The sequence below is a fragment of the Heterodontus francisci genome, chromosome 1, assembly GCF_036365525.1.
Source record: "Heterodontus francisci isolate sHetFra1 chromosome 1, sHetFra1.hap1, whole genome shotgun sequence".
NCBI classification, from domain to species: Eukaryota; Metazoa; Chordata; class Chondrichthyes; order Heterodontiformes; family Heterodontidae; genus Heterodontus; species Heterodontus francisci.
In genome coordinates, this window is record NC_090371.1 from 103,470,172 (window position 1) to 103,542,260 (window position 72,089).

The window sequence follows — 72,089 nt, forward strand, 5'->3', positions numbered from 1 at the left end:
CTTAATCCTTTGCCTTTTTAGCCGAAGCAAAGGTTGCTGATGTGTTGAAATGCTCTTTAATGTTCTCTCAAAATGCTGTGAACCTTTTCCCTGTTATTTCGACATTCCCTTTTAATTTTCCCTATCAACTTAAATTTGAATTACAACAGTCTTCCTCCGCCACTATTCATGCTCTTGCTAGACCAATACAGATCTGCTCTGGTGTTGTAATAATTATGCAAATTAGCTTGCACTGATAATTTGCGTCTGATTCATATTTGACCTGTCAGAGAGGAATTGCACAAGTTCTTAAGCATTTAGAACTCACTTAGACCTGGACACAAAAATTAGCTCCCATTTCTTTGCAATCCACCTCCTTGCCCATTTTCCACTGTCTCTGGGTCCTTAAGACCTCCTGCCATCTCCACATTTTTCCACTGCTGTTACAGCTATTGTGGTGTAACACGAAATTTGCAATCACCTCGGCACGTCAGAGTTGTGCCTTAGCTTCTCCCTCCAACTCTATAAATCTTTCATCCTTTTAATGTTTTCAATCGCTATCTAGCATGTACTTCAAAACTCCCTTTTAGCCTCCTTGAACTTATTTGACCCGATATACACTCCATGATCCCCTCCCAAGTGAGTAAAAGTAACTAAAAGTGGTAATTATTTGTCATTAATTAATCAGTTTCAAGGAAGGTGCAGTTGAGCACAAGGTAAATTCTGATTAAGTGGTTTGTGCACTGTAAACTTGGTTTGCTTTGTGTTTTTTCGAAAATAATATGCACAATTAATGAGCAATTCTGTTCTGTTGACACCACAAATTCACATTGCACAAGGGGCTGAGGTTGGAAGTTGAGGCAAAGTTCCAACTGCATTACTGATATCCCTTTTCTGATCACCAATCTTCAAGAAATAAATAAGGTAGACTAAACTATAACACTTGTGTCATGTCATGAGCAATCTAGTTCTCTAAATTAATAATATCATCAAAATGGTACAATTTACTAATTATTACCAGTGTTAATTCTTACAAAGTAGATTTGCAGAAATATATGAAACCTCTGCTTGCCTCATTACCTTTGACACAAAAATGCAAAGGCTTAACGCATTTGGAAATTTGACTATGATTTTGCAATCAGAGTTGCACGAATTCCAAAAAGAGGGAAGAGGAACAAAGTGTCAGATTTCAATGGCACATGTTAATCATCATTGACTATTTAACAATTAGAGTACTTATGACGGGTACTGTACATATATCAATACAGTTGAAATTTCTCTAAGTTTGCAGTCAACTAAATGTTAGAGTTTTTACAACGTTTAGGAAAACATGCAGAGCTACAGATTGGTATGCCCGTTTTTTGGGTGCAAGGGTCACGATTTGAAATCATGCCAAACAAGGTGGGGAGCAGGTGAAATTGGTCAACATCCTGGGGGTTACTGCTGGATTTGTATTAGTAGTGTTGTAGGGCATTCCAGAGAAAGTCTTTGACTCCGGTAAAGGCTAACTAACAACTCTATTATTTACAGATTCTATATACATTCTCCACAAGCCACCTAAACTAGCATCCTTTGTGCTGCTATATCTTCTTCTTCCTAAGCCTATCTCATATGACTGTTACATCATCACTCTTACAGAGAGAGGGGTCTCTCTCACTGTCTTCGGTATTAACCCTTTACATCCTTATGCTCCTCTCACCATTGACCAGCATCTGAACTGGACCAGTGTTATGATCCTGTAGTTTTTTTTCCGGGAAGTATGCGGTGTGCCTTTAAGGCTGGAAAAGGAGCAGTACTGCTTTAAGGCAACAAGCTCCAGAGACTGAGTCAAAGAATACATTCTCGTTGCCCTGGGATACAGCCACTCAGGGACTATGATTGAAAGAGTGCATTGTGGTTGCCATAGGATACAGCCACTCAGGACTAAAGACACAAGATATATTGTTGCTGATTGATGTTTGAAACTAGCTGAAAAACTGGCTTTTTGAGACACAGTTAACAGAGACACAGACAGACAGTTGGATCAGCATATGCTGAAGAAAATGAGAGCTCTCTCTTGGTTTATTTAAACCCTATTTATTACACTCTCAGAATTCTGATGTCAAGCCAGATTAATTTCTTAAAAGAAAATAACCAAATTCCTTTAACTACTGAACTGTAATTGTTGAAATTCATTGCTGGAAAAGAAGAGCATCAATTCAACTGCTGAACCAGACTACATCCTGTTCTACTGTTGAAGAACCTTTGTTTTCCTGATCGGATGGCTGTGAGGACTTCAAGCAACCTTGGACTATTCCACATTGGAAGAATTTACTTTGGCAGGAGCGTAAATATGCAAGGCCTCTAAGATTTTCTATTTTAAATGTTGTTTATATCTTAGTAGTGTTTAAGAATTTAGTTTTTCCAATTAAACAGTTAATTTGTTGATCTAAAGACAGTTGGCTTGGTTAGCTTCATTCGGGGGTTAATGGTACAATTTGGCTGGGTCTTTCTTTAAATTGGAAAGTTTAAAAATGATATGTTAGGCGATCTGTGGAGGGATGGGACTGAATCAACAGTGCATTTCTCCCACCACAATCAGAATCATATATTTTGAGTGGAGGCTTTGACTTGAGCAGTCGGTCATAACACCAACCATATAAGTACTGTGGCTACCAGAGAGCAGGTTAGAGGCTGGGAATTCTGTGGCAAGCAACTCACTTCCTGACTCCCTAGTGCCTGTCCACTGTCTACAAGGCACAAGTCAGGGGTTTGATGCAATACTCTCCACTTCCCTGGATGAATGCAGTTCCAACGACACTCAGGAAGCTTGACACCATCCAGGACAAAGCAGCCCGCTTGATTGGCACCCCATCCGCCACCTTCAACATTCAATCCCTCCACCACCAAAGCACAGTGACAGCAGTGTGTACCATCAACAAGATGTACTACAATAACTCACCAAGGCTCCTTTTTGTAATTTGTTTTGCAGGATGTGGGCATCTCTGGCTAGGCCAGCATTTGTTGTCCAACACTAATTGCCCTTGAAAAGATGGTGGTGAGCTGCCTTCTTGAACTGCTGCAGTCCTTGGGGTGTAGATACACACACAGTGCTGTTAGGAAGGGAGTTCCAGGATTTTGACCCAGCGGCAGTGAAGGAACGGCGACATAGTTCCAAGTCTGGATGCTGTCTGGCTTGGAGGGGAACTTGCAGGTGGTGGTGTTCCCATGCATCTGATACCCTTGTCCTTCTAGGTGGTAGAGGTCACAGGTCTGGAAGGTGCTGTCGAAGGAGCCTTGGTGCATTGCTGTAATGCATCTCATATATGGTATATACTGCTGCCACTGGTGCGTCGGTGATGGAGGGAGTGAATGTTTGTGGATGGGGGCGCCAAACAAGCAGGATGCTTTATCCTGGATGGTGTTGAACTTTTTGAGTGTTGTTGAAGCTGCACCCATCCAGGCAATTGGAGAGTATTGCATCACACTCCTGACTTGTGCCTTGTAGATGGTGGACAGGCATTGGGGAGTTAGGAGCTGAGTTACTCACCACAGAATTCACAGCCTCTGACCTGCAACATCCTTCAACAGCACCTTCCAAACCCGTGACCGCTAGCACCTAGACGGATAAGGGCAGCAGATGCATAGGAACACCACCATCTGCAGGCTCCCCTCCAAGCCATACAGCATCCTGATTTGGACCTACATCATTGTTCCTTTACTGTCACTGGGTCAAAATCCTGGAACACCCTCCCTAACAGCACTATGGGTGTACCTACACCTCATGGACTGCGGCGGTTCAAGACGGTGGTGAACCACCACCTTCTCCATGACAATTACGAATGGGCAATAAATGCTGGCCTTGCCAGTGATACCCACAACCTGTAAAAGAATAAAAAAACCCACCTCACCTCCATGATTGTAGCATGGTCCTGTGTGGATCCTGCACTATACTCCTCTCTTTAGCACTGCTGGTGGGCCCTGTGCACCGCAGTGGGCCAAGTAGAGCAAATCACGTGCTCTAGGCAGCCTTCCCTTTTTAAAGGTGCAGTCCCTACAGAAAAATGCTGATGAACATGCACACTGAGATGCTTGGTACATTGGCAGGTCTGCCAGACAGCCTCCAATCTGGAGGAGTCCAACTCCAATGTGGCATAGAGCATCACACAGACCTTAGAGCCCATCCTTCAACTGTGGAAGTGATGGGCAACTCCATGGCAGCACTGCCAGACCGACCCATGATGGAGCATCTGCTGGCCACTGTCTTAGTTCCCACTGCATCAGTGGCAGAGGTCTCCTGACATCTCACTGCTGCAGTGGAAGCTCAGACGGAGATCATGAGATCCATGGCTGCTGGTAGGCAGGTTCAGCTGGCTGTCATCATGGCTGCAGATGCCAGTGCTCAAAGGCGCATGCAGGATGTCAGCAGTCAGCAATCTGTGCTCCAGCAGATTACTAGGATGGCTGAAGTCCCACCCCATGGAGGTGGCAGCGGCTCAGCGAAGCACGAACCTGCTGTCCTCCCTCAAGATTACAACATTTGAGCTTGCACCGCTGCTACTCCCCCAGTGCCCTTGCTGTTGTCTCTCAGCCAGCCCAGAATTCTGCCACTTATGCTGAGATGGTGCAGTCCGAAACCTGACCTTCAAGGCCATCTCCAGTCTCCCGCACTGAAAGTCGGCTGCCTTCCACCAGCCATGCTACAACCACTGCAGTAGCACTGCGTAGCAGCAATTAGGCAGGCAAAAGCACCCACAAAACAGACATTAAGGGAATGCACAAATATGATTAGTTTTTTTGTATTAACTCAAGTTCAATTTGCATCTACTAAGTTTGAAACCCTAAATTCTAACATATGTCAGGTGCCTGTATTTCAATTTTGCTCCAAGGCCATTGTGCATGCTCCTGAATACACAATCATACCCAAAGAAGGGAAGGCAGGCGAAGCCAGCCACCACACATAAGTGTTCAGCACTCAATGATCTAGAGGTGACAAAAGAGCTAACTGTGTTGCTGTAAACTTCATGAGCACAAATATTCAGCACTAGCGACTTCTGCAGCAAGACATAAACAAGAGGGTGTCACCTCAATAGAATGTTAAGTAGTATGTCAAAAATGATCTGCTTTCCTTTATACTTGACAGGCACCCTGATGTTAATACTTGATCATGTGCAATTTAGAAGTATCAGAAAGCAAAACATGACTTTAAAAAAATTTTAAAAAGTTCAGGATTAAAATGATCATATTTTAAGTTACAGATCGAAAGGAACATGAGAAGCAAATTTGTTGCTGCCGTACAGCAGGTTGTAAATGGAGAAAGTAAATGGAGTGTGATTATAGCCAATGGGCTAAATTTCAAAATTTATTCAGAGGTGTATTTGTATCTACAGTGGGAATGCCAGTGAGTATATCAGTGTGCTTGATTTAAATTTGTGGGCCTGTCACTATAAATGCCAAGCTTGGTTAAATGTTGTACTCTTTAGGAGGTTGTGACTTCATATCCCACTCAAAGATGTGACCAAAGAGGCTGTTTCTGTTAGGTCAGAGTCCTTTCTTGCCACTGCTATCCTACTTGCTCCCTGCCCTTCCAAACCCAGCCCAGCATGGTGTGGCCAATGATTTCCTGTATTTACATGAAAAACTGAACTAAACTCTTTAAAAAGTGCAATGTAATAAAATCAGTTAGTGCTCAGATGGAGACTTAAAAAGTACAATGACCTCCTGGCTAGCTTCCAATTGATCTGAGAAGTCTATTTCACGGCTAACACATCCATGCAAGACACAGCCTGGAACACCTATTCACTTCGGCCAATGAGGGAAACACTTTTCCTGTCACAGCAGCAATAAAAGGAGTCCCAGGTGTGTGGTTTAAAGTTTCATCATTTATATAGTGCAAGGAGAGAAAAACAGTCGACGGAGACAGTAAGAACACACCCCAGTGACCAACTTAGTACTCCATGCGATGTGGTGGTCCCCACGCTTGGCCCCTCCTATGTTATGCTCCCCTTGCGGTCTCAGAAGAGGTGTAGGCAGCCTGCTCACTATCTCGCCTTACAATTGAGTCATGTGGCAGTCGTCCTTGTCGTGGAGGTGCCCTTTGGAGCATCTCCAGATGCTACTGCACCTGCAGCATTGCAAACACATCCTCCATCTCTTGGCCCTGCTGCACAGATGGTCCCTCAGTCAGAGGTGCCAAGGAGACCAAGGATAATGAGGGTGCCCCTTGAGGGGTGGCACCTTCACCCTCCTCCGTGACATCCTCAGGTCTTGCCAGGCAATCCAGATGCCTGGAGGACGACACCAGATGGGGCACAGCTTGCATCCCCTCCAAAGATTGCTGCACATGAGCACAACTGACCGGTCCATGCTACACAGCTTCTCATGCATCCTATAGATGTCAGCGTGCAGTTCCTGCGTTCACTCCAAGTGATGCTGCATATCAGGTTGGCCTCTCTCTCTATGGAAGAGTTCATGCGTTCATCGTCCTGAGCCATGGTGGTGCACATGAGCTGAATGGATCCCTCCATTGTCTTCCCATGACCCATGTGGGAACACATCTCCTGCTGCCTTCTTTCCAGTGACTCCTGAGGCCCTGCACACAGCTGAGAAGGGCTGTGTCCAAAGGGAACTAATCACAACTCACTCTGCCTCTAGAACCTCCTCCTGCCCACTCGTGCTGTGATCATCATCCTGTGCCACCCTATCTATATGCGTGCCTGGACCCACCGAGGTGACAGTGGTGCACTGGTGGACGGTGCACTCGTAAGATGTGACAGTGCTTCTTCATCTTCTTGTTGGGCCTCTGAGCCTGCAGAGAGATGCTGTGAGGGTGCCGTGGGTTGGAAATCTGCACTTGTGGGAGACACAAGAAGAGATGATAAGAGCTAGTCGAGGAGAGTAGAAGCCTGAGGCTACCCAATGTTATTCGGTGCACGATACACTATCAAACACTGTGGATTGCATTGCACTCCCTTAATGACCACATTGCCCTCTGTAACCACCAGCTTCACCAAGAGCTCCCATTTCACCAGGCCTGACTGCCTCCTCTTACACTATCCTGGCTTTCTTCATCATTGCCTGTTCCATTGGGGTGATGTGGTAGAAGTACAGCACCCCTTTACCTGTCTGAGACCACACCCAGCCATTGTGTGCCTGTTTCTCCCTCAAAGACAAAACTGAGTCCTCTGTGGCCAATGTCATCTGCCCCTATACATTAGGAGCTGCATTTCTCAGTAATGACAGGTCCTCAACAGCACTATGACTTTGAGCAATTTTAAGGGGTCAGTACGTGCCCTGGGCACACGCTCCTCCTATGTTCAGGAGCAGCATGTGCCCTGAGGCTCCTCAGCTGGTGTGTCTGCTGGACGGTGAACACCCAGAGGCTTGTCCTGAGGGTTGGGGGTTTGCACTCACCTTGCCAGAGCATAGGATGCTGTTGAACCTTTTACAGCACTGAATCCAGATCTTCTAGTCATGCTTCTGTCACTGAAGGTGGCAGCTATATGAACCCAGACTTCTTTCGTTTCAGCTGGTGACCTCCTCCTGCCATGCTCTGGGAACAGGACCTCCCTCCTCTCCCTCATGGCCTCCAACATTGCATTCAGGTTGATATCAAAGAAGTGAGGGGCAGCCCTCCAGCTCTCCTGTAACATTTTGCTTCTCACGGGTGCTGTAGAAGGCTTTGGCATACTCAGCAGATTTCTCCCTTAAGACTACCAGCAGCCACCGTGATGGCTGCCATGGCGAGTCTAAATCAGTCGTCCGTTTCATCTGACCCGCTTCCATTCCTGCCCCTATGGGCTCTAAGTGGACAGGAAACCCATCTCCCTATCAATTCAGGGTCCACCCCCATGAAAATCGTGACTTTAATCAGTTTCCCACCGGAGGCAGGTTTGCGACCTGAAAAGAGTCCCTTCTCCGTAGGGAGAATTCAGCCCATTAACTGTTTCCCTCTCCACCGATACCACCCTGAGCTGCTATGCATTTCCAGCATTTTCTGTTTATATTCCAATTTCCAGCATCCATAATATTTTGTGTTTTTAAACTTTATTTTGTTTTTAGTTGAATAATAATATCCCTTATTGTTGAAATAAAACCACCAACATTGTGATTTTGCAGAGGTAAATATATTATTTTTGTATCCTTAAAAAATAATCAGACATCGAGCTACATACACTGTTCAAGCCGAAGTGACCTACTTTATAAAATAACTGATACAACATATTTCTACTGACAGTTTTCTTTATTCTCTAAATTAATGGTGAAGCATTTTGATGTTTTGTCATTTCTCTGAGTCTGTTAGGCAAAATGCAAACTTAAGTTTAATGACAGGGGCAACAAATGGTTTTCCGCAATAACCACAATTACTGATATAACAACAAACTAATATAATTTAAACCTTACTACTTACCCAAATGAATGATTAAGTAGGAAGGATAAAGAGAATTTAAGTTTCCAAAATCTCATATATAACATATAAAATTACATTGTATAGACATTTTTAAATAGTATTTTGAGACTCATCTTTCATCAGACTCTTGAAAAAAATATGAAAATTACTTAAACCAGCTAAGACCTATTTCTCTTTGAAATAATGAATATTTGCAGTGGAAGCTAATCGGTAGATTTATGCCAAATCTATTGAATAACTATGTGCTCTTAGAATGTGGTGAGCAACGTCTTGTTTTCAGCAGTGTGAGTGGAAAATTACAGAAGCAGACAACTAAACTGTCGTTAACAGAGTAGTGTAAACTATAAATGGGAATAAATTAAAGACATCCTGGCAATGAATGGCTCAATTTTCAAGGTAAGTCACCTTAAAAGATACAGTGTTGTATTGTGCCATATATATTAGATTGTGGATTTAATTACCATGTGCATTTCAATGACTAGATTGAGTCGGAGAATGCTATATCAGTATCATACCATATTACAAGAAGTATAAGGCAAAATGTTTTTCAGTAATATCTTTAAGCTGCATCATAATAACATCAGTGCATAATTGAATCATCACAGCTTATACACACACAATGGTATCAATTTGCAACATTCCCAATCACAAACACACATTGTGTGTTAAATTAGTCTATTTTCATTTAAGTTAAAGATTTATGACTGAGAAATGTGACAACTTACTGTTTTCTGCCCTAGGGAGCTGCTAACAGCAATCGATTTGGAACAGAAAATCCAAAGCTGTGGTACAGAAAACTAACAAAGAATAAACAAACAAGAAGTCAGACTCAGCCAGGCCTCTGAGTTGCCTTCAACTATAAGCTTCATGTTCATACACGATTGCCTAGAATTTATGAACCTCAGCTAAGAACCCAGCCAATCACCATACTTCATGTAACAAGTCTAGCTGGCTGTGCCGAGCTGAGAAGCTGCGATGGAAATAATGCCAGAGAGCCTTCACATCAATCATTTTTCACTGTGCACAAGTAAAACCTGAACTTTTCCTTTTGTTATACTTATTTATATTTTAAAAGGCACAGTGTCTTTATTGCTAATTGCATCATTCTTTTTATGTTCATTGAACATTTTCCGACATGAAGACTGTGCCCCATTTAAACAAGAGATAATCCATTATGAAAATTATGTAATGAAACCCCCAGTTTTAAAATAACATTGGTGTAAGCTTGCCTCAACTGAATTCTGATGAAAGGTCACGACCTGAAATGTTAGCGCTGTTTATTCTCCCCACAGATGCTGCCTGACCTGTTAAGTATTTCCAGCATTTTCTGTTTTTGCTTTAACTGCTATTTCTCTCAACTAAACATGTCCACTTTCTGTTCCCATTTAGAATAATGCTGCATACTTTTACTTCCAAGTTTCCAATCCAACCCACTATTACACAGCCTCATTGTCCTGCGAGAGTGTTGAGTGGGAGGTGTTCAAATGTGAAAAACCTAGCTCCTGGTTCCAACCTGCAACAGTCCTGGCTGCCAGAATTTTTATCGTGGTGAATCATTCTATTGACGAGGCTCCTGCTAAAAACAGATGGGGGATAACTTCACGTTCAAAACTTGCGGCCCAGTAACATCAAGGGTGCCACAAAGTAATATTAACTTCATGTCAGCAGGAGCCCCACACTGTCTGCAGTCTGGCAGCAGAACCACAGCAAGAGTCATCAACTGACCAGGAAAGACCATAGTAAGCTTAAAAATATGCTTCTGTTAAAAGTCATTGTGGGCCAGGAGGAGCCAGAGTGCTCTCCTCTACCCCACAAGGAGTCCTTGGACCACCGCAGCTCCAGCCCCAGCCTCCCCCGATCAGCCTGGAATCCTACCTGCAATTTCCCCACCACACCCCTCCCCCCCCGACCTGGTTTACCGATTACCTCCAGCCCCCTCGTCCCACTGATTGCTAGGAACCTTTTGTACATGGTACATGCGCCAGGTGCGACTCCCTGCTGCCAACCTCCTGCTCCTGCCCACTGGCCAGGTACTGAAACTGCTTAGGTGTTGGGTGGGACTCTGTGAACTTTTACTTAAATGAGGCTCTACTATTAAGATCGCAGGGTCTCTACATCCCTGAACCCTCCATGTGTGCTGCCCACTTTGGAGCTTGCATGCACCGTTCCAGCCAACCCCTCTGCCCTCGCAACCCCCCCATGCCCCTCCCCCTTGTAAAATTGGGTCTAATGAATCCGTGTATGTAATTGTGCACAGAAAACTCAGATGAGCAATTATTTTTTGGTTCAGTTTTGGATCATTAACCTCTGACCTGAGAGCTGCTAATGTTTTATTCACTGTTCTTTATTGCTGTAGTTTAAAAAGAATTAAGCGTGCAGGCACCTCTGAAAATGATGGCATACTATTAACAATTGTGTCAAAATGCTGACATGAAACTGGGGAATCCCTGAAAAATAATGACACAATCCTGGGGATCCCCTGCAAATATTAACACACAACTGTGACCCCTCCAATTACTGATAGTATTAGGAAGTCCTTGAAAACACTGACAGGATCTAGCACCCAAAAGACAGAATCACAGAATCGTTACATGGCAGAAGGAGGCCATTCAGCCCATCGTGTCTGCACTGGCTCTCTGAGAGAGCAACTACCTCAGTTCCATTCCCCTGACTTCTCCCCATAACCCTTCACATTCTTCCTTTGCATATAACTGTCTAATTCCCTTTTGAATGCTTCAGTTGTACCTGCCTCCACCACGTTCTCAGGCAGCGCATTCCAGACCTTAACCACTTGCTGCGTGAAAAAGTTTTTCCTCCTGTCACATTCGCTTCTCTTACCAAATACTGTAAATCTGTGCCCTCTCATTCTTAATCCTTTCACGAGGGGGAACAGTTTCTCGCTATCTACTCTGTCCAGACCCCTCATGATTTTGAATACCTCTATCAAATTACCTCTCAGCTTTCTCTTCTCCAAGGAAAACAGTCCTAACTTCTCCAATCTATCTTCAGAACTAAAATTCCTCATCCCTGGATCCTTTCTCAAGTGCCGTAAACTGCAGCATCAAGGTGGGGTTAGAATAGGTGGATCGTTTCTCGACCGGCACAGACACAATGGGCCAAGTGGCCTCTTTCTGTGCCTTAAACTTTCTATGATTCTTATGATCCTCGTGAAACTTTTCTGTACTCTCTGCAATGTGCCCTCACGTCTTTCCTCAAGTGCAGTGCCCAGAATTGGATGCAATATGCCAACTGAGGCCGAACTAGTCTTTTTTTAACAGAAAAAACTTGTTCCTAAGTTAACAAATGCAAAAAATATAGAATAAAGAATTCTCAAAATACTATCATTGAGACACATATTATTCCTGGCTCCAAAAAGACAGAAATCTTTTGATCTATGGACCCCTGAGATCCTGTAGGTTTCACATGTCCCAGTTTGAAAACCTTCATGATTATAAGAACTCCCAACTTTTCCAACAAGCAGCAAATGCTATGATACAATATTCCTGGAGGCAGGAGCACCTATTGGAAACGCAAGCAATGACACGCACCCAATTTCCAGTTCACAAGCTTTTCCCTTTTGATGGATAAAAAACTGTATGGACTGCAAATCGCTGATCTCCTGCTGTATGCTTCCATCACATGAAGCTCTGTGCCAGGAGTTCTAAACATAACATTTACTTACAGGTATCTGAAATTTTTAAATACAGAGGGAGTGTTTCCTGTGGGACTGAGGATGAGCTGATTAACATTTCCAGTAAAACATTCTTTTCTGTTTAAATTATGTAACTTAAACTCTGTATTCGTTTGAACTAAAAGTTTACCATCAACTTTGTGTAAACTAATTGAATGTGGTAACTGTAAATTGTGTATTAGATCAGAACATGCATTAATGCCTGCATGCCCTGATGCACTGATATATTGATATGTTGATGGATGATAGATATGTTGATAGGGTAACATGAAGTAACGTGGGAGGAGGCTTGTGTGGAACATAAACACCGGTATAGGTCTGATGGGCCGAATAGCCTGTTTCTCTGTTGTACATGCTGTGCAATATAAACATACCTGTGCAGGTATCTTTGTTTGATTTGTTCTGTCACCAGAATGCTAATCTTCCCTGTTGAGCACATTTTATTTTTACCTGTATAGTTCTCTCATCACCCTGAATTTACAGGCAATTAAAATAAAAGGCATGAAAGGTTTCCTGGATGGCAAATGAATAAATAGCCAAGGCATGCAAACCAGGAAGACCCCACATTTAACCCCAAGCTCTGTTGAGTTAGTTGATCTTGGTCAATATGCTGCAATTAGCTTAAGCATCCCACAAAGAGAGGCTGTTCCATTCGTCCTCCCACTTCTGATCATTGTCCCATGATCCATGACAGAGGTGCAAGCACGTGTACATTGGATGAGGACACGATTGGTTTCTTGTAGTCAAAGGTCCTGCCATCATTCATTGCCAAGACTCACAGGTGAATAGTATCACCTGGGTGATGTGCTGGATGGGTCTGCAGAAGAGTCAATCTCTTCAATAAAGGAGTGAGGAACAATAGAAAAAACCCAAACATAAAGGAAGATTTTGTGTTCCATTGAGTATCACCTTCCAGTTTTTAGCATTCTGGTAAGAGAACAAATTAAAGCAAAGATACCTCCACAGATATGCTTATATTACATGGAATTTACAACAGAGAAACAAGCCATTCGGCCCATCAAGCCAATGCTCATTGTTCATGTTCCACACAAGCCTCCTCCCACCTTACTTCATGTCACCCTAGCCATGCCAATGGCTAGACCAGCATTTATTGCCCATCCCTAATTGCCCTTGAGAAGGTGGTGGTGAGCTGCCTTCTTCAACCGCTGCAGTCCATGTGGGGTAGGTATACCCACTGTGCTGTTACGAAGGGAGTTCCAGGATTTTGACCCAGTGACAGTGAAGGAACGGAGATCTAGTTCCAAGTCAGGATGGTGTGTGGCTTGGAGGGGAATTTTCAGGTGGTGGTGTTCCCATGCATCTGCTGTCTTTGTCCTTCTAGGTGGTAGAGGTCATGGGTTTCGAAGGTGCTAAGGAACCTTGGTGCATTGCTTCAGTGCACCTTGTAGATTGTACACACAGCTGCCACTGTGTGTCAGTGGTGGAGGGAGTGAATGGTTGTGGATGGGGTGCCAATCAAGCGGGCTGCTTTGTCGTGGATGGTTTCATGCTTCTTGAGTGTTGTTGGAGCTGCACCCATCCAGGCAAGTGGAGAGTATTCCATCACACTCCTGACTTGTGCATTGTAGATGGTGGACAGGCTTTCAGGAGTCAGGAGGTGAGTTACTCGCTGCAGGATTCCTAGCCTCTGACCTGCTCTTGTAGCCACGGTATTTATATGGCTACTCCAGTTCAGTTTCTGGTCAATGGTAACCCCCAGGATGTTGATAGTGGGGAATTCAGCGATCATAATGCCATTGAATGCCAAGAGGAGATGGTTAGATTCTCTCTTGTTGAAGATGGTCATTGCCTGGCACTTGTGTGGCATGAATGTTACTTGCCTTTTATCAGCCCAAGCCTCGATATTGTCCAGGTCTTGCTGCATCTGGACACAGGCTACTTCAGTATCTGAGGAGTTGCAAATGGTGCTGAACATTGTGCAATCATCAGCGAACATCACCACTTCTGACCTTATGATTGACGGAAGGTCATTAATGAAACAGCTGAAGATGGTTTGGCCTAGGAACTCCTGCAGTGATGTCCTGGAGCTGAGATGATTGACCTCCAACAACCACAACCATCTTCCTTTGTGCTAGGTACAACTCTAACCAGCAGAGAGTTTTCCCCCTGATTCCCATTGACTCCAGTTTTGCAAGGGCTCTTTGATGCCATACTCGGTCAAATGCTGCCTTGATGTCAACAGCAGTCACTCTCACCTCACCTCTTGAGTTCAACTCTTTTGTCCATGTTTGAACCAAAGCTGTAATGAGGTCAGGAGCTGAGTGACCCTGGTGGCACTAAAACTGAGCATCACTGAGCAGGTTATTGCTAGGTAAGTGCCGCTTGATAGCACTGTCGACGACACCTTCCATCACTTTACTGATGATCAAGAGTAGACTGATGGGACGGTAATTGGCCAGGTTGGATTTGTCCTGCTTTTTGTGTACAGGACATACCTGGGCAATTTTCCACATTGCCGAGTAAATGCCAGTGTTGTAGCTATACTGTAATAGCTTGGCTAGGGGTGCAACAAGTTCTGGAGCCCAGGTCTTCAGTACTGTTGCCGGAACATTGTCAGGACCCATAGCCTTTGCAGTATACAGTGCCTTCAGTTGTTTCTTGATATCACCCGATCAACCTATCTGTCAGCTATCTACATATCTATACACCAATGCAGCATAAAGGTCTGAAGTATACAGAAATGTCTGTGCATAATATAAAATAAAATGAATGGTAATCAATATTGAGACAATGTAATGTAAATATTCAAAAGAATTCTAGAATAACAATTTGTTATACCTAATGCAAAACAGATAAAAGACCCAAGTGGTCAAATAGTGATATAGCATATCTCCAGTGATCCCATGTTCCCAGTTTCGATCAAAAAGAGAGCAGGTGACAAACAGGATTTCAACAATGTGATAGCAATTCTCTAATCCTTCGAGTGAGCACACCCCCCACCCCTCCCATACAAATTAGGAATGCATGATTCGTAAATTTACCCTAAACAAAATGAAAAAAAATGGAGAACTTTTACAACATATATAAGGAACACAAAGGCAGATTTGGTAAATTTATTATAAAGACAAGCAAAAGTTGGCCAAAAAAATAGTGAGGTCAAAGCAACAGTGATCACATTACTGAGCACATCTTAAACAACTGAGGGGGGAGGTGGGGAGTTTAAGTAAGTACTAAATAAAGAGTGAATGAAAGTATTGGCCCACTAAAGAATAACAATGAAGAGCAGAAAATCTGGGACAAAAAAATTACAAAGTTATTGAGCAGCTAACTCTTGTCATGACTGAGGAAAAGGAAGGGAAGTTGTCAAAGCCATAAATAAGATTCCCAATAGTTTGTAAACAATGAGGTATTATATATCTATACGTGGAAACATATTGGCCCTTAGAATTTACAGGGTGTGCATTCTGGTATAACTGCTGGAATGTGCCCTCAATTTACATAGCAATGGCGTGCATCTGTGGCACTTGAGACATCTATACCCTGGCTGGATTTTCCCTGCAGGCTTCTAAACCCCACGTTCAGCTTTAAATGTGGGTCAGAAGCCCACACTGCGGTCTGAATTTTATGGGCCTACCTCAAGACAGGAACGAAGGCGAGGGTAGCCATAAAAGTGCATTGGGAGGCGGGGCGGAGTGCCCGTCGTCTTCCAAAAGCCTTCCAATTTAGTCCAGGCTGGGGCAAAGCCGCACACAACCTTCCCACCCCAGGCCAATTGAGGCCCTTAATTGGCCAATTTATGGCTACAAGAACCGCTTCCCACCTCCACCTCAATTTCATAGAAGGCGGAGGGGCCCACCTCCACGCGGAGATGTCGCCAGGTAAAAGCCTGGCAGCCTCCTAGTCAGTTTGGGGAGAGCCCCGCTTTTGGGTGCAATCCAGGGCCCTCGAAGGACACCCCCCCTCATCACCGTGGTGATCCTTGCCACCCGGGAAGACTCCCTCCACCCTCATTAACCCCATCCCCTTCCTATCGCCAGGTCATGCCTGAATGGTCCTGGTGACCTCGACCTCACTCACCTTTCCCAGGGTCTCTCATACTGCAGGGCCTCCTACAATACCGGCAGTTGCCACTGCGCCCAGTGGCGCTTCGGGTAGTGCAGAGCTGCTGGTCCTCCGATTGGCCAGCAGTTCTTGGAGGCAGGAGATCATCTCTTAATGGGACGGCATCCCAGATGGTGGGCAGTTAATTGCCTGCCTGTCATGTAATTGCAGTGGGGGTCCAACAGAGGGCCGAGCTGGTGTCTCCACCCACCTTCTGGCCTGTCGCCAGGACCCACATCAACAGAACAGAATTCAGCCCCATGTGGAAAACAGCGACTCAATGTGAAGGTGTGCTGCCAGAGCACTGGAGAACAGCTAACATTGTACCATTCTTTAAAAAGGGAAAAAGAGATAGACTGAGTAATTACAAGCCAGTCAGCCTAACCTTGGTGGTGGGAAAATGATTGGAAAAAGCTCTGAGGAACAGGATAAATCTTCATTTAGAAAGACATGGATTAAGCAAAGACAGTCAGCACAGATTTAAGAGAAGGTCGTGTCTGACATGATTGAATTTTCTGAGGAGGTGACAAGGGGGTTCGATGAGGGTAATGCATCTGATGTAGTCTATATGGATTTTAGCAAGGCTTTAGATAAGGTCTCACCTGGCAGATTGGCCATGGAAGTAAAAGCCCATGGGATCCAAGGCAAAGTGGCAAGTTGAATCCAAAATTGGCTCAGAGAACCTGGACGCCGACTGGGAAATCTCAATGTGTCCTTCAATTGGCCTTGTGGCTGTTAATTAGTGTAATCAGTCTGGCAGCGGCATGGAGCTGGGGAACCAGCATGCTGGAAAGCAGCACTATTTCTAACGCCTGCCCAAATTTGTTCCTGATCCTGGTGGGGCTCAAAACCATGCCTCAGATGTCTGCCATAGAGGGCAGTAAGTCTAGCTGAAGAATGAATGGCTGATAAGTGTTGAGTCCTCCCCTTCTCTGGAAACATCTAACAGCCTCCTTTGTAAGAATGTCATATTTAAATATTTTGGGGGGAAAAAATCCAGACCAACTTCAGGGACTCTGGGCTTGGATCCCCACCACTTATGCTGATTGGTGGCCTACTGACATCAGCTGCCAATCCTGTCCCCACCAACTGAGAGGCTGGTGAGGCATGAATTCCAACCCCACCCTCTCTTATGCTGCTGATCTTGTCACATGTGGGCAGAGAATCTGCACCTTACAAGGCAGAGCAAAAATTTCCACTGAAGCTGGAACCAGCATACACAAAGTTACAGTGGGAGAATGTTGGAAGGGCCTTGTATCTTTATGCTTTTACGTCTGTCACACTTTCAATGCTGCTCTCATTACAGTTGCAAAATAAGCTTTACAAAAGGTATAAAAAGTAAGAAAACCAATAATTTTTGTACTGAAATCTGCAGAAGAGCCAATTTACAGAGAAAGTTCCCAATGGAATAGATTTGTAGTTTCACTGCTTTGGCAGTAATCTGGTGTGGTGGATCACCTGCTCCTATTACATTTATTTTCTTATTTTCCTGGGTGTAAAGGACAGAAAAAATCATCTTTATAACTAGCTGATGTTACAGTGCTAGCTGGCAATGAGCTACAAGCGCAAAAGTTGAGGGCAGTTATAGTTCCAATGTTGCAATTTGCCTGCAGGTATAGTTGTTACAGGCAGCAAAGCTCAGTGACTCATGCCCTGCTGATCCACAGGAAGCTGAAGCAGTTGACCGGGATCATTGACAGCTCATGGTGAAAACATCTGCACATATGAAGAAACCTACCCTGGTCTGTGTATACAGTCATATTTTAACCCTAGCCTATCTAATCTTTCTTCATAACTAAAATTCTCCAGTCTAGGCAATGTCCTCGTAAATTTCCTCCTACTTACAGGAGTGCTCACTGTAATATTAACTTGTCCCTTGGTGTGTGATCTATTGCTAAGAGTCACGGGAATAGAAGTAATATTCAAAATAAACATGGGGTTTTATTATAACAGAACTGGAACCACATATACATAATAGTAACTGCAGGAACTAGTCTTGAACACATCTTACTATGTTGGGCTCCACCCACAACTGACTGGTCACATGTGACTCAACATCACTTCCTTTGATGACGTTCACTTGCAGTCCTTCAGGTGGTCCATCCTTAAGGTCATCCCATAAGGATATACTGGCACTGGAGAGGGTGCAGAGGAGGTTCACTAGGTTGATTCCGGAGTTGAGGGGGTTGGCTGATGAGGAGAGACTGAGTAGATTGGGATTATATTCATTGGAGTTCAGAAAAATGAGGGGGGATCTTATAGAAACATATAAAATCATGAAGGGAATAGATAAGATACAAGTAGAGAGGATGTTTCCACTGGCAGGTGAAGCTAGGACAAGAGGGCATAGCCTCAAGATTAGAGGGAGCAGATTTAGGACTGAATTAAGAAGGAACTTCTTCACCCAGAGGGTTGTTAATCTATGGAATTCCTTGCCCAGTGAAGTAGTTGACGCTTCTTCAGTAAACGTCTTTAAAGCTAAGGTAGATATCTTTTTGAACAATAAAGGAATTAAGGGATACGGTGGGAGCGCGGGTAAGTGGATCTGAGTCCACGAAAAGATCAGCCATGATCTTATTGAATGGCGGAGCAGGCTCGAGGGGCCGGACGGACTACTCCTGCTCCTAGTTCTTATGATCTTATGATCATAACAGTCACATCCACTCATTCTTTAGTTGGACTTTCCAACCTCTTAAATGAACATTCACTCTAAAACTGTAAGTTGCTTTACCTCTTGAGGTAGCTGCCTCATTCATGACTCATGCAGTCAGACATGGAAACAACCAACCTCGGACTACTTTGAGTGTCAAAGAGGGCAAACCCTCCTTGCAATCATTTCATGCAATAGCTTGTATGCTTTGCTAGACACCAAAATGGGGTTCTGTGCAGTGCCTTGGGATGTTTTACTATATTAAAGTCACTATATAAATGCAAATTGTAGCAGTAAGCATTCTTTGAGTACCGACTTTGGTCAACTGTTAACCTTCAGAAATATTTCTGAACAGTAGAAAAAGGATCATCACAAATGAATAGTGCTGTCAAGATATATTAACGATTTTAAGTTGAACAATTGAGGGATGACAATCCAGAAATATTGAGTATTCTTCCAGTTTAATTTCCTCAGATGAGTATTAAGCATTTCCAAGTCAAGTGTAATATGACCAGAGGCATAATAAGCTCTCGCTTCTTTGCTCCAATGATCAGCCTTAACCTGAATAGTAATTCTTCTACCACAAGTCAGCTTTACAGCCTTTCTTGAGTCTGTGATTTGTACAAAATAATGAAAAATTTTGTGCTTGGAAAAGAATGAAGACTACTCACACTCATTTCACATAGGACCCTTACATTCCATCATTCAATCCACTAAACTGGACAGGATCTGATTCCAGGTGTTAGTGGGCATTTTACTAAACCATTTAACCACCCAGTTCCCCTCCGCAACTCTGTTTCCTGTATCAGCCAACTATGTGGTCTTTCTGAGAGACTGACAAAATAGGACAAGCAATGCATGAAAATCATCCATGTTACCCAAGAAATAACATATGTAACCTCAGCAGTGAGAAGTAAGAAAATTAGGGTGGGAAGGATCATAATAAATGAAGAATATTTGCTGACTAGTGGCATCATATCTCCAAAATCTTTCATGCCATCTCAAACAAGTGGGAATCTAACTATTTCCCCTTGATGTTCATCACTGAAATCCCGATTATCAACATCCTCGGGGTTACCATTGACCAGAAACTGAACTGGACCAGCCACATAAATACCGTGGCTACAAGAGCAAGTCAGAGGCTGGAAATTCTGTGGCAAGTAACTCACCTCCTGTCTCACCAAAGCCTGTCCACCATCTACAATGCAAAAGTCAGGAGTGTAATGGAATACTCTCCACTTGCCTGGATGGGTGCAGCTCCAACACACTCAAGAAGCTCGACACCATCCAGGACAAAGCAGTTCCTTTGATTGGCACCCCATCCACAACCTTCAACATACACTCCCTTCACCCCGATGCACAGTGGCAGCAGTGTGTACCACCTACAGGATGCATTGCAGTAACTCCCAAAGGCTCCTTCAACAGCACCTTTCAAACCTGCAAACTCTACCACCTAGAAGGACAAGGGCAGCAGATGCATGGGAACACCACCACCTGCAAGTTCTCCTCCAAGCCACACCCCATCCTGATTTGGAACTATATCGCTGTTCCTTCACTGTCACTGGATCAAAATCCTGGAAGTCGCTACCCAACAGCATTGTGGGTGTACCTACACCCCAAAGACTGGAGCAGTTCAAGAAGGCAGCTCACCATCACCTTTACAAGGGCAATTAGGGATGGGCAATAAACGCAGGCCCCATGAACGAATATATTTTTTTAAAAGAATTTTGGGAGTGTGTTTTAGAAAAGAAAGAAAGACTTGCTTTTATATAGCGCCTTTCACAACCACCAGACGTGTCAAAGTGCTTTACAGCCAATGAAGATCTTTTGAAGTATAGTCACTGTTGTAAAGTTGGAAATGCAGCAGCCAATTCACACACAGTAAGCTCCCACAAATAGCAATGTGGTATTGACCTTTCTTTCTTTGGCCTCCTTGTCTCGAGAGACAATGGATAAGCGCATGGAGGTGGTCAGTGGTTTGTGAAGCAGCGCCTGGAGTGGCTATAAAGGCCAATTCTAGAGTGACAGACTCTTCCACAGGCGCTGCAGATAAAATTGGTTGACAGGGCTGTTACGCAGTTGGCTCTCTCCTTGCGCTTCTAACTTTTTTCCTGCCAACTGCTAAGTCTCTTCAACTCGCCACGCTTTAGCCCCTGTTTAGTCACTGTTGTAAAGTTGGAAATGCAGCAGCCAATTCACACACAGTAAGCTCCCACAAATAGCAATGTGGTATTGACCAGGTAATCTTTTTTCTGTGATGTTGATTGAGGGATTAGGGATAAATATTGGCCAGGCCATTGGGGATAACTCCCAGTTCTTCTTTGAAATAGGGCTGTTGGATCTTTTACGTCCACCTGAGAGGGCAGATGGGCCTCAGTTTAATGTCTCTTCTGAAGGATGGAGGAAGGAACACTTAGTGAATCACAACACACAAATGAGGAGGAGCAAGTGGGAGTAGCAGGAGAGGAAGGAAAAAGATCTGGTGAAGCTGAGAGCCCACAGCATACCTCAGTGCTTTCAAGATATTAAGGGGAACAGATAGGGTAGATGGAGAGAAACTATGGGCTGAATTAAGTGAGCCCACACCAGTCCCAACAGTGGGCCTGGAAATGGGCCCTGCTGCCAATTGTCATGTGGGTTGCCATTTTGCATACTGGAGGCACGGGGACCATCTAATCACGCAGCAAGGGCGAGAGGCAAGATACTAAATATGGTGCCAGATGACTCCAGAACAGGTGCTGGCATCATATTTAAAGGCATGCCAGCCCTGCATTTACTGTTGCTATGGGTACCCGCATGGGTCCTGCTTATGCCTGTCTTTTTGTGGGATATGTCGAACATTCCTTGTTCCAGTCCTACTCAGGCCCCCTCCCCCAACTCTTTTTCCAGTACATAGATGACTGTATCGGTGCCGTTTCCTGCTCCCGCCCCGAACTGGAAGACTTTATCAACTTTGCTTCTAATTTCCACCCTTCTCTCAACTTTACATGGTCCATCTCCGACACTTCCCTTCCCTTCCTCGACTTCTCCATCTCCATCTCTGGTGATAGGCTGTCTACTAATATCCATTATAAGCCCACTGACTCCCACAGCTACCTCGACTACATTTCTTCACACCCTGCCTCCTGTAAGGACTCCATTCCATTCTCCAAGTTTCTCCATCTCCGACGCATCTGCTCTGATGATGCTACCTTCCATGACAGCGCTTCTGATATGTCTTCCTTTTTCGTCAACCGAGGAATTCCCCCGACTGTGGTTGACAGGGCCCTCAACCGTGTCCAGCCTATTTCCCGCACCTCTACCCACACCCCTTCCCCTCCCTCCCAGAACCGCGACAGGGTTCCCCTTGTCCTCACTTTCCACCCCATCAGCCTCCATATCGAAAGGATCATCCTCCGCCATTTCCGCCACCTCCAGCATGATGCCACGACCAAACACATCTTCCCCTCCCTTCCCCTGTCAGCATTCCAACGGGATCGCTCCCTACGTGACACCCTGGTCCACTCCTCCATTATCCCCACCACCTCGTCCCCTTCACATGGCACCTTCCCCTGCAATCGCAGGAGGTGTAATTCCTTCCCATTTACCTCCTCTTTCCTCACTATCCAAGGCCCCAAACACTCCTTTCAGGTGAAGCAGCGATTTACTTGTACTTCTTTCAATTTAGTATACTGTATTCGCTGCTCACAATGTGGTCTCCTCTACATTGGGGAGACCAAACACAGACTGGGTGACCGCTTTGCGGAACACCTCCGCTCAGTGGAGGCTGTCGACCCTGCAAAGTCCTCCTTACTAACATCTGGGGGCTTGTGCCAAAGTTGGGAGAGCTGTCCCACAGACTAGTCAAGCAACAGCCTGACACAGTCATAGTCACGGAATCATACCTGACAGACAATGTCCCAGACACTGCCATTACCATCCCCAGGTATGTCCTGTCCCACCGGCAGGACAGACCCACCAGAGGTGGTGGCACAGTGGTATACAATAGGGAGGGAGTTGCCCTGGGAGTCCTCAACATCGACTCTGGACCCCATGAAGTCTCATGGCATCAGATCAAACATGGATAAAGAAACCTCCTGCTGATTACCACCTACCACCCTCCCTCAGCTGATGAGTCAGTACTCCTCCATGTTGAACAGCGCTTGGAGGATGCACTGAGGGTGGCAAGGGCACAGAATGTACTCTGGGTGGGGGACTTCAATGTCCATCACCAAGAGTGGCTCGGTAGCACCACTACTGACCGAGCTGGCCGAGTCCTAAAGGACATAGCTGCTAGACTGGGTATGCGGCAGGTGGTGAGGGAACCAACAAGAGGGGAAAACATACTTGACCTCATCCTCACCAATCTGCCTGCCGCAGATGCATCTGTCCATGACAGTATTAGTAGGAGTGACCACCGCACAGTCGTTGTGGAGATGACGTCCCGCCTTCACATTGAGGATACCCTCCAATGTGTTGTGTGGCACCACCACTGTGCTAAATGGGATAGATTTCGAACAGATCTAACAATGCAAAACTGGGCATCCATGAGGCATTGTGGGCCATCAGCAGCAGCAGAATTGTACTCAATCACAATCTGTAACCTCATGGCTCGGCATACCCCCTACTCTGCCATTACCATCAAGCCAGGAGACCAACCCTGGTCCAATGAAGACTGCAGGAGAGCATGCCAGGAGCACCACCAGGCATACCTCAAAATGAGGTGTTAACCTGGTGAAGCTACAACACAGGACTATCTGTGTGCCAAACTGCGTAAGCAGCATGCGATAGACAGAGCTAAGCGATCCCATAACCAACGGATCAGATCTAAGCTCTGCAGTCCTGCCACATCCGGTCGTGAATGGCGATGGACAATTAAACAACTAACTGGAGGAGGTGACTCCACAAATATCCCCATCCTCAATGATGGGGGAGCCCAGCACATCAGTGCGAAAGATAAGGCTGAAGCATTTGCAACAATCTTCAGCTATAAGTGCCTAGTTGATGATCCATCTCGGCCTCCTCCTGAAGTCCCCAGCATCACAGATGCCAGACTTCAGCCAATTCGATTCACTCCGCGTGATATCAAGAAACAACTGAAGGCACTGGATACTGCAAAGGCTATGGGCCCTGACAATATTCCGGCAATAGTACTGAAGACCTGTGCTCCAGAACTTGCCGCGCCCCTAGCCAAGCTGTTCCAGTAGAGCTACAACACTGGCATCTACCCTGCAATGTGGAACATTGCCCAGGTATGTCCTGTACACAAAAAGCAGGACAAGTCCAACCTGGCCAATTACCGCCCCATCAGCCTACTCTCGATCATCAGTAAAGTGATGGAAAGTGTCATCAACAGTGCCATCAAGCGGCACTTGCTTAGCAATAACCTGCTCAGTGATGCTCAGTTTGGGTTCCGCCAGGGCCACTCAGCTCCTGACCTCACTACAGCCTTGGTTCAAACATGGACAAAAGAGCTGAACTCAAGAGGTGAGGTGAGAGTGACTGCTGTTGACATCAAGGCAGCATTTGACCAAGTATGGCATCAAGGAGCCCTAGCAAAACTAGGGTCAATAGGAATCAGGGGGAAAACCCTCCGCTGGTTGGAGTCATGCCTAGCACAAAGGAAGATGGTTGTGATTGTTGGAGATCAATCATCTGAGCTCCAGGACATCACTGCAAAAGTTCCTCAGGGTATTGTCCTAGGCCCAACCATCTTCAAATGCTTCATCAATGACCTTCCTTCAATCATAAGGTCAGAAGTGGGGATGTTCGCTGATGACTGCACAATGTTCAGCACAATTCGTGACTCCTCAGATACTGAAGCAGTCCATGTAGAAATGCAGCAAGACCTGGACAATATCCAGACTTGGGCTGATAAGTGGCAAGTAACATTCGCGCCACACAAGTGCCAGGCAATGACCATCTCCAACAAGAGAGAATCTAACCATCTCCCCTTGACATTGAATGGCATTACCATCGCTGAATCCCCTACTATCAACATCCTCGGGGCTACCATTGACCAGAAACTGAACTGGAGTAGTCATATAAATACCGTGGCTACAACAGCAGGTCAGAGGCTAGGAATCCTGCGGCGAGTAACTCACCTCCTGACTCCCCAAATCCTGTCCACCATCTGCAAGGCACAAGTCAGGAATGTGATGGAATACTCTCCACTTGCCTGGATGGGTGCAGCTCCAACAACACTCAAGAAGCTTGACACCATCCAGGACAAAGCAGCCCGCTTGATTGGCACCCCATCTACAAACATTCACTCCCTCCACCACCGTCACACAGTGCCAGCAGTGTGTACCATCTACAAGATGCACTGCAGCAATGCACCAAGGCTCCTTAGACAGCACCTTCCAAACCCATGACCTCTACCAACTGGAAGGACAAGGGCAGCAAATGCATGGGAACACCACCACCTGCAAGTTCCCCTCCAAGTCACACACCATTCTGACTTGGAACTATATCGCCGTTCCTTCACTGTCGCTGGGTCAAAATACTGGAACTCCCTTCCTAACAGCACTGTGGGTCTACCTACCCCACATGGACTGCAGCGGTTCAAGAAGGCAGCTCACCACCACCTTCTCAAGAGCATTTAGGGATGGGAAATAAATGCTGGCCGGGCCAGCGACACCCACATCCCATGAATGAATAAAAAAAAGAATAAATAAAAGTCCGCAAGCAGGACCCTGAGCTTCCGGTTGCTTGCCATTTCAACACTCCCCCCTGCTCTCATGCTCACATCTCTGTCCTGGGATTGCTCCTGTGTTCCTGTGAACACCAACGCAAGCTCGAGGAACAGCATCTCATTTACCGATCAGACACACTACAGCCTGCCGGACTGAACATTGAGTTCAATAATTTCAGAGCATGATGGGCTCCACATTACTTTTATTTTCAGTTTTTTTTTCCTTTCTCCTTTTTTTAATATTTTTTTTGTGTTTATTTTACTTTATTTCATCTTAGTTTGTTCAGTTTGCTTACCCACTGGTTTTTTTTCAGGTTTGAACTTGCGGCTGTTCAATTTTCAGTCTGTTAACACCCTATGTGTACTAATGCTTTATCTTTCAACACACCATTAACATTTTGTTTGCCTTTGCTCCAATACTTTCTGGTCAGTTATTCTGTGACCTTGTCCTATTTACACCTTCTCCTTTGTTATCTCTTGCCCCACCCCCACTTTACTTGCTTATAACCTTTTACATTTCTAATATTTACTAGTTCTGAAGAAGGGTCACTGACCTGAAACGTTAACTCTGCTTCTCTCTCCACAGATGCTGCCAGACCTGCTGAGTATTTCCAGCATTTCTTGTTTTTATTACTGTATTCACTCCTGCCTGGTTTAAAAGAATGCCTTCTTGCGTGCCTTTTTCTGCCCCATCAATTTGGATAAGATAAGCTTCAACATTCATTTTTACTCTGCACAACAGCAATAAAGACACCACACATCATCGCGAGACCTCTTCTGCTGCCTCTGCTGCCCCAGGACCCCTTCTGCTGCCTGATAGGCAAGGAGCTGAACCTAAGCCTGCAGCAACCATGGATGAAGGAAGACACTGGGTGGCCCTACGGTTTAATGATGCCACCCTTGACATTCTCCTGCAGGTTGTAAGGGAAAGGAGGGAGGAAGAAAGCACCACGAAAGCGCTGGCAAAAGCCATCACCTGCTTCTGACAGATGTATGGTTGCTTCTCGGCCACAGGCCTCCCTCTTTCACAGCACACCCCAATTAACTCTCCTGAGAGCTGGCAGGAGGATGAGCTACATAGGAAACCCCACTAGGGGATGAGGGTCTGCCACAAGCAGAACTTCATGTTGATCTCTCTGTGAGGTATGACTATCTCCCTCTTCTCACTTGCAGGACAAGAGGGCCCATAACAGCAGGGAGACATCCCAGACATCAGGCCTCTCTCCACGGCTGAGTAAGAGGCACTTGAACTGGTGGGGACACAGGGAGGCAGCTCAATAGCAGATGGTGAAACTAGAGGCTCCGTGCAAGAGAGTGAGGATTGGATCCATCTACATAGAAATCACTTCTGGAGACCTCCATAATGCATGGTTGGCATGTCGAGATCTGCTAATTCTAACCCACACATATTTGTGTTCTGCCATGCTAGTTGCTGACCAAGGGAGACTTGAGTAGAAGGGGGACAAATTCCACCTCTGAGGAGGATCAGCAATCAGAAGATGCACTGTCACATGACTATCCTCCAGTGCAGATACTTTCACCTCAGTGGGTTTCCGCTTGGCTGTAGATTCAGGGTCACAAGCTGGTGAGAGCACCACATATGAGCCCAAGCAGCTGGCTGAGGCTGAGTCAGCCGAAGCCACTGACAGTCGGAGGACTGTGGGTGGCCAGGCCCATACTGAGCCCCAGGCTGATGATGCGTCTCTGGTGTCAACAGCACAGGACATGCTGGAGTTGCACAGAGAGGTAAGGCAACATCTGGCGGAGATGCCAGAGGCCATGCACAGCTATGAGCAGATGATGGAGGAGCCCATCCATGCCATAACTGCTTCCATGTTTCATATGTGTGAGCGCATAGCTTCCTCCATTGAGAGGTTGGCGACCATCATGGAGAGCCAGGTTCCACATATGTGCGCCGATCTGCAGACCATCGCCTTGGCTATGAGCTCAGCGCAGCAGTGGCAAGGAGAGAAAAGGACCAGGAGCCTGGAGACTTCTCCTGCTCCTCGTCCTTCTCTGGTGAGCAGGGGGATTCAAATGAACCTTGAAAGGGAGGAAAAGAGGCTGACCGCCACTGCTGGGGGTTCCCCTCAGGGCACTCTGAGTGCAGACATCCTCCTCAGCCCCTCCGCCAGTGAGCCCCGCTCCAGTAGCTGCAATACCTGAGGTGAGTCCTGCACCAGTACAGGAAACCCTCAGGCAGTCGGGCCCTTCCAGGCCTCAGGCAACCGGAGGGCGGTCGCCAAGTCGTCACAGGCCAAGGGGCAGCCTGATCAGCAGCCTGCCTCCAGTCATCTGCTAGTGCTGGGGTCACACCACATGGGAGCACTCGCAAACATATTAAGAAATCCACCAAGTTACACTTAAGGATTCACAGGTGGCTTCCATCTGAAATGTAATGATTAAAATAAAATTATTTTGTTCAAGTAATTAACGATCATTGTGTAACAGTCATTATTCCATTATGACATAGTTGTGAGCTGCTGACTTCCCCCTTCCCCCCTTAGTGGAATGCCAATGTAACATTTGATCTCCCATGGGCAGTAGCGCAGTTTGCAGCTGGGCACAAGTCAGTAAAGACAAATGGAAAGGAGGTGACAGATCACATGCATGTGAGCCTTTATTGGTTTCTCTGTGAGTGGGCATCAGGGAGGCTGGAAGCGGGTGATAATGAGATTATCTCTTGCCTCCTTGGCACGTCGCTATATCTGTCTGGCTTCCAGTGCAAGGTTTTCACCATCCAGTGCTCATCTCCCTCCTCCGTGTCCTCCTTGTGGGTGGATGAGTGTCGCTCAGGCATCTCATCATCATTTAAGACCTCCCCCCTCTGCAGTGCTAGATCATGCAGAGCATAGCAGACCACAGCGATATGCGAGACCCTCGCTGGAATATACTGCAGGGCTCCACTGGATTGATTGAGGCAACAGAACATCATCCTCAGCAGCCAAATGGGTCAATGGTTGCTCAGGTGGAGCCGTGGCAGGTGTTGTACCTCTCCTCTGCTGCATTGTTAAGGTTCCTCACAGGCATGTGTTGCTATGTCTTCAATAGGTATTCCTTGTCCCTCAGAATCCATCCCTGAAGGAAGGCAGGGGGCCTGAAAAGCTGTGGCACCTGGGACTGTAAAAGTATGTCGGCGTCTTGGCCGCTTCCCGGGAAGCAGGCACACACCTACAGGAAATGCTTTCGGTGGTCGCAGACCAGTTGAACGTTGATTGGATGGAAGCCCTTCCTGTGGATGAAGGTGTCTGGCTGGTCTATAGGAACCTTGATGGCCACAAGTGTGCAATCTATCACACCTTGCACCCAGGGAATTCAGTGACCGGCCCGAACCCAATGGCCCACTTGGCTTGACTGTCACGGTCGGTCTGGTAGTGCACATAGCCACCAGCCCTCTTGAACAGGGCATTAGTCACCTCCTTGATTCAGAGAGATCCCACACATGTCCCTGGTGGATCCTTGAAAAGGTTCAGACTCATAAAGGTTCAGTGCCACAGTGATTTTCAGGGCCACTGGCATAGGATGACTGCCAAATCCCATAGGTCGCAACTCGTCCTGCAGCACGGCGCATAAGTCAGTGACAGCTTCCCTGGAGAGCTGTAATCTTCGCTGACAAAGCCGTATGGACATTAGGAGGTAGCTGATTCGAGTCCGGTACACTGTCTGGCACTAGTGGGCCCTTCTTGGCATGGCCAGCGACTGCTGCTCTCTTTGTGGAGCTTCATGGGCAGGCACAGCTGCCTGCTGGTCTTCCCTCCATCGGAGGCACTGCATCACACCACAGGGATCATTATGAGACCCATGTGACCAGTGGCCTACAGGGACAACCCTACCTTGGCAAATGAACTTTAGACACTTCTCCCAGCAAACACCCTGATGGCCCTCCGTGCCCACCCTTGCTGAAAGCCGGCCCTCTCATCCAGCAATATGGGCGACCAAACATCTCACACAACAGTTTGGTCACGAAGTACAGCCACCCAAACCCAATCCCTCCCCCCAACTTTGCGGAGACCCTGAGACCCCAACACCCTGTCAGAGACCCTGAGACCTGGAACCCACTGTCAGAGACCCTGAGAACCTGAATCCCCTGTCAGACACCCCGAGATCCGGCCTCCCCATCAGAGAGCCCGAGAACTCAACCCCGCATCAGAGATCCCGAGTCCTGGAACCCACTGTCAGAGACCCTGACCTTGACCCTACTTGCAAAGCACACAGCAATACAGTCCGACAATGGCCTCTGCACCACCCCCACCTTCCTCGATGGAGCACTGTTCATGGCTGTCTCCCCATCGCAGCACTGAAGCCTCTTGCCTCGGTGCCACCAGTTCCTAAAGGCCATAAACCTGAAGGCATGTGAGTGCCACCCGCCAACAACTAAATCACAAGCCCACAATTAAATCGAGGTGGATTAGACACAAATGCACTACAATCATCTGCTCAGCAATTTCAATCAGATTCCCGTTGCATTGGTGCTTTCCTGCCTCTGACAAAATCTGGAACCGATGTCACGATGCCGGATTTCTGATCCGATGGTTCCAACGTGATTCTCCATACCCCATATCACCATTCCCGCTTTAAACGTCTGTATTAAGTTCTGCCCTATTTCTGTTGGTAGACAAGTCTATTAGTATGGGGCATAATCTAAAAACTAGAGCCGGACATTTCAGGAGTGAAATTAGGAAACACTTCTACATGCAAAGGGTCATTGGAGTTTGGAACTTTCTTCCACAAACAGCAATTCATGCCGATGTTCCCGCTAAGCTGCATGGGTGTGTAACTGCGCAGCAGCCTAATTCTTTGATAAATGACGTGAGCGTGGGGACGCAAAAAATTTAAAGGGGCCATGCACTGGTAAAAACTGGCGCACAAAACAACTGAATTTCAAAGGGAACATTGATTGATGCTGGATAAACTGTAAAGTTTAAATGTGAGATTGATAGATTTTTGTTATCTAAAGTTAGTAAGCGATATGGGGAAAAGGCTGATAGATAAAGTTAGGTCACATATCTGTCATGATCTCATTGAATGGTGGAACAGGCTTAAGGGACTAGATGGCCTACTTATGTTCCTATGTTTGCAGATGGGATTTGTATCCTAATAAACCTGGCTTATGGCACAAGTTAATGCAGGAGCACAAGGAATTTGATATAGCCTGGTGTAGAATGAGCAAAACTGTGCACTTTTGCCATCATTACAATATTGTGGGATGTGTTTACAGAAATGCAATATGCCCTGGTGCAAATGTCATCATCACAGCTCTGAAAGGAACCCCCAAGGAAATGGGGGAACATGCTCTGAAGAGCATTCTGTCACAAATACAGACATTGAGACCTGGGGCACTCTGTTACACAAGTCTATCCTTGCAAGTTGAGAGATTATTTAAAAAGAGTAGTGACAGTCAACTTACCCTGATTTGAGACAACTTATTGAGTGCTGTCATGTAGAACGTTGGTCCTCCATTTGTTGTACTTAGAAAGCATGGGAGAAAAAAGTTTGATTAAGAAAGGAAGAAAGAACTTGCATTTATGCAGCATCTTTCATGACCTCATGACATTTCAAAGCACTTCGCAGCCAATGAAGGAAGTATTTTCAAGGTTAGTCACTGTTGTAATATAAGGAAGTGCAGCACACGCCCATTTGTTAGGGCCCAAAAACAACAATGGGGTAAATTATTAAATAATCTGTTTTTAGTGATGCTAGTTGAAGACTAATTATTGGCCAGTACAGCAGGAAATCTCCTCTATTCTTCAAATTGTACCATGAAATCTCTTACATCCACCTGAGAGAGCAGTCAGTGCCTCAGTTTAATGTCTCACCTGAAAGACAGCATCTGTGGCAGTGCAGGACATTCTCAGTCCTACATTGGAGTGTCAGCCTGGATTATGTGCTCAAGTCTCTGGAGTGAGACTTCAATCCATGTCCTTAGAAGATTGAGGGATGATCTGGTCTAGGCAATTAAAGGACTTGATAGGCCAGACGCAAAGAAAATAAGAACAAGGGAACATAATCATAAAATTAGGTCTGGACCATTCAAGAGCAGAATCAGGAAGCACTTTTTCCACATAAGAATCGTAGATATCTGGAACTCTCTCCCCCAAAAGGTTGTGGCTGGTAGAACAATTAGAGATTTCAAAAGTGAATTAGGTTTTTGTTCAGCAAGGATATCAAAGGATGTGGTGAAAAGGCAGATAAACTGTGTCCAGGTGCTGACATCCAGAGCAGGCTTGAGGAGATGAATGACCTACTCCTGTTCCTAATACTCCTCCTTCCAAATCAGAATAAGAATGCTACCACTGAGCTAAGGCTGATATCTAAAGCAACTTCTTCTCAACATGTCCTCACATTCTCCTGCTCAAGCAAGGTTGCTCAATGGATTGAAGAAATACTTGAGAACAGGCTTGTCAGACAAGGACATCTCATGGCCCCGTACCCGATGACTCATAAGAACACAGGAACATAGGAGCAGGAGTAGGCCATTCAGCCCATCAGGCCTGCTCTGCCATTCAATATGATCATGGCTGATCATCCACATCAATGCCTTTTTCCCACACGATCCCTATATCCCCTTATGTCATTTGTATTTAGAAATCTGTCAATCTCTGCTTTAAACATACTCAGTGACAGAGCTTCCATACGCCTCTGGAGTAGAGAATTCCAAAGATTCACAACCCTCTGAGTAAAGAAATTTCTCCACATCTCTTTGGATTTCCCCTTATTTTGAAATTGTGTCCCCGGTTCTAAACTCTCCAACCAGGGGAAAAATCTTAGCTGAATCTACCCTGTCTATCCCTTTAAGTATTTTGTAGGATTCAATGCGATCACCTCTCATTCTTCAAACCTCTAAAGAATACAGGCCCAGTTTCCCCAATCTCTCTTCATAGAACAGTCCCGCTAACCCAGGAACAAGTCTTGTGAATCTTCGTTGCACTCCCTCCATGGCAATAATATCCGTCTTAAGGAAAGGCGACCAAAACTGCATACAGTGCAGTCCAAGTGCGGTCTAACCATGGTTCTATACAATTGAAGCAAGACTTCACTACTCCTGTACTCAAATCCTCTTACGATAAATGCTAACATACCATTAGCCTTCTAATTGCTTGCTGCACCTGCATGTTAGTTTTCAGTGACTTATTGGCAAGGACACCCAGGTCCCTTTGTACATCTACACTTTTTAATCTCTTACCATTTAAGAAATACTCTGCACATATATTCCTCCTACCGAAGTGGATAACCTCACATTTTTCCACATTACATTCTATCCGCTACGTTCTTGCCTATGTCTGTCCACATCCCCTTGAAGCTGCTTTGCATCTTCCTCACAACACACATTAACACCTAGTTTTGTGTCATCCGCAAACTTGGAAATACTACATTTGGTCCCCACATCCAAATCATCCGCATCATCAGGCTTTTGACAAGGTCCCACATGGCAGACTGGTTAAAAAAATAAAATCCCATGGGATCCAGAGAAACACAGCAAGGTGGATACAAGATTGGCTCAGTGGCAGGAAACAAAGAGCAATTGTTGACGGCTGTTTTAGTGACAGGAGGGCTGTTTCCAGGGGAATTCTGCAGGGCTCAGTAATGGGTCCCCAGCTTTTTGTGATATATATTAACAATTTGGACGTAAATGTAGGGGACATGATCAAGAAGTTTGCAGACGACACAAAGATTGGCCGTGTGGTAGCTAGCGAGGAGGATAGCCTGAGGCTGCAGGAAGACATTGATGGTCTGATCAGATGGGCAGAAAAGTGGCAAATGAAATTCAATCCGGAAAAGTGTAAGGTGATTCATTTGGGGAGGTCAAACAAGGCAAAGGAATACACGATTAATGGGAAAATACTGAGAAGTGTAGAGGAAGTGAGGGTCATTGGAGTCAATGTCCACAGATCCCTGACGGGAGCAGGACAGGTCGATAAGGTGGTTAAGAAGGCATATGGAATCCTTTCCTTTATTAGCCGAGATATAGAATATAAGAGCAGGGAGGTTATGCTGGAACTGTATAACTCATTGGTTAGGCCACAACTTGAGTATTGTGTGCAGTTCTGGTCACCTCATTACAGAAAGCATGTAATTGCACTAGAGAGGGTACAGAGGAGATTTACGAGGATGTTGCCATGACTGGAAAAATGCAGCTATGAGGAAAGATTGGATAGGCTGGGGTTGTTCTCCTTGGAACAGAGAAGGCTGAGGGGAGATTTGATTGAAATGTACAAAATTTTGAGAGGCCTAGATAGAGTGGAGATGAAGGGTCTGTTCACCTTAGCGGAGAGGTCAGTGATGAGGGGGCATAGATTTAAAGTGATGGGTAGAAAGATTAGAGGGGATATGAGGAAATTTTTTTCACCCAGAGGGTGGTGGGTGTCTGGAACTCACTGCCTGAAAGAGACCCTCAATTCATTCAAAAGGAGTCTGGATATGCACTTCAAGTGTTTTAATCTGCAGGGCTACGGACCAAATGCTAGAAGGTGGGATTAGAATAGGTGGATCATTTCTCAGCTGGCACAGACACAATGGGCCAAGTGGCCTCTTTCTGTGCCTTAAACTTTGTTAGATTCCATGATTCTATGATTGATATATATTGTGAATAGCTGGGGCCCCCGGCACTGATCCCTGCAGTACCCCACTGGTCACAGCTTTCCAACACAAAAATGGCCCGTTTATTCCTACTCTCTGCTTTCTGCCTGTTAACCAATCCTTAATCCATGCCAGTATATTACCTCCTATCCCATGTGCTTTAATTTTGCTAATCAATCTCTTGTGGGGGGCTTTATCAAAAGCCTTCTGAAAATCCAAGTATACACCACGTCCACCAACTCCCCTTTATCAATTCTGTTAGCAACATGCTCAAAAAACTCCAACAGGTTTGTCAAACATGATTTCCCATTCATAAATCCATGTTGACTATGCCCAATCAGATCATTATTATCCAAGTGTCCATTTATCACATCCTTTAGCATTTTCCCAACGACTGGTGTAAGGCTAACAGGTCTGTAATTCCCTGTTTTCTCTCCCCCTTCCTTCTTAAATAGTGGGGGTGGCATTTGCAACCTTCCAATCTGCAGGAACCGCTCCAGAATCTATAGAATTTTGGAAGATGATCACCAATGCATCCACTATCTCCATAGCTACCTCTTTCAACACTCTGGGATGTAGAATATCAGGTCCTGGGGACTTATCAATCTTTAGCCCCATTAATTTCTCCAATACAACCTTCTTACTAATACTAATTCCCTTCAATTCCTCATTCCCCTTAATCCCTTGCATCTCTAATTCTGGGAGATTTTTTGTATCTGCCTTAGTGAAGGCAGACACAAAGTAATCATTTAGTTTCTCTGCCATTTCTCTATTCCCCATTGTCAATTTTCCTGACTCTGCCTGTAATGGACCCACATTTGTCTTAGCCAAACGTTTCCTTCTTACGTACCTGTAGAAGCAATTTCTCCTCCCAGTCAGGGAACATTTAGACACAGTCATTATCTAGATAGAACCTAAAAATAAGGACGTCATGCTAAATTTCTACAAACCTCTGATTAGGTCTTAGCTGAAGGATTGTGCACAATTCTGGGAACCACACTTCAGGAAGGATGGCAAGGTCTTGGAGAGGGCACAGAGGAAGTTTACCAGGATGATACCAGGGATGAGGGATTTCAGTTATGTGGATAGATTGGAGAAGTTGGGATTGTTCTCCTTAGAGCAGAGAAGATTAAGGGGACATCTAATAGAAGTGTTCAAAATTATGAGGGATTATGATAGAACAAGTAGGGAGAAGCTCTTTCTTCTGACAAGTTGGCCAGTAACCAAAGGCCATGGATTTTAAATAATTGGAAGAAGAACTAGAAGAGAAATCTGGAAAGCACTACCTGAAAGGGAGGTGGAATCAGATTTCACAGTAACTTCTAAAAGCAATTGTACATGTACTAGAAGGGGACTAATTTGCAGGGCTATGGGGAAAAAGATGAGGTGTGGGATGAAAAAGGACAGCTCTTTCAATGAGTAAACACAGGCACGATGGGCCAAATGGTCTTCTGCGCTATAAGATTCTATGTCTTATGGCATATCTCATATCATTATCATCAGAGCAATCCATGGCACAAGGGATGAAACAGTATGTTACTGTGTACTACCGTCGCTATGGTGGGAGGGAAGGAAATATAATAAATCACAAGACAATCAGTTACACTCCTGAACCCTACTACATTTTTAAAAATTAACTAAAAATGTAGCTCCTGTTCAGCTGCCCTGGATGCATCCACCTTTCTCCATTGCTGCAGGAATCTGAAACTTGAAGGAGGAATTTTCCTTTCCCTGAGGTTGTTTCCCTGGTACAGGTGGATATTCCATCAGAGCTCAACAAAACATTTAGAATTGGGCTGACTCCAGGAATTGAGCTGGGGTTAAAATGGGACAAAGAGGCAGGCAACATTCACCCTCCACTAAAGATATAATGTGATTCAGTCAAAACCGAAAATTCTGCTTATATCAGGTGAGAAGTTCTGCTGGGCTGTTCTTGGGACTTCCTGTAAAGTTAATGGATGGAAAATCGAAGATTAGAAGCATGCAAATTTGCAAGGTACACTCCCAATGCACAATAGTAGTGGCACCGTGAAACTTTAACCCCACAGTTCACTATTTATGTATAGCTCAAACAAAAACTTCCTCAGATGGTGCAAAGTTCAATGCTCAAGAACTTTTAGATCTACTTAATTAAATAGATGACTCATTCACATCTGTAACCATAGCTAATCTTCTTGAAGAAAGCGCCATTGTTTGCTCTGAGGAGACAGATACCTGAGGAGGTACGAATGGCTTCTGACAACCAATAATCAAATAAGACTGGCAGATCCTCTACAGATTTGCCTCCGAAAAGGATCGAAATACCTCTCATTTGTAAAAGTTTATTCAGTAATACGATCACAAAGAGTGAGCAGAAAGACTGGAAAATCAAAGGATTAAGATCTATAAACAATTAAAATCTGTCAGAAATACTGCCCCTCCTCATACATAATGAGCTAGATTTTGTGCAGGAGGCGGTGCTCCCTGGGCAACCCCATCTCTGCATATTTTAGACTCCCGGAGTAATCCTCCAGTCTTTTGGGGTCAAAACTGAAGGATGTGGGATCTCCATCCCTTTAAAGACTTTATCGGGACAGGGATTCTGCCTCCAAGAGCTGCTGGCCAATCATGGTACTGCAGAGGCCTTGGACCCAGGCCCAGCGCTGGAACCCTGGAGAAGAGGTAGGTGAGGTGGGGTCGCCAGGGCCAGTCTGGACTGGCTGTGGCTAGGTGGGGTGGAGGGGTAGGCATTCAGTCCAAGGGGAGGGGTGTCCCAAGGGGTACAGTTGGTCCTGGTGGGGTCCCCTGTGGGTCACAACTTGCCCACGAAGGCAGGAGAGCACCACCCTCCCCACAAGCCCGCAAGGGGGGGCACTTCATTCTTCAAGGCTTCCTCCCTGTATGGCGGAGGACCCCCACTGCACGCCCCCCTCTCCTCCCCCCACCGCTGATAACATCCCAGCGGCGGTGGGAAGAGGCCCTTAACTGCTGTCAATAGGCCACTTAAGGGCCTCAATTGGCCTCTGGGCCAGAAGGTCGTTGTCAGCCTATCCTGCCCCCAAGAGAATTGGAACCAGGAATGCCGGCATCGGATTCTGTGGTGGGCAATTCTGTCCCAATTCTCCGGCCCCCTGCCACAAAACCCACCGTCGGAATGAGAACAAGATCCAGCCCAATATCTACATTTAGGTTTAGGTTGTATTTGTGGAGATTTTTGCCAATAATTACTCAGTAAATAGAATCAATGTATTATATAAAATTGCCCAAAGGGAAGCTTTGAATCACGAACTTCCTGGTTCAGTGGCGATCTTCTCAGTTCAGGCTCATTAGCATATTGGTGGCAGACACAAGGAGTTATTGTACTTGGGGGTGAAGAGTGGGGGTGAGGGGGAGGAGGAAAATGTCTGCAGGATTGCTGCAGTATAGTAGGGATGGTGACGGCAGCTGAAGATGAAAAAACATTTTTTGAATCCCCTGCTTTTCCTCGTCTTTTGTGACTATTGCACCTGGGAGTCAGTAGCTGGCAAAAGAGGGAAATGGTGCCACATCTTGTGGACTGGTATGCTACAGCAGCTTGACAACAGGCGGCAACATCAAAAACAACAACTCACAGCGTCACTTGGCAGTTTCATGTTCAGCACTTGTGGCAGAAACTGCCTCTCAAGGATTGGCCTTCATAGCCAGCAGCAAAGGTGCACCAAGAAAAGACACCCCACCTAAATGGATTGTTTGCTGCTTGTCTATCATCTTTCATAGATGGAAGGATGCCAACCAATGTGATTATTTGCACTAGGTCTCCTCTTAGCCTGCAGCTGACAGTCCTTACGGAGATACGGGACAGGGAACTCGTGATTTGGGTGGAAAGGTGCCACTGCCCCATTTTCTTGCCATTTGCATCCTGCCTGTTTTCAGATGGGATAGCCAAGAAACTCCAGCCCATACAGTCTTTAATAAACAGAAACAAACAAGTACAAATACTTTAAGGAAGGTATTAAAAGACACAAAAGAAAATTCTATGGGAAAACTTAAGCATGTTAAATTCTGAAATATGTAATTTTTAATGATTTTATTTTACACATGGGAATTCTAGCCAATTCAACATCAATAAACCTTGAAGGCAAAAATTTGAGAGAGGATTTTGCCACGATAAACCTTGACATACATATTTCCATTATAAATGTTGACCTGGGCCATTGCATGTTGTTACGACCAGGTGAGAAAGGTGTCCAGGGGTCTTTTACTGTCTTCGCCTTGTCTTATTGTAACAAGGTTTAGTTTTAACATACTGTGTTTTGAGCTCCCTTTTGTGAATCCTCATTCACCACTTTCCAATTATAAGGCAAAGAAATGAGCATAAACAGGCTTTCTTAGGTTTAAAGAAGAAAAGTTAAATTTAATAAACCTTAAACTTAAACTCTAATACGGTTAATGTTACGGATATATGACGCGCCCACGCTAGCATACACACATGATACACACGTGCAAATAGGGACAGAAAAGAAAAGAAGAAAAATAAAATGGAAAGGTTTGAGGCAATATCGGAAGAGTTTCTTGTTTACTATGCTTCAAGCTCACCTTTTGTAAGTAGTCTTGCTTTTCATTGGGGCCCAATATTCTTCTTAAACCTTGTTCACTGTAGGAGAATTTTCTCCCTTGGGATTCATGTGTCTTCAATGGGTTCTGAAGTTGGTGAGAGCAAGATGAGAGCAGACAGGAGAGAGGTCTTTTCAGTCCAGGAGAAAACAGCTTTCTGATTTTAAATTCCATGTTGGAAGTTCAAATGCAAAAAAACTCCAACAGTCAGCGAGTCATGTGACCAAACTGGTCTGACCACTTCTTCTGTGTATAGGGGAAGAAAGGACTGGGTCCCTTGTTCCAACAATGTCTGTTACTATGCAAATGTCTTTCCAGTCAGAGGCTCCAATTGTTTTTTAAAGCAAGTTCTTTCTTCATCAACAATAGTTTAAAATCAATGTTCATGTGGTGAAATTAATTTTCCTCATTCTTGGCAGGTGGGGGGGGCTTTCCTGGCAATGTTAAATGTTAGAGTCATAGAGTTATACAGCACAGAAACAGGCCCTTTGGCCCATCATGTCTGTGCTGGCCATCAAGCACCTAACTATTCTAATCCCATTTTCCAGCACTTGGCCCGTCGCTTTGTATGCTACGGCATTTCAAGTGCTCATCTAAATACTTCTTAAATGTTGTGAGGGTTCCTGCCTCTACCACCTCTTCAGGCAGTGCGTTCCAGATTGCATCCACCTGCTGAGTGAAAAAGTTTTTCCTCAAATCCCCTCTAAAACTCCTGCCCCTTACCTTAAATCTATGCCCCCTGGTTATTGACACCTCCGCTAAGGGAAAAAGTTTCTTCCTATCTAACCTATCAATGCCCCTCATAATTTTGTATACCTCAATCAGGTCCCCCCTCAGCCTTCTCTGCTCTAAGGAAAACATCCCTAGCCTTTTCAGTCTCTCTTCATAACTGAAATGCTCCAGCCCAGGCTACATCCTGCTGAATCTCCTGTGCACCCTCTCCAGGACAATCACATCCTTCCTATAGTGTTGTGGCCAGAACTGCACACAGTACTCCAGCTGTGGCCTAATTAGCATTCTATACAGCTCCATCATAACCTCCCTGCTTTTATATTCTATGCCTCGGCTAATAAAGGCAAGTATCCCATATGCCTTCCTAACAACCTTATCTACCTGTGCTGCTGCCTTCAGTATGTTGACATAAAAAGCATAATGCAAAATTGCAACTCAGGATACAAGATTTTGGGGAGATCTCCTGCCCCATCTTCTTCACTGCTGGCTCCAACACTCAATGTTCTCTACTCCCAGCCTGGTCCTCCAGCCTCTCAATTCCCAATCCCAACTCCCGATCTCGCATCCACGACCCTTGATCTTCTCCACTTCCAGTTGCAACCACCACACCTCCCACCCCCCCTCACCCCCTGATCCCCGGACCCAATTGCTTTTAAAGTTAACCTGGAAGTGGCCTAATTTTCCACTACTCTGCCAACAGGTTCTGAAGTCACACTACTTCCATTATAATAAGGCTTGCACCTGAATATCTGATGAACCTCGGGCCTTGCCATTTAGACACGGAGAATACACCAAATTTCTGGGTCATATTGTTTTATAACTGTAGGGGTGTTTATACCATGCAACAGATAACATTAGGACCACTACTTACTGCGGCTGAATTCTCCTCCCATTGCCAGGTTAGTAGCAGAGTGAGAATATTTCACCCCAATATGAACCTACCAGTATGTTGTTGCCAGTTTCCTGGGCCTTCATTTCCTATGCAAAGTTTATTTGGAGTAATATTGCTCTGATAGCTTTACCACAGCTGGGAGGAAGGAAAATACAGTTCAACCAGTTATAGGGAGCATCACTTTCTGAGCAACAGGAAGAAGCACAGCAGTAATGTCTGCAGTAGCAGCAACAGCATCCTAAAGGAGTCAGCAACTAGATGGACCCCCAGGTTCTCAAATGCATCTCTGGAGGTGTGGCTGGTTGAAGAAAGGGGTAGAAGAAGCAGACTGTTGGGTACTAAGGGTGTTAATCCTCATAAGAGAGGGCTACAAGCTAGCTGGAAGAAGGTCACAGAACTGCCACACAATGCAGTAAGAGGTACAATGACCTCACAAAGGTAGCTAAGGTAAGTCAAGGTATTGTTGCCAAGATATATCTCTGCCACTCAGCATAAGCATTTATTCCTTACCTTACACTCTCAGCATTTAGGTGTCATAAGGATTTACCTCTGCACATGGCAACCTCTGCAAACATTGAAGAATCTATATACTCAACAATTGTGGCAACATCTATTGTCTGCCAGAAGGGTTATGAGTAGTCTTCAAGGGCATTTCTTTTAAAGTGACAATGCATCTACCTATATATCTCATCATCATCGGATACATATGGGGGGGTGGGGAGGGGCAGAGTATCTATGCCATTCACACCCCCTCAACATTGTCTACAACCAGCACCACAGAGATACAACTGGGGGAAGGAGCTGCAGTGTGGAAAACTCTTAAGTTCACATAAAAAATAGGCACTACAAATTGTAGATAGGCAGACAGGAGAACCTGTGGGACAGGGCAAGATGGTAACAAAAGGTTAGCAGAAACCTAGAAGTGCTCAGGATAGATAGTCTCATCTTTATGTGCTTTCTCAAAGTATTGCAATTCTCATACACTGAGCAAATTTTGAAGGGAGAAGGTCATTCTGTGCAGATGTCACTAAGATCATCTGTGTTTCACATTACAGAGGATGTCTTGCAGGAAGAATTGGCCATGACACTGACCACTGGGGAATTTGCTGTCAAATCCACAGCCTCACCTGCTGACAAATCTTTACAATTGCAACACAGTATCTTACTGGAGTAAATTCCGCCTTTTAAAGACTGCTTCAATAGATCTAAAGAGAAATTCCTTCATGTTACTGTATTAGAAGAGCAATTCAGCTGCAACTACCTCTATCTTTGAAATTTGAATTCAATTAATCTGGGAATTAAAAACCTAGTCTAATGGCGACTATGAAACCATTGTCAATTGTTGTAAAAACCCATCTGGTTCACTAATGTCCTTTAGGGAAGGAAATCTGCCATCCTTTCCTGGTCTGGCCTACATGTGACTCCAGACCTGCAGCAATGTGGTTGACTCTTAAAATGCCCTCTGAAATGGCCAAGCAAGCCCCTCAGTTCAAGGGCAATAAGGGATGGGCAATAAATGCTGACCGAGCCAGTGACACCCACATCCCACAAACAAATAAAAAATCTTCTCAACAGATGCTATACATACCACATTTGGATGTATTTTTGTTGTGTCAGCTATGGCTCAGTGGGCAGCCCTCTCCCTTCAGAGTCAGTAGGTTATGGTTTAAGTCCAATTCCAGGACTTGAACATAAAAGACTGGGTAAGCGAGTGCTGCCCTGTCAGAGATACTGTCTTTCAGATGAGGTGTTAAACTGAGGCCCTGTGAGGCAGATGTAAAAGATCCCATGGCACTGCTTCAACGAAGAGCAGGGCAGTTATCCCCAGTGTCCAGGTCAATATTTATACCTCAATCAACATCACAAAAAACAGGTTATCTGGTCATTATCACATTGCTATTGTGGGAGTTTGTTGTGCACAAATTGGTCATTGTTTTTCCTACATTACAACAGTGACTACACTTTTAAAGTACTTCATTCATCGTAAAGTGCTTTGTGACATTCTGAGGTCATGAAAGGTGTGATATAAATGCAAGTCTTTCTTTCCGATGCTCAAATTCAACATGCTCAATCTTTGTTGTCTTCTTCTATATACAAAGAACATGGAACAGTACAGCACAGGAACAGGCCATTCGGCCCTCCAAGCCTGCGCCGATCTTGATGCCTGCCGAAACTAACACCTTCTGCATTCCGGAGCCCATATCCCTCTATTCCCTTCCTATTAATATATTTGTCAAGATGTCTCTTAAACGTCGTTATTGTATCTGCTTCCACCACCTCCCCTGGCAGCAAGTTCCAGGCACTCACCACCCTCTGTGTAAAGAACTTGCCTCGCACATCCCCACTAAACTTTGCCCCTCGCACCTTAAACCTATGTCCCCTAGTAACTGACTCTTCCACCCTGGGAAAAAGCTTCTGACTATCCACTCTGTCCATGCCGCTCATAACTTTGTAAACCTCTATCATGTCGCCCCTCCACCTCCGTCGTTCCAGTGAAAACAATCCCAGTTTTTCCAACCTCTCTTCATAGCTAATGCCCTCCAGACCAGGCAACATCCTGGTAAACTTCCTCTGTACCCTCTCCAAAGCCTCCACGTCCTTCTGGTAGTGTGGCGACCAGAATTGCACGCAATATTCTGTGTGGCCTAACTAAGTTTCTGTACAGCTGCAACATGACTTGCCAATTTTTATACTCTATGCCCCGACCGATGAAGGCAAGCATGCCGTATGCCTTCTTGACTACCTTATCCACCTGCGTTGCCACTTTCAGTGACCTGTGGACCTGTACGCCCAGATCTCTCTGCCTGGCAATACTCCTAAGGGTTCTGCCATTTACTGTATACCTCCCACCTGCATTAGACCTTCCAAAATGCATTACCTCACATTTGTCCGGATTAAACTCCATCTGCCATTTCTCCGCCCAAGTCTCCAACCAATCTATATCCTGCTGTATCCTCTGACAATCCTCATCATTATCCGCAACTCCACCAACCTTTGTGTCATCCGCAAACTTTCGAATCAGACCAGCTACATTTTCCTCCAAATCATTTATATATACTACAAACAGCAAAGGTCCCAGCACTGATCCCTGCACAATACCACTAGTCACATCCCTCCATTCAGAAAAACACCCATCCACTGTTACCCTCTGTCTTCTGTGACCGAGCCAGTTCTATATCCATCTTGCCAGCTCACCTCTGATCCCGTGTGACTTCACCTTTTGTACCAGCCTGCCATGCGGGACCTTGTCAAAGGCTTTACTGAAGTCCATATAGACAACATCCACCGCCCTTCCCTCATCAATCATATTCGTCACTTCCTCAAAAAACTCAATCAAATTAGTAAGACACGACCTCCCCTTCACAAAACCATGCTGTCTCTCGCTAATAAGTTCATTTGTTTCCAAATGGGAGTAAATCCTGTCCCGAAGAATCCTATCTAATAGTTTCCCGACCACTGACGTAAGGCTCACCGGCCTATAATTTCCTGGATTATCCTTGCCACCCTTCATAAACAAAGGAACAACATTGGCTATTCTCCAGTCCTCTGGGATCTCACCTGTAGCCAATGAGGATGCAAATATTTCTGTCAAGGCCCCAGCAATTTCTTCCCTTGCCTCCGTCAGTATTCTAGGGTAGATCCCATCAGGCCCTGGGGACTTATCTACCTTAATGCTTTGCAAGACACCCAACACCTCCTCCTTTTTGATAATGAGATGACTGAGACTCTCTGCACTCCCTTCCCCAGGCTCATCATCCACCAAGTCCTTCTCCTTGGTGAATACTGATGCAAAGTACTCATTTAGCACCTCGCCCATTTCCTCTGGCTCCACGCATAGATTCCCATCTCTGTCCTGGAGTGGGCCAACCCTTTCCCTGGTTACCCTCTTGCTCTTTATATATGTATAAAAAGCCTTGGGATTTTCCTTAATCCTGTTTGCCAATGACTTTTCATGACCCCTTTTAGCCCTCCTAACTCCTTGCTTAAGTTCCTTCCTACTGTCATTATATTCCTCAAGTGCTTCATCTGTTCCTAGCCTTCCAGCCCTTACAAATGCTTCCTTTTTCTTTTTGACTAGGCTCACAATATCCCGTGTTATCCATGCTTCCCGAAACTTGCCAAACTTGTCTTTCTTCCTCACAGGAACATGCTGGTCCTGGATTCTAATCAGCTGACGTTTGAAAGACTCCCACATGTCAGATGTTGATTTACCCTCAAACAGCCGCCCCCAATCTAAATTCTTCAGTTCCAGCCTAATATTGTTATAATTAGCCTTCCCCCAATTTAGCACCTTCACCTGAGGACTACTCTTATCCTTATCCACAAGTACCTTAAAACGTATGGAATTATGGTCACTGCTCCCGAAATGCTCCCCCACTGAAACTTCGACCACCTGGCCGAGCTCATTCCCCAATACCAGGTCCAGAATGGCCCCATCCCCAGTTGGACTATCTACATACTGTTTCAAGAAGCCCTCCTAGATGCTCCTCACAAATTCTGCCCCATTCAAGCCCCTAGCACGAAGTGAGTCCCAGTCAATATAGGGGAAGTTAAAATCACCCACCACTACAACCCTGTTACCTTTACATCTTTCCAAAATCTGTCTACATATCTGCTCCTCTACCTCCCGCTGGCTGTTGGGAGGCCTGTAGTAAACCCCCAACATCGTGACTGCACCCTTCCTATTCCTGAGCTCCCCCCATATTGCCTCGCTGCATGACCCCTCTGAGGTGTCCTCCCGCAGTACAGCTGTGATATTCTCCTTCACCAGTAATGCAACTACCCCACCCCTTTTACATCCCCCACTATCCCGCCTGAAGCTTCTAAATCCTGGAACATTTAGCTGCCAATCCTGCCCTTCCCTCAACCAAGTCTCTGTAATAACAACAACATCATATTTCCAAGTACTAATCCAAGCTCTAAGTTCATCTGCCTTACCTGTTATACTTCTCGCATTGAAACAAATGCACTTCAGACCACCAGTCTCGCTGTGCTCAGCAATATCTCCCTGCCTGCTCTTCCTCTTAGTCCTACTGGCCTTATTTACTATGTCCTCCTCATTTACTCCACTAGCTGTCCTACTGCTCTGGTTCCCATCCCCCTGCCACACTAGTTTAAACCCTCCTGAGTGACGCTAGCAAACCTCGCAGCCAGGATATTAGTGCCCTTCCAGTTTAGATGCAACCCGTCCTTCTTGTACAGGTCCCATCTGTCCCTGAAGAGAACCCAATGGTCCAGATATCTGAAACCCTCCCTTCTACACCAGCTGCTCAGCCACGTGTTTAGCTGCACTATCTTCCTATTTCTAGCCTCACTGGCACGTGGCAGGGGAGTAATCCCGAGATTACAACCCTCGAGGTTCTGTTTTTTAACTTATTACCTCACTCCCTAAACTCCCCCTGCAGGACCTCATCACTCTTCCTGCCTATGTCATTGGTACCGACGTGTTCCACAACCTCTGGCTGTTCACCCTCCCCCTTCAGAATGCCCTCTGTCCGTTCAGAGACATCCTTGACCCTGGCACCAGGGAGGCAACATTCCTTCCTGGAGTCTCTTTCACGTCCACAGAAGCGCCTATCTGCGCCCCTGACTATAGAGTCCCCTATAACTATTGCTCTTCTGCACTTTGTCCCTCCCTGCTGAACAACAGTGCCAACCGTGGTGCCACTGCTCTGGCTGCTGCTGTTTTCCCCTGATAGGCCATTCCCCCCAACAGTATCCAAAATGGTATACTTGTTTGAGAGGGGGATAGCCACAGGGGATTCCTGCACTGACTGCCTGCCCCTTCTAGCGGTCACCCATCTATCTGCCTGCACCTTGGGTGTAACCACTTCTCTAAAACTCCTGTCTATGACGCTTTCCACCACCTGCATGCTCCTAAGTGCATCCAGTTGCCGCTCCAACCGATCCATGCGGTCTGTGAGGAGCTGCAACTGGGTACACTTCCTGCAGATGTAGTCGACCGTAACACTGGAAGCGTCACGGACCTCCCACATCTCACAGGTGAAGCACTTCACCCCTCTAACTGACATTTCTATCACTAATTAGTTAATTGATATAAAATAAATAAATACTTATTAAATCCTTACTAAATTACGATACACTTCACTATGTGGTCCCTAGTGCTAGATTTCTACAATAAATATTAAATGCTGTCTAAATACAGTGCAGATACATTCCAGTTATGTTTTTAAGATTCAATAGTACTGGGCTGTGATCATCTTGATTATTCTAAGACCCTTTGAAAAACTACTGAGTACTGGCATCCGACAGATTAGCATCGTGCTGCAGAAATTGGCTGGAAGATCCTTACTTGATTCCCTAGATAGTGACGTCTGCAAACTTAGAATAAGTCATCCAGACACTGGGAGAAGAGTGAGGATCCACACATACAAGAGAGTAAAACATCAAAGCTGTCCAAGGAAGGCAAAGAACACACCAAATTACAAATAGACTTTAACATTATTTGGATCCACACAAAATAGATAACTAATGGATTATAGCCAGACGATAGAACAATTGACAAGCTCTGATAAAGTGTTTAGAGAGACATTGGTCATTTGATTACTGACAACAGAGTCTGTGCCACAGTGGCGCAGTGGTTAGCACCGCAGCCTCACAACTCCAGCGACCTGGGTTCAATTCTGGGTACTGCCTGTGTGGAGTTTGCAAGTTCTCCCTGTGTCTGTGTGGGTTTCCTCCCACATGCCAAAAGACTTGCAGGTTGATAGGTAAATTGGCCATTATAAATTGCCCCTAGTATAGGTAGGTGGTAGGGAAATATAGGGACAGGTGGGGATGTGGTAGGAATATGAAATTAGTGTAGGATTAGTATAACATGGATGGTTGGCACAGACTCGGTGGGCCGAAGGGCCTGTTTCAGTGCTGTATCTCTAAACTAAACTTGAAATTTTTCATAGAATGCATGCTGATGATTTGAAAGTAAATTCACTGATTATCAGGCTTGTCATATGCTTAAGCAGAGGTTCATTGATATCTTCGTACAGTTGACACAATCCTGAAGAAGAGCACATTGTACCAGACCTTCATCAATGTAAAATGAATTCTATTGATTCTGACACATAGGATCAGAGAATCATAGAATCTTACAGTGTAAAAGCAGGCCATTCAGCCTTTTGTGCCTGTGCCAGCTCTTTGAAAGAGTTGTCTAATTTAGATGGCAGCAGATTAATCATGTCACTTACTGGGAGCTTTACAGGACACCAACATACTATGTAGGAACAGTTGAAGGAATAAACGGCTGGTTTGAAGTCAGTTTTAAGACAAGTGTGCAACCTGAATTCCTTACTTTCAGCCATCAGTATAGTGTGAAATCTATTAATAATGGCATCAGCTTAGAATTCAAGCAAACATATCAAAAGGTGGGAAGTTAATTTCCCACTTGCCTGTGGCAGAATGAGGCCACCGCAATTTTAATAATTGAGCCTTATTAGCATCCTGCCAGCCAGGAAGCGGCAGCTGGCTTGCAGCAGGCAGTGTGCCAGCACTCAGGTAAGTATTGGCATGGGGGTTCCAGGCATGTCTCACGGTATGGATGGGGGGAGAATTCTGGGCAAGGAAAGTCTAAACTTTAGAACAAAGAACAAAGAACAGTACAGCACAGGAACAGGCCATTCAGCCCTCCAAGCCTGCGGCGATCTTGATGCCTGCCGAAACTAAAACTTTCTGCACTTCCGGGGACCGTATCCCTCTATTCCCATCCTCTTCATGTATTTGTCAAGATGCCTCTTAAACGTCGCTATCGTACCTGCTTCCACCACCTCCCCCCGGCAGCAAGTTCCAGGCACTCACCACCCTCTGTGTAAAAAACTTGCCTCGCACATCCCCTCTAAACTTTGCCCCTCTCACCTTAAACCTATGTCCCCTAGTAACTGCCTCTTCCACTCTGGGAAAAAGCTTCTGACTATCCACTCTGTCCATGCCGCTCAAAACTTTGTAAACCTCTATCATGTCGCCCCTCCACCTCCGTCGTTCCAGTGAAAACAATCCGAGTTTATCCAACCTCTCCTCATAGCTAATGCCCTCCAGACCAGGCAACATCCTGGTAAACCTTTTCTGTACCCTCTCCAAAGCCTCCACGTCCTTCTGGTAGTGTGGCGACCAGAATTGCACGCAATATTCTAAGTGTGGCCTAACTAAAGTTCTGTACAGCTGCAGCATGCCTTGCCAATTTTTATACTCTATGCCCCGACCGATGAAGGCAAGCATGCCGTATGCCTTCTTGACTACCTTATCCACCTGCGTTGCCACTTTCAGTGACCTGTGGACCTGTACGCCCAGATCTCCCTGCCTGTCAATACTCCTAAGGGTTCTGCCATTTACTGTATACTTCCCACCTGCATTAGACCTTCCAAAATGCATTACCTCACATTTGTCCAGATTAAACTCCATCTGCCATTTCTCCGCCCAAGTCTCCAACCCATCTATATCTTGCTGTATCCTCTGACAATCCTCATCACTATCCACAACTCCACCAACCTTTGTGTCGTCCGCAAACTTACTAATCAGACCAGCTACATTTTCCTCCAAATCATTTATATATACTACAAACAGCAAAGGTCCCAGCACTGATCCCTGCGGAATACCACTAGTCACAACCCTCCATTCAGAAAAGCACCCATCCACTGCTACCCTCTGTCTTCTATGACTGAGCCAGTTCTGTATCCATCTTGCCAGCTCACCTCTGATCCCGTGTGACTTCACCTTTTGTACCAGTCTGCCATGAGGGACCTTGTCAAAGGCTTTACTGAAGTCCATATAGACAACATCTACCGCCCTTCCTTCATCAATCATCTTCGTCATTTCCTCAAAAAAGTCAATCAAGTTAGTGAGACACAACCTCCCCTGCCTCTCGCTAATAAGTTCGTCTGTTTCCAAATGGGAGTAAATCCTGTCCCGAAGAATCCTCTCTAAGAATTTCCCTACCACTGATGTAAGGCTCAACGGCCTATAATTTCCTGGATTATCCTTGCTACCCTTCTTAAACAAAGGAACAACATTGGCTATTCTCCAGTCCTCTGGGACCTCACCTGTAGCCAATGAGGATACAAAGATTTCTGTCAAGGCCCCAGCAATTTCTTCCCTTGCCTCCCTCAGTATTCTGGGGTAGATCCCATCAGGCCCTGGGGACTTATCTACCTTAATGCTTTGCAAAAGGCCCAACACCTCCTCCTTTTTGATAACGACATGACCGAGACTATCTACACTCCCTTTCCTGGACTCATCATCCACCAAGTCCTTCTCTTTGGTAAATACTGATGCAAAGTACTCATTTAGTACCTCGCCCATTTCCTCTGGCTCCACACATAGACTCCCTCCTCTGTCCTTGAGCGGGCCAACCCTTTCCCTGGTTACCCTCTTGCTCTTTATATACGTATAAAAAGCCTTGGGATTTTCCTTAATCCCGTTTGCCGATGACTTTTCATGACCCCTTTTTGCCCTCCTGACTCCTTGCTTACATTCCTTCCTACTGTCTTTATATTCCTCAAGGGTTTCATCTGTTCCCAGCCTTCCAGCCCTTACGAATGCTTCCTTTTTCTTTTTGACTAGGCTCACAATATCCCGCGTTATCCAAGGTTCCCGAAACTTGCCAAACCTATCCTTCTACCTCACAGGAACATGCTGGTCCTGGATACTAATCAACTGATGTTTGAAATGTCAGATGTTGATTTACCCTCAAACAGCCGCCCCCAATCTAAATTCTTCAGTTCCTGCCTAATGTTGTTATAATTAGCCTTCCCCCAATTTAGCACCTTCACCCGAGGACTACTCTTATCCTTATCCACAAGTACCTTAAAACTTATGGAATTATGGTCACTGCTCCCGAAATGCTCCCCTATTGAAACTTCGTCCACCTGGCCGGGCTCATTCCCCAATACCAGGTCCAGTATGGCCCCATCCCTACTTGGACTATCTACATATTGTTTCAAGAAGCCCTCCTGGATGCTCCTCACAAATTCTGCCCCATCCAAGCCCCTAGCACTGTGAGTCCCAGTCAATATAGGGGAAGTTAAAATCACCCACCACTACAACCCTGTTACCTTTACATCTTTCCAAAATCTGTCTACATATCTGCTCCTCTACCTCGCGCTGGCTGTTGGGCGGCCTGTAGTAAATCCCCAACATCGTGACTGCACCCTTCCTATTCCTGAGCTCCACCCATATTGCCTCGCTGCATGACCCCTCCGAGGTGTCCTCCCGCAGTACAGCTGTGATATTCTCCTTAACCAGTAATGCAACTCCCCCACCCCTTTTACATCCCCCTCTACCCCGCCTGAAGCTTCTAAATCCTGGAACATTTAGCTGCCAATCCTGTCCTTCCCTCAACCAAGTCTCTGTAATAGCAACAACATCATAGTTCCAAGTACTAATCCAAGCTCTAAGTTCATCTGCCTTACCTGTTATACTTCTCGCATTGAAACAAATGCACTTCAGACCACCAGTCCTGCTGTGCTCAGCAACATCTCCCTGCCTGCTCTTCCTCTTAGTCTTACTGGCCTTATTTACTAGTTCCCCCTCATTTATTTCACCCGCTGTCCTACTGCTCTGGTTCTCACCCCCCTGCCACACTAGTTTAAACTCTCCCGAGTGACGCTAGCAAACTTTGCAGCCAGGATATTTGTGCCCCTCCAGTTTAGATGCAACCCGTCCTTCTTGTACAGGTCCCACCTGTCCCTGAAGAGATCCCAATGATCCAGATATCTGAAACCCTCCCTTCTACACTAGCTGTTCATCCACGTGTTTAGTTGCACTATCTTCCTACTTCTAGCCTCACTGGCACGTGGCAAGGGAGTAATCCCGAGTTTACAACCCTGGAGGTCCTGTCTTTTAACTTTCTACCTAACTCCCTAAACTCCCTCTGCAGGACCTCGTCACTCTTCCTGCCTATGTCGTTGGTACCGATGTGTACCACAACCTCTGGCTGTTCACCCTCCCCCTTCAGAATGCCCCCTGTCCGTTCAGAGACATCCTTGACCCTGGCACCAGGGAGGCAACATACCATGGGCGGCACAGTGGCGCAGTGGTTAGCACCGCAGCCTCACAGCTCCAGCGACCCGGGTTCAATTATGGGTCCTGCCTGTGTGGAGTTTGCAAGTTATCCCTGTGTCTGCGTTGGTTTCCTCCGGGTGCTCCGGTTTCCTCCCACAGCCAAAAGACTTGCAGGTTGATAGGTAAGTTGGCCATTATAAATTGCCCCTAGTATAGGTAGGTGGTAGGGGAATATAGGGACAGGTGAGGATGTGGTAGGAATATGGGATTAGTGTAGGATTAGTATAAATGGGTGGTTAATGGTCGGCACAGACTCGGTGGGCTGAAGAGCCTGTTTCAGTGCTGTATCTTTAAATCTAAATCTAAAAAAATCTAAAAACCATCCTGGAGTCTCTTTCACGTCCACAGAAGCACCTATCTGTGCCCCTGACTATAGAGTCCCCTATAACTATTGCTCTTCTGCGCTTTGTCCCTCCCTGCTGAATAACAGTGCCAGCCGTGGTGCCACTGCTCTAGCTGCTGCTGTTGTTTTCCCCTGATAGGCCATCCCCCCCAACAGTATCCAAAACAGTATACTTGTTAGAGAGGGGGATAGCCACAGGAGATTTCTGCACTGACTGCCTGCCCCTTCTAGCGGTCACCCATCTATCTGCCTGCACCTTGGGTGTAACCACTTCTCTAAAACTCCTGTCTATGACGCTTTCCGCCACCTGCATGCTCCTAAGTGCATCCAGTTGCTGCTCCAACCGATCCATGCGGTCTGTGAGGAGCTGCAACTGGGTACACTTCCTGCAGATAGAAGCGTCACGGACCTCCCACATCTCACAGGTGAAGCACTTTATCCCTCTAACTGACATTTCTAGCACTAATTAATAAATGAATTTAAAATAAATAAATACTTATTAATACCTTACTAAATTATGTTACAATTAACTATATGGTCCCTAGTGCTAGATTTCTACTATAAATATTAAATGCTGACTAAATACAGTAATCTCCTCCCTCTTGTTTCGTTACTCTACGTATTATTTAGTTAATTAGGGTTTTAATCAATTTTTATCAATGTTTTATTTTCAAATTCAGTACAAATTCCCTACCAGCCAATCAGGTCACAGCTTTCCTGTGATGTCACTTTTTCAGTTTTTTTTAGGTTTTTTTTCCAGTTTTTTTATACCAGAGGTAAGTTTTTTTATACTTACAGGTCCGGAACTCCGCCCTCCGAGTCTTCTCCCTGGATGAAGGCAGCGAATCCCCGAGGTAAGTTTTTTATACTTACAGGTCCGGAACTCCGCCCTCCGACTTTACTTAGAAATCATAGAATCATAGAATGATTAGGGCACAGAAAGAGGCCACTTGGCCCATCATGCCTGTGCTGGCTGAAAAACGATCCACCTATTCTAATCCCACCTTGCAACATTTGGTCTGTAGCCCTGCAGCTAACGGCACTTGAGGTGCATATCCAGACTCCTTTTGAATGAGTGAGAGTCTCTGCCTCAACTACCCTTTCAGGCAGTGAGTTCCAGATCACCACCACCCTCTGAGTGAAAAGCTTTTTCCTCATCTCCCCTCTAATTTTTCTACCAATCACTTTAAATCTATGCCCCTCGTCACTGACCTCTCCGCTACGTTGAATAGACTCCTCACCTCCACTCTAAATAAGCTGCTCAAATTTTGTACATTTCAATCAGATCTCCCCTCAGCCTTCTCTGTTCCAAGGTGAACATCCCCAGCCTATCCAATCTTTCTTCATAGTTCATTTTTCCTGTCATGGCAACATCCTTGTAAATCTCCTCTGTACCCTCTCTGGTGCAATTACATCCTTTCTGTAATGAGGTGACCAGAACTGCACACAGTACTCAAGTTGTGGCCTAGCCAATGAGTTATACAGTTCCAGCATAACCTCCCCTGCTCTTGTATTCTATACCTCAGCTAATAAAGGAAAGGATTCCATATGCCTTCTTAACCACCTTATCAACCTGTCCTGCTACCTTAAAGGATCTGTGGACATTGACTCCAAGGTCCCTCACTTACTCTACACTTCTCAGTATTTTCCCATCAATCGTGTATTCTTTTGCCTAGTTGACCTCCCCAAATGCGTCACCTCACACTTCTCGAAGTTGAATTCCATTTGCCACTTTTCTGCCCATCTGACCAGACCATCAATATCTTCTTGCAGCCTACAGCTATCCTCCTCGCTATCTACCACACGGCCAATTTTTCTGTCGTCCGCAAACTTCTTGATCATGCTCCCTACATTTACATCCAAATCGTTAATAAACACCACAAAAAGCAGGGGACCCATTACTGAGCCCTGCAGAACACCACTGGAAACAGCCCTTCAATTGCTGAAACAGCTGTCAACAGTTCCCCTTTGTTTCCTGCCTCTGAGCCAATTTTGTATCCACCTTGCTGCATTCCCCTGGATCCCATGGGAATTTATTTTTTTAAACAGTCTGCCATGTGGGACCTTGTCAAAAGCCTTACTAAAATCCAGGTAGACCACATCAACTGCACTACCCTCATCTATCTTCCTTGTTACTTCTTCAAAAATTTCGATCAAGTTCTCAAACAAGATCTTCCCTTAATAAATCCATGCTGATTATCCTTGATTAACCTGTGCCTTTCTAAGTGACAGTTTATCCTGTCTCTCAGAATAGATTCCAATAATTTGCCCACTGCTGAGGTTAGACTGACTGGCTTGTAATTATTCAGTCAATCTTTCGCTCCCTTTTTAGACAGAAGTTCAACATTAGCAATTCTCCAATCCTCCAACATCACACTTGTATCCAGTGAGGACTGGAAAATGATGGTCAGACCCTCTGCTATTTCCTCTCTTGCTTCTTTTAACAGCCTAGGTATACATTTCATTTGGCCCTGGTGATTTATCAATTTTCAAGGATGCTAATCCTATTAATACTTCCTCTCTCCCTATGTTTATCACATCCAATACTTCACACTCTTCCACCTTAACTACGATATCTGCATCGTCCCCTTCTTTTGTGAAGACAGATGCAAAGTATTCATTAAGAACCATACCAACATCTTCCACTCCTACACATAGGTTACCTTTTTGGTCTTTTATGGGCCCTACTCTCTCCTTAGTTATCCTCTTACTCTTAATCTATTGATAAAACGTCTTTGGGTTCACCTTGATTTTGCTTGCCAATATTCTTTCATGCCCTCTCTTTGCTCTCCTAATTTCCTTTTTGATTTCACCCGTCCACTTTTTATACTCCTCTCAGCTTTCTGTAGTATTGAATTCTCGGTGTCAAATATAAACTTTCCTTTTCTGCCTTATCTTACCCTGTGGGCTCCTTGACCTCCAAGGGGCTCTCGATTTGGTCTTCTCACACTTTTTCTTTGTGGGAACATGTTTACTCTGAACCCCTTGAATCTCCCTTTTCAATGCCTCCCACTGTTGTGACGCTGATTTACCTTCAAGTAGCTGTTTCTAGTCCACATTCGCTAAGTCACTCCTCAGTTTAGTAAAATTGGCCTTGCCCCAATTAAGAACTCTAACTCCTGTTCTATCTCTGTCATTTTCCATAATTATGTTAAAACTGTCTGGATTATGATCACTATCATCAAAATGCTCTCCCACTGCCACTCCTTCCACTTGCCCAGCTTCATTTCCTAACACTAAGTCTAAAACTGTACACTGTCTTGTTGGACTTGCTACATACTGGGCAGAAAGTTCTCCTGAATGCACCTGAAGAATTCTGCTCCCTCAATTCCTTTCACACTAAAACTATTCCAGTTAAGAGGAGCATCCTGTAAAAATCTTACTTTAAATAGCCTCTTCTGCTTCTGATCCTCCTCTGACAGGCCTTCACCTGGCCGGGAAACTGCAGCAGCTTCCCCACTCAGAGCAGAGTTAAAATTGCAGTTGGAATGCAGTGACAGCCTCAGGCATCAATCTACATCAAATGGAGGCTACTGGTTTTGGACTGCCAGCTTAGTCATCTGTCCAGAAGGGCTGGTAAAAGTCAGGAATGTGGGCCATTGGCAGGCATGTGTTTTGATGGACTTTAACTGCTTACCTGCACGGCTTCCCCCAGGGAAGCAAGCTACAAAATTCACCCTGTAAACTTTTGACCTTGGATTCACAGCTACAGTGTTGACCTCACTGGAATTGAGTTGCAATGTTTGAATCATAGTTTCAGGCTATCCTGGAATGTCAATGAAAACTGGGTTGGACTCAACCCCCATCACAGCCTTGAATGTAGGGAGAGTAGTTAAGTATTAGGCTGCATTCAGTGGGTTTAAAATCACCAATATGTAGAGTTAGACTATACTGCCTCAGTTCCCTATTTCATGAAAGAGCAATAACACGACTGAAATCAGTAAGTGGACCTATGCAGTGCTGAGTAATGTGATGTGCTCAAGCACAGGATTTAAACGAGAGTCAAAATGAAAGTGTCTGTTGGATGGTGTCTCAATGCAAATCTCAGTAATGTTGGTATAACGGCTTCTTCTGGACAAGGAAAGGAAAAATCTATTTCTGATTGCTACCACATGACCCCCGCAGGAAACTGTGCGCTTGCTGGCAATTGGTGAAGATAAAATTGAGCTCAACTGTGCTAGCACTCAATGTCAAGGCTAATAGATCAATAATGGCTATTTGCCAAGTACCAGTAGAACCATACTGCAATAAGGAATCAATGCCTGCAGGAGAGGAAAGCAGAGGAGAGCGAAAACAAACCTGCCTTTGTTCCACCAATATTTCTTGTGTTTTGTACAGATCAGAGACTTGCCCACTAATTCAAACTGGAAAACAACTTCAAGAGACAATTGAGAAAGAACAATAACAAAAGCATAATATTGCAAATGATGGAAATCTGAAACAAAAACAGAACATTCTGGAAACACTTAGCAGGTCGGGCAGCATCTGTGGAGAGAGAAACAGAGTTAATAGGCTGAATTTTCGCCACAGAGGCAGGACACAGGAGCCGGGTTTGTTTTCGGGTCAGGAACCTGCCTCCAGTGGGAAGCGGATTAAAGTCCTGATTTTAACGGGGGTAAGGCCTTGATTGATATGGAGGTGGGTTCCCTGTCCAATTGGAGGTCGTGGAGACAGGAATGGATGATGTATGGGACTGATTTAGACTCCCCATAGCAGCCATCACTGAGGCTGCTGCTGGTTGTCCCAAGGGATAGATCTGTTGATTGTGCCAAAAACTTCCACTTCACCAAAGGGAAGTGATGTCAGAGGAGAGTCAGAGGCCTGGCATCTGGGACAGGGCTGCCCCTTATTTCATGAATGTCGACCTGGATCTAATGTTGGAGGCCTTGAGGGAGAGGGGTAAGATCCTCTTCCAGGAGGTGGCAGTAAGAGGTCACCAGGTCGTGCAGAGCACTGAGGGGTCACTGATGTGTGTTCTTTCTGTCTCTGTCTACGGTTTTCCTCTCTTTGCACTGTATAAATGACGACACTTTAAGCCAGACGTCTGGGATTCCTTTTATTGCTGTTGTGACAGGAAGAGTGGTATGAGGTGCTGATAGAGATAATGAGATCCTCCACGAAGAGGGCAGAGCCTCTGGGCAGATGTGCTACCATCATTCTCAGTAACTGAATAAAGGTTCCAGTCTGTGTCTTCTGTGCATGCGCTAGCTCAGCTATCTCAGGCTCCTTTCCATACCATGCCCCACAACCAGGGTGAGAGGGAGTCAGTTGAAAAGCTTCTGAAGCAGGGGATCACTGACACTGACATTCATGACATCCTCACAAGCCCTTCGTGCCTAGAGCTGTGCCCAGCCACTTCATTGTACAACAGGAACACCTCTCTGTTCAGCATCATCTCCCTCCCCCTCCAATTCCTCCTCCTCTCTCACCTCCTGCTCCTACCCTGATGCGCTGTCTCCTTCCAGGGCCTCACTGTCCTCAAAGTCCACACCTCTCTGTTATGGAGAACGCAGCAGATCACCATAATGACTGAGACCCTTGCAGGAGGGTATTGGAGGGCACCACCCGACCGGTCCAAGCACTGGAAGTCATAGGAAGCCCGATAGCCTGCACAATGATGATCCTAGCGAGCAGGTAGGTGGCTTTGGTTGTATCACCTCTGCATCTCTGCCTGGGTGTCCCATAGAGGCGTGAGTAGCCATGTCTTCAAGGGTTATCCTTTGTCCCCTAGGAACCATCCATGCATTTTGTGGGTTGAAAATCTGAGGCAGTGTGGACTGGCAGAGAATGAAAAAATCATGGCAGCCGCCAGGAATAGACCGCAAACGTGGAGGAAGCTTTTGTTGTGGTTGCAGACCAGTTCGATGTTGAGGGAGTGGAAACCCTTCCTGTTGATGAATCTGACTGGATGGTCACTGAGTGTCTTGATGGCCACATGGGTTCAATTGATGATGTCCTGGACCTGGGAAAATCCAGCAATGGTAGCAAAACCCAATGCCCTCCGTCCGTGTGAGGAAGTATCTGTCATCAGCTCTGGCAAAGAGGACATCAGTGACATTTAAGATGCACTAGCGTGCATCCATTTGCAAGATGACACTAAGGTTTGCAGCTGATCCTTGGAAGGAGCCAGAGGTGAAGAGGTTCAAGGCCACAGTGACTTTGATGGCCATTGGCAAGGCATGGCAACCAGTACTGTAAGATTCAAGGTCTTCGACAACGAGGGCACAGATGTCTGTGACCATCTTCCTGGAGAATCACAGTTCCTGTGACACCAGGTGTCGGTCATCTCCAGGTAGCTCTAGCTTCAGCAATAGATCCTGTTGAGGGTATGGCTATGGCCTCCGTGCCCTTCCTGTGCATATTTCTTCACCTGTGCCCTCCAGCTTATCTTTTATTCTTTCATGAGATATAGGCGTCTCTGGCCAGGCCAGCATTTATTGCCCATCCTTAATTGCCCTTGAGAAGGTGGTGGTGAGCTGTCTTCTTCAACCGCTGCAGTCCATCTGGGGTAGGTACACCATGCTGTTAGGAAGGGAGTTCCAGGATTTTGACCCAGCGACAGTGAAGGAACGGCAATATAGTTCCAAGTCAGGATGGTGTGTGACTTGGAGGGGAACATGCAGGTGGTGGTGTTCCCATGCATCTGTTGCCCTTGTCCTTCTGGTTGGTAGAGGTCACGGGTTTGGCAGGTGCTGTCTAAGGAGCCTTGGTGCATTGCTGCAGTGCATCTTGTAGATGGTACACACTGCTGCCACTGTGCGCGGTGGTGGAGGGAGTGAATGTTTGTGGATGGGGTGCCAATCAAGTGGGCTGCTTTGTCCTGGATGGTGTAAAGCTTCTTGAGTGTTGTTGGTGCTGCACCCATCCAGGCAGGTGGAGAGTATTCCATCACACTCCTGACTTGTGCCTTGTAGATGGTGGACAGGCTTTGGGGAGTCAGGAGGTGAGTTACTTGCTGCAGGATTCCTAGCCTCTGACCTGCTCCTGTCGTCACAGTATTTATATGGCTACTCTAGTTCAGTTTCTGGTCAATGGTTACCCCTAGGATGTTGATAGTGGGGGATTCAGTGATTGTAATGCCATTGAATGTCAATGGGAGATGGTTAGACTCCCCCTTGTTTGAGATAGTCATTGCCTGGCGTGTGCTGTTCAGGGTCCTGCCCCTCTGTGGAAGGTGTTGCTCCTCCTCTCCACTGGACCCAAAATCTGACAGGTGTGCCCCCATTGCAAGCTGCAGCCTTCCTTTTGGACAGGTGGCTACTCAATTTTCCTTGGCCCTACTTTTTGGCCCTCACAATCCGAGGGGGCTCACAACCGTTCAATGACTGAGCACTGTATGCCCACTTCCCACCACCTGTGCCATGCCAAGGGCACTTCCTTACCAAATACCTAGATCCCTGTGCCCCGCAACCCTCTTCTGGGGCAGGGGTGATTTTCTGGGCAGCCATGACTGGCTCCCCACTTTGTACCCTTCAATGATCTGCAATGGATACCTCCTGAAACCCATGCTCCCCCTTCAAAATTCCACCCTCCAACTCTAACAAACTGTTTACAAGCTTTTTAAGTCATTTAATTGGCCTCAATCGGGAGGCGGACGGGATCGCTCTCCTGCCCCACCCCTCCACCTGCCCTGGTGAACATTGCCGGTGCTGGGAACAGCATATCAAAACTGGCATGCAGGCCGACACCGATATTTTTGGGCCCCCCACCTCTGTTCCTGGCGGTGGGGGGCCCAAAAATTGAACCCAATGTTTCAGATAGATGACCTTTCATCTTAACAGAATCTGCTTAAAGGCTGCTCATCTCTAGCATCTTTCAGTTCTGATGAAAGGTCAGGCAATGAGGCGCCATTAAGCTTCACTGCCAGATTTTGCCTTGTTTTCTGTTGCTATCCCAGCCCTGTTGAGGGAGAATCACATCCCAATTTTCACCTTCAAAAGGTATATCCTGGACAATTTACCCCAGTTTGCCAGTTTTCTACAGTATCAGTTCATATGGAGGTGGTGCATCAAGACTCTATGGTAGATACACTTTTAAGTTTCAGATTATGGACTTTGGTCCAGGTTTAGCATTATTAGCAGAATTAGTGAAATGTTGTGTCCTTTGTTATTTTTGTATCTGAAGCAAGTGCATGACTTAGGAATTCTACAAAAAAAATTGCAATGGCTTCTTCTTCTTCTTTGGCCTCCTTGTCTCGAGAGACAATGGGTAAGCGCCTGGAGGTGGTCAGTGGTTTGTGAAGCAGTGCCTGGAGTGGCTATAAAGGCCAATATTAGCGTGATAGACTCTTGCACAGGTGCTGCAGATAAAATTGGTTGTTGGGGCTGTTACACAGTTGGCTCTCCCCTTGCGCTTCTGTCTTTTTTCCTGCCAACTCCTAAGTCTCTTCGACTCGCTACACTTTAGCCCCGCCATTATGGCTGCCCGCCAGCGCTGGCGATCGCTGGCAACTGACTCCCACGACTTGTGATCAATGTCACAGGACTTCATGTCGCGTTTGCAGACGTCTTTAAAGCGGAGACATGGACGGCCGGTGGGTCTGATACCAGTGGCGAGCTCGCTGTACAATGTGTCCTTGGGGATCCTGCCATCTTCCATGCGGCTCACATGGCCAAGCCATCTCAAGCACCGCTGACTCAGTAGGGTGTATAAGCTGGGGATGTTGGCCGCCTCGAGGACTTCTGTGTTGGAGATACGGTCCTGCCACCTGATGCCAAGGATTCTCCGGAGGCAGCGAAGATGGAAAGAATTGAGACGTCGCTCTTGGCTGACATACGTTGTCCAGGCCTCGCTGCCGTAGAGCAAGATACTGAGGACACAGGCTTGATACACTCGGACTTTTGTGTTCCGTGTCAGTGCGCCATTTTCCCACACCCTCTTGGCCAGTCTGGAAATAGCAGAGGAAGACTTTCCCATGCGCTTGTTGATTTCAGCATCGAGAGACAGGTTACTGGTGATAGTTGAGCCTAGGCAGGTGAACTCTTGAACCACTTCCAGAGCGTGGTCGCCGATATTGATGGATGGAGCATTTCTGACGTCCTGTCCCATGATGTTCATTTTTTTGAGGCTGATGGTTAGGCCAAATTCGTTGTAGGCAGACGCAAACCTGTCGATGAGACTCTGCAGACACTCTTCAGTGTGAGATGTTAATGCAGCATCGTCAGCAAAGAGGGGTTCCCTGATGAGGACTTTCCGTACTTTGGTCTTCGCTCTTAGACGGGCAAGGTTGAACAACCTGCCACCCGATCTTGTGTGGAGGAAAATTCCTTCTTCTGAAGACTTGAACGCATGTGAGAGCAGCAGGGAGAAGAAATTCCCAAACAGTGTAGGTGCAAGAACACAGCCCTGTTTCACGCCACTCAGGATAGGAAAGGGGTCTGATGAGGCACCGCTATGCTGAATTGTGCCTTTCATATTGTCATGGAATGAGGTGATGATTCTTAGTAGCTTTGGTGGACATCTGATCTTTGCTAGTCGTCTGAAGAGACCACGTCTGCTGACGAGGTCAAAGGCTTTGGTGAGATCAATGAAAGCAACGTAGAGGGGCATCTGTTGTTCGCGGCATTTCTCCTGTAGCTGACGAAGGGAGAACAGCATGTCAATGGTCGATCTCTCTGCTCGAAAGCCACACTGTGCCTCAGGGTAGACACGCTCGGACAGCTTCTGGAGTCTGTTTAAAGCGACTTGAGCAAAGACTTTACCCACTATGCTGAGCAGGGAGATTCCATGGTAGTTGTTGCAGTCACCGCGGTCACCTTTGTTTTTATAGAGGGTGATGATATTGGCATCGCGCATGTCCTGTGGTACTGCTCCCTCGTCCCAGCATAGGCAAAGCAGTTCGTACAGTGCTGAAAGTATAGCAGGCTTGGCACTCTTGATTATATCAGGGGTATTGCCATCCTTCCCAAGGGCTTTTCCGCTGGCTAGAGAATCAATGGCATCACTGAGTTCCAATTTTGTTGGCTGTACGTCCAGCTCATCCATGACTGGCAGAGGCTGGGCTGCATTGAGGGCGGTCTCAGTGACAACATTCTCCCTGGAGTACAGTTCTAGGTAGTGCTCAACCCAGCGGTCCATTTGCTTGCATTGTCTTTATTGTCCTTATCAGTTACTTTAATAAACCAGTTTTGCAGTTTGAACCACAGTTTGATAATAGTGAATTGCTGCCAGACCTGCTGAGTATTTCCAGTCTTTCTTGTTTTTATTTCAGAATTCCAACATCCGCAGTATTTTGTTTTTATATTGATAATCGTGAACATTCTTCCATTTCCTGGAATTTATAAGATCATTATAGGGCTGCTGTCATATCCAATAAGCTTAGTACAATAGCTTGGGTGTTCTGTTTGATCCCTTGGCAACGCTATTTAACCAGATATTAATGAGGCCAATTTTCTCTGCCTCCCCTCCCCCTGGACTTTATGATCACACTCCCACCCGCCCCCCCCCACCTCCCTATGGCCTTCTGGCCTAGCCCCGGCAACGCCGCCTCACTTACCTGTGGTCCAGGGTTCCGGCGCTGGGCCTGGGTCCAAGGCCTCTGCAGTACTGGCAGTGGCCACCACTCCCAGTGGCACTGCCGGTATTGCTGAGCTGCCTGCCCTGTGATTGGCCAGCAGCTCTTGGAGGCGAGATCCCCATCTTTAAAGGGATGGAGATCCTGGTGCCAGAAACCGCCTCCGGAACAACGGAAGATCGTGTCCAGGGGTGGGTGGGTGAGTGGGGGTTGCATAAAGGCCTATCCAGCCCGATGCCAGGAACCCTGTCTCCAACACTAAATCCAGTCCTAATAGTGTGATTCATCCTTTATTATCTTTTATCCCTATCTAGATGAATTCAATTTTTGTCTTGCTGATAGCTGCGTCCCTTTTCTCTACTGCCATTATGTTATACCTAACAAGTACAGCTACTCCACCTCCCCTTTTCTCCTCTATATCTTTGCTAAATGTGTTGTACCCTGCAATGTTTAATTCCTAGTCCTGATGTTTCTGTAGCCATGTCTCAGTAACCACCATCTGCAAGTTCCCCTCCAAGCCACACACCATCCTGACTTGGAACTATATTGCTGTTCCTTCACTGTCACTGGGTCAAAAACCTGGAACTCGCTTCCTAACAGTACTGTGGGTGTACCTACCCCACATGGACTGCAGCGGTTCAAGAAGGTGGCTCACCACCACCTTCTCATGGGCAATTAGGGATGAGCAATAATTGCTGGCCTTGCCAGCAATGCTCACATCCTATGAAAGAATTTTTTAAAATTCAGTGTAGACCAATGGGGTGGTAATTGGCCAAATGGTATTTGTCCTTCTTATTATGGACAGGACATACCTGGTAGTCCTGTCGGTAGTGAATTGAATTGGCTGAGAATTGTCATCTGTGGTGGCGAGGATCTCAGGAGGAGGCAGGCATAGATCATCCACTTGGCACTTCTGGCTGAAGATGGTTGCAAATGCTTCAACCTTGTCTTTTGCACTCACATGCTGGGCTCCATCATCTTTGAGGACAGGGATGTTCATGCAGCCTCCTTCTCCCGTTAATTGTTTAATTATCAACCACCATTCACGACTGAATGTGAGAAGACTGCAGAGCTTTGATCTGATCCCTTGGTTGTGGGATCATTTAGTTCTGTCTATAACATGCCGCTGCCACTGTTCAGTATGCATGTAGTCCTGTGTTGTAGCTTTACCAGGTTGGCACCTCATTTTTAGGTATGCCTGGTACTGCTCCTGCGTGCTCTTCTACGCCCCTTCTTGAACCAGGATTGGTCGCCTGGCTTGATGTTAATGGTAGATGAGGGATATGTTAACCCATGTGGTTACAGATTGTGGTTAAATACAATTCTGCTGCTGCTGATGGCCCACACCACATCATGGGTGCCCAGTTTTGAGCTGCTAGATCTGTTCTTATTCTATCCTATTTAGCACAGTGGCAGTGCCACACAACATGATAGAGGGTATCCTCAGTGTGAAGGTGGAACTTCGTGTCCACAAGAACTGTGAGGAGGGTGGTCACTCCTACCAATACTGTCTTGGGCAGATGCATCAGCACCAGGTAGATTGGTGAGGCGAGGTCAAGTCAGTTTCTCCCTCATATTGGTTCTCTCACCACCTGCGGCAGACCGGGTCTGGCAGCTATATTCTTCAGGACTCGGCCAGCTCAGTCAGTAGCGCTGCTACCAATCCACTCAGTGCTTCTTCTAGTGGTGTTCAACAAGGAGGAGTACTGATCCATCAGCTGAGAGAGGGCAGTCGGCTCATGTTTGACTTGATGACATGAGACTTCATGAGGTCCGGAGTCAGTGTTGAGGACTCCCAGGGCCACTCCTTCCTGCCTGTACACCACTGTGCTGCCACCTCTGGTGGGTCAGATGTTGGCTGATAGGTATGATTCTGTAACTATGTCTGTGTCAGGCTGTCGCTTGACTAGTCTGTGGGCACCTCTCCCTTTGACACAAGTCCCCAGATGTTAGTGAGAAGGATTTTGCAGTGTCAACTGGGCTAATGACATTGTTTTTCTTTTCTTGCATTATCAGCAAATTCATATAGGTTGTAGAAGTTAAGCTATCTAATTTCATGGGACCTCGTGAAGCTTTCAATAAGTTTTTCAATAAATATTAGGAAGTTGTGAAACAAGATGCAAAGTTAAATTCTTGTGTAATTTGTGAACAATAATGAGTTTACAAATTCTAAATTGAGAACATATTGGACAACCTCTGACGTTGAATCACTCACAACACCCACACATCTGCACATCTGTTTGGAGAATTCTTTTTATATCATGCAACTATTTTTGAGATAAACTTGAATGAAATGGTACCATTAAAAATGCTTCTTTTGATTGTCACATATATCCAGTAATTTGGGCAAACAGTAAGTATAACACGCCAAGTCACATAATAATCTAGCAGGGAGGGTACTATCTGTCTCTACTTGACTATGTTTATCTGTGATTTGTGTTGAATCATTTATATATGTATATGGTAAGCTGTACAGAAATATTTGTATCAGGGGGCCTCTAGTGGCATGTATTGGTATCAGTGTTTCCAATTCATTTTGTGGCAGTATAACCAACAGGTCAAGAGGCTAATGGTACAATCGACATTAGAAACATGAGACTTATGGGGGGGTGGGGGGAGGGGGGTTGCTGGTGATTTACCACAATGCATATCAAAACACTGCACCCCAGTATTCAGCTGTGCACCATTCCTGGTAGCAGGTGGCAACCAGGCTCAATACTGTAGGACCTGGCAACATGCATAACACAACAATACACACAAAGAAATCTGGCAAGGATAAACTACCCAATTGTGTATATCATGGACAGCTACATGTACTCTTCACCCATGCTAAGTCCTCACACATTCCAGCTCTTTCTCTGCTTCTCCTGCAAACATTTAAGATAAGAACATAAGAACATATTAGCTGGGGTAGGCCATGTGGCTCCTTGAGCCTGCTCCGTTATTCAATGATCATGGCTGATCTTTGACCTCAACTCATGATCCCAAAGATATCTCAATCTCAGGCTTGAATATACTCAATAACTGAACATTCGCAGCTCTATGTGGTAGAAAATTACAAAGATTCTGAGTGAAGAAATTTCTCCTCATCTCAGTCCTAAATGGCCGACTCCTTATCCTGTATTCTCTGAACTCGGCAGTGAGCGCTCAGTGTTCTCTGACCTCACAAGTGTTAGTACTACGGCAGCAATGGCAGACCTGGGTGGAAACTGAGTGCAGTGACCGAGGAGATAAAGTTGGAAAGAGAGCCTCCAGGGAAATCACTACCAAAAAAAGCAACATCTGCAAAACAGCTAGAGTGGTGTCACAACCAAGGAAAGAGCTAATTGGTGAGTAGCTGTCAAGTGTTTCTAAATAATAGTCGAGAAAGGAAAGGCATGGAAGGACACCTCATCCCTGTAGAATGCACATCCAATGCCATGGGGAGAAACATGGATGCTTCTTGTGGCCTGGACAACCACATGTGCAGGAAGTGTCACCAGCTAGAGCAGCCTGAGCTCCAGGTTTCAAAGCTTGAGCGGCAGCTGGAGGTACTGCAGTGCATCCGCAAGGCTGAGAGTTTCGTTGATAGCACGTTTCTGGATGTGGTCACTACACAGCTTTAAGAGAATGCAGGCAGAGAGGGAATGGGTGACCACCACGGAGTCAAGGAAGACCAGGCAGGAGTCCCCAGAGTGCATCTCACTATCCAACTGGTATTCAGTTCTGACTACTGGTGAGAGTGATGGTTCCTCTGAGGAATGCAGTCAGAGCCAAGTCCATAGCACAATGGGATGCTCAGCTGCACAGGAGGGGAAGAATAATAGTAGAGGAGCAATAATGGTAGGGGATTCATTAGTGAGGCGAACAGACATGGGATTATGCAGCCACAGGCGCGACACCAGGATGGTATGTTGCCTCACTAGTGCCAGGGTCAAGGATGTCACTGAGTGGTTACAGGACATTCTGAAGGAGGAGGATGAACAGCCAGATGTCAGGGTTCAAATCGGCACCAATGACATAGGCAGAAAGGGGGGTGAGGTCCTGAAAGCAGAGTTTAGGGATCTTGGAGAGAGTTTGAAAAGCGGAACCTCAAAGGTAGTAATCTTCAGATTACTCCTGGTGCCACGTGCTGGTGAGTACAGAAATAGAAAGATAGAGCCGATGAATACATGGTTGGAGAGATGGTGCAGGAGAAAGGGTTTTAGATTCCTGAGGCATTGGGCCCACTTCTGGAGGAGTTGGGACCTGTACAACCTGGACGGTTTGTTCCTCAACATGGCAGGAACAATATCCTCGCAGGGGGTTTTGCTACTGCTGCTGGGGATTAGCTTTAAACTAGTTTGGCAGGGGGATGGGAACCTGAGAAGAGTTTTAAATGGAAGGCAGAAAATTAGTAAGCGTGTTTGGAAGGCAGGGGAAACAATAGCTAGAAAATAGATAACAAAGGAGTTTGGCAGTGCTAAATGGTATATACTACAATGCAAGAAGTGTAGGGATTAAGGCAGATGAGCTAAGAGCACAGATTGACTTGGGGGAGTATGATATTATAGCTATTACTGAGATGTGGCTGAAAGAAGGGCAGGAATGGTAGCTCAACATTCCTGGTTACAGAGTTTTCAGACGAGATAGAGAGGGGAATAAAAAGAAAGGGGGGTCACATTATTGATTAAAGAAACAATTATAGCTGTGGGCAGCATGATATGGTGGAAGGATCATCAAATGAGGCCAAACAGGGAGAGGGAGATAGAAGAGCAAATATGTAGACAAATCTCCGAGAAGTGCAAAACAATAGGACAGTACTAGTGGGGGATTTCAACTACCTTAATATTAATTACGATAGAATTAGTGTGAAAAGCACAGAGGGAGCAGAATTCTTAAAATACACTTAGGAGAACTTTTTTAGCCAATACGTTGCAAGCCCAACAAGAGTCATGACCTTCCCTTAACAAATCTCATAGAGAGAATCATAGACTCTCTGCGCTGACTGTCTTTGATTAATCCATGTCTTTCTAAATGAAGATTTATCCTGTCCCTCAGAACTTTTTCCAATAATTTTCCCACTACTGAGGTTAGGCTGACTGGCCTGTAAGTACTAGATCTATCCTTTTCTCCCTTTTCAAACAATGGTTCAATGCTAGCTGTCCTCCAGTTCTGGCACCACACTGATAGCCAGAGAGAATTCAAAAATGATGGTCAGAGCCTCCGCTGTTACATCTCTTGCTTGGTGGTTCTGGACATAGTTTTAGGTTATGAAGCTGGGCAGCTGGAAGTGACCATAATTCAGTTAGATTTAGGATAGTTATGGAAAATGACAAAGATAGAGAAGGAATAAAATTTATCAATTGGAGAAGAGCCATTTTTACTAAGCTGAGATGTGATTTAGCTAAAATAGACAGGAAACAGCTACTTGAAGGTACCAGACTAGTGGGAGGCATTCAAGGAAGAGATATGAGGTTCAGAGCAAGTATGTTACCCGAAAGAAAGAGGGTGGGACTAACAAGTTCAGAGCCCCCTGGATGTCAAGGGTTATAAAGGAGAGAATAAAGAAAAAAATGGAAGCCTGTGCCAGATATCGAGGACTCAATACTGTAGAAAACCTCGAGCAGTATAAAAAGTGTGAAGGGGTGAAATAAAAAAGGAAATTAAGAAAACAAAGAGAGGGCATGAAAAAATATTGGCAAATAAAATCAAGGAAAACGCAAAGATTTTTTAAAAATACATAAAGAGCAAGAGGATAACTAACAAAAGAGTATGGCCTATTAGGGACCATAAAGGTAACCTATGTGGAGGCGGAGGATGTTGGTATGGTTCTTAATGAATACTTTGTGACTGTTTTCATAAAAGAGAGGGACGATACAGACATTACAATCAGGGAGGTGGAGTGTGAAATATTGGAAGAAATTAACATAGTAAGAGAGGAAGTATTAAGGGGTTTAACATCTTTGAAAGTGGATAACTCCCCAGGCCAAGATGAAATGTATCCTAGACTGTTAAGGGAAGCAAGAGAAGGAACAGCGGAGGCATCTTTTATTATCAGGTCTACCAACCCCCAACTTTTCCATTTTTGTCTGTCCTTTTGAAATGTGTAGCACTCTGGAACATCTAGTTCTCAACCTTGGTCACCATCCAACTACCTCTCTGTCATGGTTATTAGATCAAACTTATTTATCTCTATTTGTGCCATTAATTTGTCTACGTTGTTATGAATGCTTTGTGCATTTAGATAAAGTGTGTTTAGTTTTAACTTTTTTTCATTTATCCTTGATTTGAACATATTCAATGATGCACTATTGTTGTTAAACACTCTGTCCCTTCCTGTCACACTCTGCTTATCTTTACTTAAGTCACTACACTCCTCTGTGTTTGACTTTTCTCTTTAGATTTATAAATTTCCCCTTGCCTGAACCCTTCCCCCTCCCATTTTTCAGTTGGAAGCCCTAGCTACAGCCTTGGTTATTCAATTTGCCAGAACAATTAACTAACACAGTTTAAGTGGAGCCCATCTTAACGGAACAGCTCCTTCTTTCTTCAATACTGGTGCCAGTGTCCTATGAATCAAAACCCCTGTCTCCCACACCATTCTTTGAGCCATGCATTCAACTCTCTGATATGTTTGACCCTATGCCAATTTGCACATGGCTCAGGTAGTAATCCTGAGATTATTACCTTTGAAATTTTGCTTTTCAATTTGTACGCTAGCTCCTCAAACTCCCTCGGCAGAACTTCAGTCCTCATTCTACTTATATCATTGGTTCCTACAACTGGACCATGACAACTGGATCCTCTCCCTCATACTCCAAGTTCTTCTCCAGCTGGGAGGAGATAGCCTCACTAACAGGCAACACAGCCTTTGGGACTCCTGGTTGCAGCTACAGGGAACAATATCTTTCCCCCTGACTGTACTATTTCCTACCACATTCCTTTTTACTCCCTGCACTTAAATGGCCTCTTGTACCATGTTGCAATGGTCAGTTTGCTCATCCACTCTGCAGTCTTTGTTCTCATCCAATCAGGTAGCAAGTACCTTGTACCTGTTTTTCGGGTCTCCTTGGGCTGCAGCACATTGCACCGCAATATAGGTCCTATTTGTACCCATTTTAGGAGGAGGAAGGAGAGATTCGACTTTGACTTAGGAGGAGATAAAGAGTGTTAGCTTGAAGTGGCGATGAAAAGTGTAACAGGTTATGCAGTGGGTTTTAGTGGGTTAGTGAGGGAGAGGAATGTCAGCATTAACTTGTAGGAGGAGGAGATGTGTATCTGTGAACTGAATAGATGGGTGGGTGGGATAAATTATCTCCATGAACTGAGTCCCTAGGGAGTAGAAAATATCAATGCCGTTGCGGGGTGGAATGGGGTGGCGGTGGGGGGAGTGATAGTGGTGGGTGTTGAAGTTTGTGCGGGGAGAGTGACTGCTGAGATAGCTTTTAGGGAAACTACTCTACTGAAAAGACTAATGTTTACTTTTTCCATTTTTTGAATTACTAATCTTTCAATTTTGAAGTATAATAGTTATCTAAAATTAACCAGAATACATTGTTTAAAACATAAAAGTTCAATTTTCTCCAACTAATTTTGCTGCTAATATTGCAGACTGGCAATGATCCCACAGTTAGTGAGACTGGGTTTGAAATACCTGCTTGCTATTGAGTATTTACAAAAAAGAAAAACTGTTTTTTTTCAGTTATTGATTATGAACTGCTATTGGGACAATGTAATTTTTAAATATATAGGAACATAGGAAAATAGGAGCAGGAATAGGCCATTCAGCCTGTCAAGCCTGCCCTGCCATTCAATTAGATCATGGCTGATCATCTACCTCAACACTACTTTCCCGTGCTATCCCCATATTCCTTGATGTCACTAGTATCCAGATATCTATTGATTTCTGTCTAGAACATGCTCAATTATTGAATCGCCACAGCCCTCTGGGGTAGAGAATTCCAAAGATTCACCATCATCTGAGTGAAGAAATTCCTCCTCATATCAGCCCTAAATGGCCTGCCCCTTATTCTGAGACTATGTCCCCCAGTTCTAAACTCACCAGCCAGGGGAAACATCCTACCCACATCCGCCTTGTCATGCCCTGTAAGAATTTTGTAAGTTTCGATGAAATCACCTCTCATTCTTTGAAACTCTAGAGAATACAGGCTCAATTTCTGCAGTCTCTCCTTATAAGACAATCCCGCCATCCCTGTGATTATTCTGGTGAACCTCCCTCTAAGGCAAGTATATCCTTCCTTAGATAAGGAGACCAAAACTGTACACAATACTCCAATGTGGTTTCACCATATACAACAATAATTCATTCCCAATTTAGCAAATTAACAGTAATTTTCAACAGAATTGAGCAAATGGTCCTCAAACAGGCATTTGGCCTTGAGCAAATATTCCCTCCATTTCCACAGCCCATCACAACCCCAGCTGAGATTAACTAATTCAGCACAGAACTAAATCTAGAACCTTTCCACTCTAGCTCCGATTTTAACTCAGGCCATGAATTGAGCCTGCATGACATTGTTGCCATGATAAAGCTTACTGAGGGTGAAAAGGCCAAAAAATTGGGAAAGAAGCGATCTGGAAACTGGAAACTCTCTTGGAAAACCAGACAGCAAAAAGATGCTATGATCTACTGATTTCTCATTTCAGTGGCTCTGTTACACCAATCCCATCAGAGTTTTCTGGCAGTTTGTGAACTGGGTGGGACTTCCACAAGTTTGAATTGAAATCAAGTCAGGGTCCAAATGATGTAATTGGAGTGCAACTGTTACATTTTACTGAAGCCCATGCCTGCCTGTGGTGGGTGCCTTTACAATCAAATACATGGCGGCTGTCGGGAATGTGGCAAAATGTTGGAACGGTTCCAACAGATTAGAGGGTAGCTAATGTAAGCCCACTATTTTAAAAAGGAGGTAGAGAGAAAACAGGGAATTATAGACCAGTTAGCCTGACATCAGTAGTGGGGAAAATGCTAGAGTCCATTATAAAAGATGTAATAGCAGAGCACTTGGAAAACAATGACAGGATCGGACAAAGTCAACATGGATTTACAAAAGGGAAATCATGCTTGACAAATCTGGAATTTTTTTAAGGATGTAACTAGGAGAATAGATAAGGGAAAACCAGTGGATGTGGTGTACTTGGACTTTCAGAAGGCTTTCGATAAGGTTCCACATAAGAGATTAGTGTGCAAGATTAAAGCACATGGGATTGTGGGTAAGGTACTGACAAGTATAGAGAATTGGTTGGCAGACAGGAAACAAAGAGTAGGAATTAACGGGTCTTTTTCCAAGTGGCAGGCAGTGACTAGTGGGGTACTGCAGGCATCAGTGCTACAACCTCAGCTATTCACAATATATATTAACGATATAGATGAGGGAATTAAATGTAATATATCTGAGTTTGCAGATGACACAAAACTGGGTGGGAGTGTGAGCTGTGAGGAGGATGCAGAGAAGCTCCAATGTGATTTGGACAGGTTGAGTGAGTGGGCAAATACGTGGCAGATGCAGTATAGTGTGGATAAATGTTAGGTTATCCACTTTGGTGGCAAAAACAGAAAGGCAGATTATTATCTGAACAGCGATAGGTTGGGAAAAGGGGAGGTGCGGCGAGACCTGGGTGTCCTTGTGCACCAGTCGCTGAAAGTAAGCATGCAGGTGCAGCAGGCAGTTAAGAAGGTTCTGAAGAAGGGTCACTGACCTGAAACGTTAACTCTGCTTCTCTCTCCACAGATGCTGCCAGACCTGCTGAGTATTTCCAGCATTTCTTGTTTTTATTATAGGCAAATAGTATGTTGGCCTTCATAGCGAGAGGATTCGAGTACAGGAGCAGGGATGTCTTGCTGCAATTATACAATGCCTTGGTGAGACCACATCTGGAGTATTGTGTGCAGTTTTGGTCTCCTTATCTGAGGAAGGATGTTTTTGCTTTGGAGGGAGTGCATCAAAGGTTCACCAGACTGATT